We start from the raw sequence: 72,089 nt of genomic DNA, 5'->3' as shown, positions 1-72,089 counted from the left end.
AATGGTGAGGAGAACCTCACCACTTAGCTACAAAAATGAGGAGGTGTAACTGATGACTTCTCCCCTTCCCCACTGCTGCAAAAAAGAAAAAGACAAAGAGCAAGAAAAATTTGAAAGAATTTTGGGGGTCAAAGGCATATGTTTCTGTGTACATACTGGTCTAAATGAGCTACATTGCATTGCTTGAGTATGTCAAGGCATGAGTCTATTAAACTACTCAAGGGAAAGACAGTAGGCTAGACTCTGGTGGGAGCGAAGTATCAGGTGGACCTCTCAGCACAGCAGGATGTGGTCCAAAAGTCCAAGGTTGGTACAGTCAAGCAGGGGAGGATGCTGGTTTTGCGGAGACAAAGGAATCACAAAGCGCAGGCAGCCAACTCAGGAGATCCATAGTTTCTAAGCTCCAGGGAAAGCAAGTCAGGAGAAAAAGTAGAGAGGATACAAAGAAAAGGACTGGGACTCAACAGCTGCAGCCCAGGTAAGTTTTGCCCCGAGGGATGGGTGTGGCTCATTCTGGCCTGGTTGCCTGAGCCTCTGCCCTGACTTCCCCTAGGTAGGGAGGCAGCAGGCAGGGAAAGCAAGGCTGGGGTGGAAAAAGGGTGGACTGCTGAGAAAAATCCCTTCCTTTGTGAAATTTACAATCTGGTTGTAAAGGCAAATTTTAGATAATACGAGATTGAGAAGTCATGAAGAAATACAGGATTACCAACTAAGTGATGGAGACAGGAAATGAGTGCTAGAATCAAGTCACTTCCGTCCAGAATCACAGGCTGGACCACCTGCAGGGAGCAGGCAGGTTTCATAAACCAGGGACTCAAGTTGCATTCTTTCATCACATGCAGTAGGGTATGCAGATTAAACAGCCAGGAGGACTCAGTACTTCCTTAAAGAAATATAGGCTGTCTCCCACCTTGCTTTGTCAAAACCCCATCCTCTTAGTCCACTTTTTTTTCCTTGCTTTTGGTAGAGATACCGCCCCTGAGACATAACCACCATAACAAGGAAAAGTACAGGGCATGCAAAAGATAAGGGGGAATGAGTGCCTCGCCCCGGGGAGGTGGGAGGGGTAAGAGACAGCAGGAGTCACCCTGCAGGGATGTACCCATTGGAAGGGGTGGCCCCTGAGGAACATCTGCTGGTTTTGGCAGTATTGTCCTATGTCTCTGTTTTTGAAGAGGTCTCTGAAATCCAGATCCTATGTGAAATCTCTAAATTTGTAAATATGGGCTTTTACTTTTCTTGTCACTGTAAGCTACATAGAATATATTGTTGGTCATCAGTTTGACCTGTTTGAGAGAGTCAATCTAACTTTAGTTAGGAGATAAAATCTATATTCCAATCAGAGTGATGAGGTTCAGGACATGCTACCCCCAAAATGTGGCTCCTTGATACACTGAATATTTTAAGTAGAGGAAATTTGAGATATAGCATATGCAGGAAGGACTCTGAATTTCCCCACCCTTCTTCCATGAAGGAGGTCAGAAAACCCAGGAAGAATGTTCTGATCTTCCCCTGAAGCAGGTCATAAGACCCTCGTATGAAAGGTGCCCTCCCCTCTCTAGGAGGAAAGAGGTTTCTTTATCTCTGAAGATGAAGGGACACAAGAGTATCTGAACAAACAGACCTTGGTAAGTTTCCCCCAGTTTACTACTCTTACCTCGTACTCTATGCTTGTATTGGTCGGTTTTCACACTGCTATAAAGAACTACCTGAGACTGGGTAATTTATGAAGATAAGAGGTTTAATTGACTCACAGTTCCACAGGCTATACAGAAAGCAAGGTTAGAAAAGCTCAGGAAATTTACAATCATGGCAGAAGGTGAAGGGGAAGCAAGCATGTCTTTGCCATGGTGGAGTAGGAGAGAGCAAGAGAGGGGAGAAGTGTTACACTTTTAAACTATCAGATGCCGTGAGAACTCACTCACTATCACAAGAACAGCATGAGGGAAGTCCGCCCCCATAACCCAATCACCTCCCACCAGGTCCCTTGACACGTGGGAACTACAATTCGACATGAGATTTGGGTGGGGACACACAGCCAAACCACATTGATGCTCTACTGGATTTCTCCGTGACTGCTCACGCTTCATCAAACCTATTAGTAAAAACATGCAGGTTTAACTGTTTCTTTGAGTCTTTATTTCCTTATGAAGGCTCTTGTGTCATGTGAAATTCACATTAAATAAATTTGTTTGTTTTTGTTTTATCAATCTGTCTTTTGTTACAGGGCGCCAGCCGGGAACTTGGAAGGGTAAAAGGAATATATATATTTTTCCTTCCCTGCAGCAGTATTGCCTTAAAAAGAAGAAACATATAATGTAACTGAATACAAGCCAGCGGCTATCCTGCTTCTTACAGTCTTGGTGTGGAAACACAAAACCTACTAGGCTACATTCAGTGGCATTCCAACACCCACCATTAGACGTCTGCACATTCTTGGGGAAGGGAACAGGAGGGGATGATTTCTTCTCTATGTGCTCAATAAATGTTAGATACCTGAAGGAACATGTCAAGTGTAATAAGAAACTGTCTCCAAAGCAACAATATCAGCAAGGGAATCAATTCCTTTAAGGATTCATAAATTTCTAGAGTATTTTGACAGGAGGGAAAGGGTCGTATCACACAGCATTCATATTCACACCATCTCTTCAAGTAGTCTTGCTAAATTCTCTCCCACTCCCCGCCCCCAGCCCCATCCTTTGCTCCTCTCTTTCTTGTATAATAGCCTCTATTCCAAAAGCTTTGCCGTCTCAACACAACTGCTGTAAGCAGCCTTGCTACCAATCAACATGCAGGCCCGAAGGGGTCTGGGGTGCCTTTACCAAGGAATTTTCTTGGGTAAAGACAGTTTCCTTCCCAAGAGGAATTCTGAGGCCAGCTGTTTAGATAGTAAACACTTCGCCAACTCTTTACAAAAAAAAAAAAAAAAATTAGCAGCTAACATTGCCACAGCTTTTGTTCTTCCCCATTTTGATCCTCTTCCCAGTAAAGTAGGTTGAGTCAACATGTAAAAAGATAAGCTCCAGAGAGAAAACATAAGTAATCAGACAACTTATATAAGGACAGGCAACTTGTAAACGGGGCAGCTAAGCCGATAGTTGGCACACTTTCAAGGGGGACACTTAGGGTTCACAAGCAATGGGTGGAGGTCTGTCACCATGTGCCAACCTGGACCCACACGTCAACAACAGGGAGACTACGAGAAAAGCTGGCCCTGGACCATTAGGTAGATGCCTCCCAGGTACCCAGGAGCCTGGCAATGAAGTCCCTTAACTAAGATGATCCTTTGCCTCCCTGGTGTTTGATGTTAATGGTGGATTTTACACCGTTACTTGGGCCCTGTGTCTACTTTTCCCCCCAGATGTCTTAGTTCCCTAGGGCTGCTGTAACAAAATACTATAAACTGTGAGCTTAAAACACCTCATATTTATTCTCTCACAGTTCTGGAGGCCAGAAGTCTGAAAGTAGGGTGTGGACAGGGCCTCCCTCCCTCTGAAGGCTCTGGGGTGGGTCCCTCCTTGCCTTTTCCTAGTTTCTGGTGGTTGCCAGCCATCCTTAGTATTCCTTGGCAATCAGTGTCTCCATTGTGACATGGTCTTCTGTCTCCTCTCTGTCTCGAAATCCTCTCTCCTTAGAAGGACACAAGCCATTGGATTTCAGGCCTACTCTAATACAGTGTGACCTCATGTTAACTAATTACATCTGCAAAGACCCCATTCCCAAACAAGGTCATCTTCTGAGGTTCTGGGTAGACACGCAATTGGGTAACACTGTTTAACCCAGTAAAGCGGTTATTTATATGCTTATGTATATCTGCTAAAAATGCCAATGGCACATTCAGAAGCCTCTGGAATCTGCATTTTAGTGAGGAATTCTTCTTTTGGGATCAGTTTTCCTAAATAACATTCAAGGGCTTGAGTCTACTGACTCTCTGGGCATTAAGCCAGGCTTATATCTTTAAGGCTTAACAATGGTTTGAATTATTAGCTTCAAACACTTACATTTGGGTTAGGAAAAAAATTGTCTTACTCAGCAACACTGAGACAAGGTTATTAACCTCAATATTAGATTCACATTTTTATCGGTGATTCTGAAGTAGTCTGGAAGGCCAGAAGACAGCCTCCCTCTCACTCCTATCAAAAGTCCTCAACAACTTTGTTTACGTTTGATTTTTATTATACAGGCAAAAAGGAGGAAATAATGTGTGCTAACCACATGTCACTGACCACATAGTTAATGACATGATTTTATTCTATGGGCTTTATGTTCCATACACACATATGTTATGGCACGAAGCGATCATGAGAAAAATGCTTATGAATAAGCACTTGCTAAACTTCCTTCCTCAGGATCCATAAAGTAAAATCATTATTTAAATATAAAAGATAGAGAAACACGACTTTAGCGCCTATAATCACCAGGTGGCTCCCACCCACCCCTGCTCCGGGGTCCTCCGTCCGTGACTCTGCTTTTCCTCCTCCCCTCTTTACCTTTACGTTTTTCGTCCTTTCCCATGCCTCCCTCTCTCAGAATCTAAAGAGATGAAGTCAAGAGCTTCTTTTCACTGCACCTGAGTCTTCTATGCCTCTCCTGAGACATTCCTCACTAGATATCAGGGTCCAGATGTTGGATTGAGCTTAGGCTGCAACCTCTCTTCTTCCCCAACACATACTTTTAAAGATCTCAGATGTATTCATAAGCACATAGCCAGCACAAAAACAAGAAAAGGAAATCTCTATAGACAAGAATTGATGCAGTCTCTCTACACCACAGGGGTGGAGAAAACCAGCAATGATAAGGGGACTCCTGGCCCACATTCCTCCAGCGGGCCAGGTCCAGAACCAGGCCAAACAGGCGGGGCAGGGGACAGGGTCCCCATACCGAGGTTGGGTCCGGTGTTAGAACCCAGATGCCCACCCAGGGCTGTGGCCGGGCTGCAGGCTGCAGCTACGTGGCTGGGGCTGGGCGTTGTTTCCCATATATTGTAGGAGCCCAGAATCTTGCTTCTACCAGGTCCCAGGCTGAAACCACAATGACATCATCCCACTAGCAGTCTCACATCCCACATGAGCAAGGGAGAGGCCCTCTGAGAAGGCCCAGCAGCAGGAGGACAGGCTGCAAGCACGAGCACTCAACTCACCCCTGAGAGAACTGTTTTCCTACCCTCATGGAAACAAGGGGGGAAATAGCATCCATTAAACATGAATTCATGGTTGGAGAAAAAAATTAGAAATTTTGGAACTGAAGAATACAGTTAATGAAACAAAAGCTCAATGAATTTGTCCATTATTAATCTGAGTACAGTTCAAGACTGAATTCATGAAATGGAAGCTAAACCTGAAAAAATCTTCCAGAATGGATCACAAAGAAAAAAATATTATAAAAAGTTAAGGGACAGGGAGGATTAATCTAGAAACTTCCATAATTATTCAATGAGTTCTAGATATGGAAAATAGAGAGGGTTCTTGGGGGACAACGTTTGAAAAGTAAGAATTTTGCAAGGAAAAAAAAAAGAGGCCTGAGTCCTTAGACAGAAAAAAATATCTCCCAAAGAGGCAAGCAGAGTGAATTTTTTAAAAATCCACATTTAGACACGTTTGTAAAAGTTTGTAACATATAAGGTAAAGAGAAAAATCCAAAAAGCTGAGAGAGAGAGAGTCAGAGAGAGAGACAGAAAGATAGAGAGAGAGAAAGAGAGAGAGAGAGAGCAAGATCTACTCACATACACATGGATATAGACCTCATAAAGTTTCCTGCAGACATGTACATTTAGAAAGTAAACAATTCCTTTGTGTCAAAGTTGGGTCATTTCAGGAAAACATTTTGCAATTTTAACTACCATCTCTCTCAGTTTCTGAGTCTTGTGGACATCAGGGGTCAAGAACCAATTCCAGCACTTCTTTGTTTCTCTGTGAATTGACTACTTCTATGTCAAAACTGCTTCTTTTCCCCAACAACCTCAGGAGACACGACACTGGCCTTCCTGGGGTCTTAGGACTAAAGGACACCTTTTGAAACTGAGCAAATAAATAAATATTCCTTGAATTCCTTCTTTATTAACAACAGCATTTCCCCCTCAAAAGTTCCAAAGACCTTTCTCTTTTCTATCATAAAGAGATCCTTGGATATGTTTCTGAAGAGAACTTTTTCCCAAACGAAAGTTTTGGAAAGTTTCTTTCACTTTTTTTCTTGCTATTTTCTCTATAGCAGAATGTAGCGTGAGCTCTGTAAACAATTTAAGCCCATTTAAATTTAAGTCCATTTAAGTAAAGATTTAAGATGTCATTTTTCTTTTATGGTTCTCTGGTCTTTTGTCCTAATAATTACAGCTAAAATACTATATCAAAGAGGAAGTTTTCAAAGGGTAAATCAGACCTAACGTTCTAACTACAATACTGAGGAACTTGAAAACCTTTCAAGGAAACGTACTTTTCTATGGGTATATATTTTTTTTCATCTTCTAATGATAGAATAAATAACGAATGGAATCCCCAAAAAAAGCCATGCAAAAGAAAGGTTTGCAAGTGCAATATTCAAGTGACTCAGCAAAGCAAGAGCTTCCTAAGTTAAGCTGTCTAGAGTATCCCTTCTTGGCTGTACCTTCCTTCTTGGGATCTACTTGATCAAAGCATGGACGAGTGATATTGACCTTGGGGAAGTCACTCTGGTAAGAACCAGGGGTCCATCACAGACATCTTCCCCAGCCACCTCGCATCGTCCATGACCTCCTGAAGCTTAGGTGGTGTTAGTTTATTCCCTCAGGTTGTAGACATGGCTGGCACACTTGCTGGACAGCTCTGCAGAGTATTTTTGTGACGGGTGAAGGGGTCTATTCATGCCTGGAGGGGACTCCTTCTATGGAAAGAGAGCACTAGGAACACAAACATGACTCAGTTACCAGAGTCGACAGATAATTTCAGGTGTAATCCCATGCATGTCCTACATTAGGCACTCAACAAATACTTGTTATTTAATTAGCTGTTAATTAACAATAATTATCAACTAATAATTTATTAGTCTGCACAGTTATTAATTAAATACTGTTATTGAATTTGTAAATTTTGGGTCAAGAACCAGAAAGCAGGAAGCTCCAAGTCAAGCTGAACAGCGTATCTGTGCAATAATAATAGTGCCTGAGAGTCATGAAGGTAGCAAAGTGATCCTGCAATGGGGTAGAGGTTCTCCCCCATTTCACCAGAGATGACTGCCTCACTGTCACGTTGAGGGTGCCAGAGGATGGATGCTCCCTGTGGAGGAGCTTCAGCTGGGCATACCTGTGACAGCGGGCCTTTGATGGCCTTCAGCTTCCAACAGCAGTGGAAGTGCAGGAGTCTTCATGGGCATGAGAAGTCTTAGCAGTAGGGGTCACTATAAGGGCCTGGGGCAGAAGAAAGTTTGGCAGGTATGACCACCGTCACCTTGAGGTGAGATGGCTGTATAGGCAGACAGGACACACTTATGGGGACTCCCAGACCTGGCAGCACTGGGAGAAGGCACATGTATCCACCAGGGTTCAGGTGCATGAAACTGAAAATATTCTAGGTACTTTCAGCAAAAAGAGGATTCAATAACAGGAATTAGCAATTTGCAGAATCCTTTGGAGAGCTACGAGCAGGATAACTCTCAGAAAAGCAACAAACTGGCCCACTGGAGAACAGTCTACCTCTGCTGAGCAGCTCCCGAGTGGTGGAGCTCAAGAACACATGTCCAGCAGGCACAGAACCACACTTGCTTCTCAGCACCACTGAAGCTAGTGGCTGAACCCTGGATGCTGAGTCAGGGAGCCCAGCATCATCTCCAGGACAGTAGCTCCAGGAGCTGCAGCTGAAGCCACAGGCAGTAGCCCCTGCCACACTTCTGTCTTCCAAATCACACAAGTTCATCATAAACAAACCATCCAGGACCCTAGCTGCAAGAGAGTCTTACAAGGTATTTTAAAAAATCTTTCCAGCCCTGTCACACAGGAAGCCACAAAGAAAGTAAGGTGGAATGGAATAATACAATATAAATGCCAATTACCCATCTCTATCCTGTGACTGAGGTGCTGGGTTTGGAAGTGGTTTTTGAGACAAGTAGCAGCATCAGGAAAATGCCAGAGGTCCTAAAGTAGTGAATGAAAGCATAACTAGGAAAATCTGACTTGTCACTATTACTGTGATTGCTTTTTTAAAATGTCGAGATTGTGTGGGATATGGAAAAATGGAGATGGTGCCTGTTTCACAGGATTATTTTGAAGATTTATTAAGACAAAATAAAAGAAAAAGTCTGTATACATTGTAAATTATTATACAATGATAGTAACTTCAGGTGAAAAAAAAACCAAACATAACTCTTTCCACTAATGAGTCAGAAATAAATCCTTTTGAACAAATTCTAAACAAGATCCCCCACAGAAGGTTTAAGTAACAGTTAGTAGTTGGTGTTTAGTATGATAAACATCCTGATGACTCATGGGAAAAGGTGAGTCCATTCCTCCAACTGCCACTGTCCCAAGGAGATTTCATTAACCTTTAGCAAAATCTCTGACCTACAGCCCCAATCTGCTGGTTCATCCGAGAGTTGGCACCTGGCATCCTCATCTACCATAACCTGGAGATTTACAAGAAGTCCTCTAATGGTACCCAGGGGAGAATGTGCCCTGGGCCTCCCCATGAGGCTTGGCAGCGACTTCTCCAACTCTGTCCCTGACTTAGCAGCTCCTGCTTGTGGGGCTAGCACTGTGCTGTTCTTTCTGCCTCCATCTCAGCCCAAAGCAACGTCTAGGTGTCAGATTAGTCCCACAATTACTGCAAACAGAGGGGCTTAGTTACACAATTCATTAATGTAACGAATCACTGCCTCAGTTTTAGGAAAGCTTTGAGAACAAATCTAAAAGCTGACCTTGGGGCTGGGTGTGGTGGCTCATGCCTGTAATCCTAGCACTTGGGGAGGCCAAGGTGGGAGGATCACTTGAGTCTTGGAGTTCAAGACCAGCCTGGGCAACACAAGAGACCCCATTTCTTTACGTAAATAAATAGGTAAATAAAATAAAAACTGACCTTGGAATTAATCTTTAACAGAACTTTTATATATTAGCCAATGTGATCAAAGAAAGGAAGGCACAAGAGAGGGAAGAGGAAGGAAGGATGGATAGAAGGAAGGAGGGAGAGAGAGAAAGAGCATAAGAGAGAAGGGAAGATAAAAAGGCAGAAAGGTGAAGAGAAAGAAAGAATGAAAGGGAGAAAGAAGTAAAGAAGGAAATTAAAGGAAAGGAGGAGAGGAAAGGAAAGGAAAGGGAGAGAAAAGCAAAATCAGGAAGGAGTTCTATGCAAATTTCATACTTTCATTTAAAGAAAAATCAACCCCAAGTGGCAACACAAGAGCAGCCTGTTTGGACAGATTTAGGCTACATTTACCAGAGGGAGCTCTACCTGACACATCTAGACTGAAAGCCATTGTATTTTCCATCAGTCACAGCTCAGTTTCCCTCCAGTTCTGTCACAGAAAAGCCAGAGCTGAAATGGGAGGAAATTGCCCTGCTCCTACTGCACAGTGTCAATGAAAACAGCAAACAGGGTGAAGACATGCACTCCAGATCAAAGCCCCATTTGTGTTGATGCTGCAGGACCTGAGGACTGAACAGGATCTCCACCATGAACCATTTCTCTTATGGGAGCCCAGTCTGTCTCGGTCGATTTTTAAAAATATCCCTCTGAGTTTATATGAAAAATGTGAACTGGCCAGTGGGGGATAAATTCCTAGAGGCTGGTTTGTGAGCATAGGGAAGAGACTGTAGAGCAAAATAATGTCTGCTTCATCTAGGAGTCCCTGGAAATCCCACTGAGTTTAGCACTGTGCACACAACCAGGGGCTGAGTCCAGGCCTGGGTTTTTGTGAACGTGCTTTCCCGTGTGGTGAACAGAGCTTTGCTTACCTGATTCACTTCTTTAAGGAGAGCATTAAGCATTTCAGTCGTAGTTTATAGCACAGATGCAATGTATTTGTCATTTCAATGCATTACGTTCTCCTTCACTGCGAGTTTTCCATCCATGCCTTCACTGCAGGATAGATGATATTGGCTTTAATCCTATCATGCAACCAAAGCTGGCATGGTGGTATCCAGGGTTACCATCATTTAGGATTTCACAGAACAGCCAGGAGAGTCAGGATTTGGAGTCAAAGGCAAGTGCCAGTTCTCTTTCCCTGAGCCTCAGTGTTCTCAGCTGTAAAGTGGAAAAGTCAGAAAAACAATCTCACCGAGTTGTGAAGAAGTGAGATAGTGTTCAGAAAATATCTTAAACAGTAAAGCGACATAAATAGTTACTATTGTTAAACCGGTGCCAAAAAAAAAAAAAAAAAGAGCTAAAGTCACCCAAATAAACCTTTCATTGATTGTGAGAATCCAACACCCAACTCATAAAATTGTCACTGTAATGATATTATTGGAATTTAAGAATTTCAAAGATAACACCATTGTATTAAGACGAATATGTTACAGAGTCAAAAGATAGCCATTTCTCTCCTTTCACTATTTAACTCTGAGTCAATCCTTTTGGCAAGTTGGTATTACTCTATGGTCATAACTTTTACAACAGGTTTAGAATGCAGTGATACGTGCCTTGTCTTAGCTGTTTTAAAGGAAGGCGAAGACTAAACACTAAGAATGTAGTTTGGGAAGTTCTGCACGCTTTTGTTTCTTGGTTCCTCTTTACTTTGATACCTAAGCCTCTGCAATTTAATTCTTTTGACCCCCAACTCGTTAGCTGCATCTCTCAAGATCAACACAACCCTAGTCATCCTTGTAAGAGCACCCAAGAGCTCTTCCCCAGAGGCCCACAAAATCAATGCCTGGTTTCTCCAATACTGCAGGCATCTTCCTGACCCATGTTTTTTTGAGCATCTTCTCCTAGTTCCTTGCACCTTCTCTCCAAGCAGTGCAAATGAGTGTCGGATAAAAATCAGGGGAGACAGGCCTCTGATGGATGGTAGATGATGAGAGAAGGAGGTGCTCACCTGCCAGCATTACCGCCTACCCACTGCACCCACTGGCCTCGGCTTTCCTGGAGGCAGTGAATGTTACCCACAGCACGGAGGTCACCAAGGGGCTAGGCAAGCAAATGGGAATTTTAATAGGAGCACTTCCTGCCTCTGCTCTGCTGGAGACTTTTCTGCCTTATTTTCTTTTCTTCTGGAGATAAACAAAACAGGAAATGAAACTCAAAAAATGCACAAGGCATTTGTTCAGGCAAATAAAGGATCCAATTTTAAACATCCCTCGTGCTAAATTTTTTCCCTCATTCATACAGGCAGATCAAACCTTAGAGACAAATGCAATTTCTGTGGGAGCGCTTATGCCTCCCTGGCTTCCTAAGCCCTGCTCAGTCTGAAACAGTGGCCTTTCCAAGACCCCGTGGATTTCATCACTAGATACTTGTTAGATATTCCCTATGGCCTCCACTTCACAGATGGAGAAAGCGGGCTCCCAGGAAGTACGATTACTTACCCTAAAGGATTCGCAGCTGGGTTAAGAGCTCTGGAGGCCACTGAATTCTTGCATGAGTTGCGCCCAACGTGGCTTTAAGAATCAGAGGGTCTTTTACAACTTCCAAAATATTTTCAGTCAGTGTGCCTCATCCTCATTGCTTATGAAATGCCTGTATATAGTCTAAGCACCACCAGGGTAGTCAAGAAGACGAAATTGAGTCCTTTAAGTGCTTACCATCTTGTTAAGGAATCAGTGGGATAACTTTCATCAAATCCTTTCAATATCCTCTTGTGTAAATCAGGGTTGCCAGAATGAATCCCTTTCTAGGTAGAAAGCAAAGCAGAAAGAAAACTTATCTATTAAAAAATATGAGGAAACTCAGAATCTCCAGAGATTCAAGCAGGGAGTTCTCACAGCCTGGAAGCCCTGTGGCCTCTGAAATCATGGTATCTCTCTGCCATATTCTACCTCTTTTGCCAGAAAATGACATCTTTTGAACGTCTGCTTTCTCTCTTAAATGAGTGACTGATTAGCCAAGTTTAAGTCTTGTGGCTTCACATTAGGTGCCAAGAAGGCTGAGAAAGAGTTCATGCTGATCAAAGTTCTAGCTTTTACCTAGAGAAAGCTTCATTCCAATGTTTCCCAAACACAGGAAAACTGTTAAAGAGTCTGGCATCCGAAAAATGGCAAATATTTGCCAGTCCACGACAGTCATGCCAGCTGATACCCTCATAATTTCATACTTAGTTTTATATAGTAGCCTGCTACCTCTTTTTCCTCTTTTCTAACTCTTCTCTGTCCATTCCTTACTCTACATAATTTCTAGATTGATTTTTCTAAAATGCAGCTCTCTAGTCCTTCAACGACTCCCTATTAAAATGTCAATATTTCCAGCAGGAGCTAAGCATTAAACAATTAACCTCAGTTTCTTCTATGGAATTAATCTGGGGAGCAGGCATCACTCCCAAGAGAATGGAACATAGTCTAGGTGAATTTTACAAGGCATATTAAAGACCCAGAGGCAGGCAGAGCCCCTGAAGCAGGGGGCCAGGCCAATGGAAGGAATGGGGTGGGCAGAGACAGTGCTAAAAGAACACTTGTTTGTCCTTGAGCGTATCCTTGGTACTGAGATGGGCTCCTGGAACACAGGAGAAGGAGGGAAGGAGACACAGTCTAGCCTGGGAATTGGAGCCTGGAAGGCTCCTAGAACTTAGCTTTATGCCTGGCTCATTTTGACAACAATGGAGCCCAGGAAGAAGACATCTTGTTTTTGCCATCCGGAAGAAGAGGGGCCTGAGTATAAAGGGAAGGAGCTTCATCAGGAGGGTGAATCACACTGATACCTATTTAGCCTGATTTCCATTGATTTAGGTCAAACACCTTTTTGCAGAGATGGAGAAAAAATGGGTAGATAAATGTAGCACTGGCCATCCCTGAGTGAGGAGGTAATGTGCTTCCCTTTAATGACCATGTAGGATCTAGAACACAGTGTGAATAACTCTTCAGTGGATTTTCTTCATCCAACATTTGCCAGGAGAGAAGCTGTGGCTTGTAAGCACTGTCAGTCTTTATGTGTCTTGGTTTCCTGTGTCTAATATGGTGACCAGAGTATATTTTCAAACATTCCATTCACTTTCTTGGCCCTGAGAATTCTGTTCTCTGAGGGCTGGCAACATGAGAGTATTCATGCTGTTATTCCCTTTAGGAAGGACCAGGAGGGGCAAACCTGTGACTCCATAAGCACATGGAGAGGTAGAACTGGACTGGCTGCCCTGTGGTCAGGCCCTGAGCTTTATGGTCCTTCTTGGCCTTGGTGGCCAGAACAGTGGCTTTCCTATGGCTTCAACGGGAAAGGAGAAGATGATTCTTAAGCCTGGGCTGGACATACAGGCCCCACTTGGATGCTTCTTAGCTACAGGCAGGGTGGGATAACAACAATTTTCTGGAAGCTCAGCCTGTCTTCTTCATTTGGGCATTCATTCATTCAACAAGCCTATCTTCACCAAACACCCCTATCTGTCAGGCAGTGCAATAAATAAGGGAGATGCAAAGGAGCTTAAATTCATGGAAGGAGAGAGGACAATGACCCTTGGGCGAGGTGTGTACCGGTGATCAAAGAATGAAGTTACCAGACGGGTGCGGTGGCTCATGCCTGTAATTCTAGCACTTTGGGAGGTTGACGCTGGAGGATTGCTTGAAGCCAGCAGTTTCAGATTACCCTAGGCAACAGGCTAATCTCAAACTGAATTTAGGAAATTTTTTCAATCACTGGAAATCAGACATTAGTGGAATTAATCTGGGGAGCAGGCATCATTCCCAAGAGAATGGAACATAGCCTAGGTGAATTTTACAAGGCATGGAAAAAGGCCTTGTAAATCAAACATTTCTTTACCCATCTTTTTCTCTTCATTTCTGCAAAATGTGCTTGATCTAAATCACTGGAAATCAGCCTAAATAGGTATCAGTGTAGAGCCTCCAGAGCCTTCTGATGAAGCTCCTTCCTTTTATACTCAGGCCCCTTTACCAGATGGTAAAATATGTTTATATATACACGCACATACACGCATGGAGAGGCAGAACTGGACTGGCTGAGCATTCATGAGTATGCTGAACAGCAAAGCTGAGGCAAGAAGTGCTCCTATTAAAAATCCCATTTGCTTGCCTAGCCCCTTGGTGACCTCCGTGCTGTGGGTGACATTCACTGCCTCCAGGAAAGCCAAGGTGGGTAGGCGCAGTGGGTAGGTGGGAATGCTGGCAGGTGAGCCCCTCTTTCCCTCATCACACCATTTTTTCCTCCCTTTCTGCAAAAATGTGTTTGACCTAAATCACCGGAAATCAAGACTAAAGAGGCATCAGTGTAGAGCCTCCAGAGACTCCTGATGAAGCTCCTTCCTTTTATACACAGGCTGCTTTACTGGATGGTAACATATATATAATATATAAATATTACAATATATGATAAAATGTATATTATAATACAATATATATAATTTTATATATATATATATTTTTTTTTTTTTTTTTTTTCCTGGGCTACAATGTTGTCACAATGAAACAGGCATAGCTTTGGGGTAGGAGACAAAGGACAGTGGCACCAGCATATAGCTACGAAAAAATTAAAAATTATTCAGGTATGGTGGCATGTACCTCTAGTTCCAGCTACTCAGGAGGCTGAGGTAGGAGGATCACTTGAACCCAGAAGTGGGAGGTAACAGTGAGGCATGATGGCGCCACTGCACTCCAGCCTTGGTGATAGAGCAAGACCTTGTCTCTAAAAAAAGAAAAGAAAAGTAAAGTAAAGAAAGAACCCAGAATGGAAACCTCCTTCTTTTCCCCCAAATAATTCTGACGGTTCTTCTCCTTCCAAATGCCCACATCTCACCAATGCCCACATCTCACCAGTACGCACACTCTCCCGCACAGTTGCAGATCCTCTTGTCTACCATGGAGCTTAGGATTACATAGGGGTAAAAAGGGGGTGAAGGGAGAGAAGGGAGGCAGCAGAAAAGCCAGGAGAGAAAGATGCTCCTCAGCAAAATGTAGGACTCAGAACTCTTCAGCAGGAGGAGGGGAAACCCTGGCGCCTCACCTGCTGGCTTCGCCTCGCTCATGCTTAGAATTTGCTTCCTTCCAGGGGCAGAACCAGGACCTCCTGCCTTGGCCTCCTACCTGCATGAGTGGCTGTCCACTCTCGACATCCACTGCCCACCCTCTGTGGCCACAGGTCAGCGTGTGCATCTTCCCTGCTGCCCCGAACCTGGGAGTTGCTTCGTGTGCAGGACTAGAACAGGGATCTGCACACAAGAGATTCCTATTTGATGTACTATCCAGGGCTCTTCAGAAACTCCCCCTTGTGAAGCTGTTAGCACAGCCTGGGATTTTATATCAGGAGAAGAAACCAGGAAAGAACAGAGACAGAGAATTCTTTAGTCACCACCAGAAAATGCTCTCTAGTGACTCAAAAATCTTGTCCTCAGCTCAGGGCTCAGGGCTCTCACCTGAGGCTTCTAAACTGGGTCTACCCCAGACCCTTGAATCCACCCTGGTGCTTTTGAGGAAACCTGGGAGAAACCCTGGGTAGGACTCTCAGCTGCCACCTGCCTGATTCTTGTGGGTGAAGTAGCACTCACAACAGTAATCCAAAAATACAACACATGGCCGCAAGGGAGAAGCAAAGGCTATCTGCTCAGTAGAAAATGCCCCCATTTCCCGATTCCAGACCTGGCCCAGCCTTGGCTCCCTTACCTTGTCAATAAATCAGCTTCATTTCCTGTCTTATTCTGGCTGCTGGGAGAAGCCTTTCTGGAGTCATTTACTTATTGGGTTCCTTCTCCGAGAACTCAGTGCCCGCACAGGTGCAGCTGGCATGCGCTCTCAGTCTCAGCCCTGAGCCCTAAGGCACTGGATGTCTTGGGGCAGACAAGAGGTATGGGTTATGGGGTAGATAGGAAGTATGAGTGATTTGGGCAAGCAGACTAGGGGAGGGTGGGAAAAAAGGTGTCATATTTGTGGATTACTGCTCTCATCCATAAAAGAAATCCCTGCCCTATATTCTATGGTGAAATTGCAACAAAAATACCTGTGACTCCAAATGTGCCCCATTCTTTCTCCTTTCTTTCTTTGCCCCTTCCTCAGACACAGTTTACTTGTCTGTGACTTCCACTTTGTGATCTCATAGACTTCAGAGATTTCTACACAAGCCACATTTCTTGCAGTTCAAAATCCTGATCACATAGAGCTTCAACTCATATTTTTTGCTCCTAGACTTGAAGTAAGTGTTCATAGCATCAGTTTCTATCTTATGTAGAAAAAAAACCTGTCCCATAAAAGCAATATCAGGCTAGTGAGGGAATGAGAAATATATAAACATATGTCACTCATTCCCTCACTACAAAATCAATACACATTTTTTTTAAACTCTTCTATATTTGAGATACTTTCAGCTTTCTTTCATTGTCTTAAACATCTGTTAGGTTGCCTTTCTGCAGACAGTCGCTAAATAATATGGTTTATTTTGGGTAACTGATTATAGGAAACCATCCCATATATCCGCAAAATAACATTTTTAATCACATCTTCTTTTCAACTTTAAAGAATCAAATGATTTCCTTATCTTGACATGATTTATCATTTGACCATGAGCCAGGGACCTAGGAGGATGTTATCTATAGCTCCTTCACATGAAGGGTTCTTATCAAGCAAGCAAAGTTTACAATCACAGCCAGAGAATAGAAGAAAAACAAATGGTATGGTCAATAGTTCTCTATGTCAGATTTTTTTCAGACGATCTTATCTAGTGAACCTCTTTCCAAAAAGCTCACAGACAATGTGATTTTCCATTAACTGCAGAGATATGGTAGGTGATGTGGATAATATTTTGAACTTTTCTCTTTTCACTGGCTATCAGCTAAGACTCCTATTTTATTTCTTTTTGGACATTAGTTGGGGTTTTTCCCCCATGAGCTCAAAGCCTTTGTTGCTAAAGATTTTCTCTCATGACAGATTGTTTTGATCCGAAGCTTAAAAACCATAAGGAAAAGGCCACTTCTCTCCATTCTCTCGTGCTCTCTTGGGATTTAGTGACTCGTGTGGCCCAGTTGGAAGTGTATCCCCAGGTTCACTTTGCTACCAAAAAAATCCCCAGCACCTCCTTCCCCAGTCTTTTTTTTTTCCTTTAAAATGGGGGTCTTGCTGTTGCCCAGGCTGGTCTCAAACGCCTGGGCTTAAGTGATCCTCCTGCCTCAAACTCCAAAGTGGCTGGGATTACAGGGACGCGGCAGCCTTACCCAATCTCATTGATGGCTGTTCTTGCTTCCTGCTTACTTCACTTCAGGTGACTAACCATCCTGGTTGCCCAGGGCTGATGGTTTCCTGGGACATAGTACCCCTAGTGCTGGGACAGGCCCAGGTGCCACAAAAGGCTGGTAATGCTGAAACTCCGTCCTTAAATCTGGAGGATGTTATGCCAAGTGGACTGAGCCAGGCACAGAAAGATAATATACTGCATGATCTCATTTATGTGTGGAATCTAAAAAAGCTGACTACACAGGGCATGGTTACCAGGGGTGGGAGGTGGGAGAAATGCACAGATGTTAGTTCAGGGGTACAAAGTTGCAGTTACGTAGGATGAATAATTCTAGAAATCTAATGTATGGTAGAAGACTATAGTTAGTAATACTGTATTGTACACTACAGATTTGCGAAGAGACTAGATTTTAAGTGCTTTCACTATGGCCCGCCCTCACCCCGCCCCATCCCCCATAACTGTGAGGAGATGAATATTAACTAGCTTAATATGAATAATCATTCCTATGTATGTGTATATATATACATCATATTCTTTATTATGTATATATAAACATGTTGTACACTTTAAAGAAATACAATTTTATTTAAAAATATAATAAAATTGCATCCTCTCTTAACCTTTCAAGGACAGCATTCCACCAAAATTCTAATTTTAGGATGTATCCTAAATCATGTCTTCCCCTTTCTAGTGCACCTTTATTTTTAGTGTAGAAACATGCTCTTATTTCTCACATTCAAAATCAGTAATAAACAAAACTCAGTTCCCTGATCAGCCACATCCCATGCCCCGCCCGCCTCTGCAGCCAAACACCTGGAAAGGGAAGCCTCTCCTTGTCTCCAGCTCACTTCAAGCCCCTGTGCCTCAACCCACTGCAATCAGCCGTCACCCCACCATGCTGCCAACACTGGCCCCACGGAGGTCACCAAAAACTACAGACGGATAAATCCAACTTTCTCAGTCTTCCTCCGACTTGGCCATCAGTGGTGACAGGACTGATGGGGTGACCACTCCCTCCTCTTTGCTACACCTTCCTCAATTGGCTTTTAAGACACTACCCTCCTGTTCCTCATCTCTGCTCCTTGGCCGTGTCTTCAGTGCGCTTCCTCATCCCTCCTCATCTCCCTGATGCCTAAAGTTGAGGAACCCTAGAGCTCAACCCTGGCTCCTCACCAACATTGGCCTGGACCATTTTATCTGAATTATCATCATAATGATCCTATCTGGTCTCCCTGCATTTGCCCTTCTCCTTCCCTTCTACCACAGTGGATTCTCAACTCAGTAGCCAGAATTATTGTAATGAAAATGTCAGATCCCATGACTCCACCCTCAGAGGCCTCCCCTACTCACTCACTCAGCGGAAAGTCAAAGGTCTTGCAGGTTATGCTATGCTCCCTTGTTTCTCTGACCTCCACTGCTTCCCCAGCCCCTTCACTCACGAGGCTCCACCACCCTGGCCACCTTGCTGTTCCTTGGAAAGGCCAGGCACCTCCTACATGCCTAGGAAGGTGGCTATGAGGATGGGGTTGCAGAGGGTAGAACAGATGATCCACAGCTGAATTCAACTGCACCAGAGAACATGCATCTTTGCAACAAAGGAACGGGGAGAAGAGCTAAGAAAAAGGAATAAGGACTTGGTATGCCCATTGTGGCTCTGCCTTGCCCTTACAACTATTTCTAGCCCTTCCAGCTGGGCCTGACCAGTGGGAAGCAGTGGGAAGAATTTGGAGGGTGAGGGAAGCTCCGGAGATGCCACGGATTTTGCTCCCTCCCACTCTGCCTTGGGTAGCTTCTCTGCCAGCAGCTGCATCTCCTGTGATTCTGGCTCTTGTTGAACCAGCCCACATGGACCCAGCTCATATTTGGTGACCTTGACTCTTGGGCTTCAGTAATACTGCTTCCTCCTTTTGTTTTTCTAGCCTAGGAGTGGCCGTGGCTTCCTGATGTGGCTAATACCTGAGGAACCTCATCTCTCTCTATTGGCTTTCCAACTCCTCCATCACCTGTGTTACCAATTCCCTGAATTAAATTATTTGTTTTAAATACTTAACATAGATTCTGTCTTCCTGGATGGGCCTTGGCTAACGCCCTTGACTCTTGGGAATATGTTGGCTGCCAGATGGTGGTCAGCTGTGATCCAAATTGCTCAGCCCACACGGTTGGTACTTGGCTCAGATCAGTTCATGTTTCTTAATGGCTCAGTGTCCAGGTGAGACATCTGAGAATAAACGCTCACAGCTCCAGATTGAAATGAGCTTACACTTTAGATGGGAGATGAGGAATATTTCTATGAAAAGAGCAAACAACAATTCAAGGCAATGTGTGATTAAATGCCAAGATGCCTGGTAAAGACAATTTGTACTGAGACTAATTCTCCAGAGCTTAGATTCTGCATCACTTGTGGATTTTCTACCTGTCCACGTATGAGTCACTCTAAAGTGAAAAAAATTCATAGAAAGGTCAAGGCTCAATCACAGAATATTTGTAAGTTATTACTTTCAATATACAAATTCTGACACTGAGGAAAGCTAACTCGCGTGCTCCTTGGAAGAAACATGCCCCTATTTGCAACCTCTCTGATAAAGGTCATTTAAAATCACTTCCAGTGGGTGCGTGTAACTCAGTCAAAGTAGAGGTGGGCTTCAAGTAGGCGACTGTGATGTATTCGTGACTTATCAGGCTGGTAGGAAAAGACAACAGTGAAGACTCCTCTCCTGCAATTTCCTGAGCTTCTTTTCACAGCATATGTGTTTATAATAAGAGGAATATTCACAAACCAGTGTTCACACAGCAGACATTTCCCTAGTTTGAACTATTTCCTTGCCTCCTTTCAGTAAGAGTGGAGCCCAGGCCTACCTTTATAACTACTTCAAGTGACAAAGTTTTCTTTCTCTTTAACTCATTTAATCATTCAACAAATGTTGTTGAGCACCTAATTTGCTCTAGAAATTAGTCTAGGTACTAGACACACAATGGTGGACCAATAAGGCACAATCTTTTCCCCATGGAACTGGCACAGAAGCATTATAGAAATTTTCTCTAAATGGAGGCATGCTCTACCTGGGAGTAAGGCTCGCAGAACATGGTCCATGAAAGTAGCTGGATTTTTCTTTACATTAGAAAATAAGTTTGACATAATTCAATATCATCTGTTTTGTGGTTTCAGTGTCAAGAAATTCAGAAAGAAATTTAAATTTAGTTTTATTTTTTTCTTGATAAGAAAAATTTTTTAAATGAAATAAAAATAAATTTAGCTTTATTTAAGTCTGAAGAACTTTTATTAACTTTTAAATTGAGGTACAACATACATATAGAAAAGTTTACAAGTCACAAACTCAGAGATTGACGAATTATTACAAAGTAAACACACCTCTGTAACCACTTCCCATCAATAGACTGAACATTATTGAACCCCATAGAGCTCCTGCTCTCCTTCCCCAAATTACCCTATATCCCCTACCTCTCCTGACCTCTAAAACAATAGATTGCTTGTCTGTCTTCAAACTTGGTATAAATGAAATCATATGGTATGCATTTTCCAACTTATTTTGTTCAATATGTTTGTAATATTCATCCAAATTGTTGCATGAAATGATTCATTCATTTTAGTTGCTGTTTAGTATTTTGCTCTATGAATGTATCCAAATTCATTTATCAGTTCTACTGTTAATAGATATTGGAGTTGTTTCCAGTTTTTAGTGATTATACGTTGTGCTGTTATGAATATTCTTAAACATTTTTTTGATGTCCATGTGTACACATTTCTCACAAGGGTATATTTAGCAGTGAAACTGCTGGAATAAAGTGTATATATGTAATAAAATGTAGTGTAAAATGTCATTTACTAAAATGGCTGTGCCAATATACACTAATATGTACCAAAATGCACCCAGGTTTACATAAGAGGACCCATTGCTCCATATCCTTGCGAATTCTGAATATTTTCAGACATCTAAATTTTGTTTCTTCTAGTAAGTGTGATGGTTACTCATCATGGTTTAAATATCCCTGAATTCTAATGAGGTTGAGCCCCTTTTCACGTTTAGTAGTCATTAGAATATCATTTTTTGAAGTGCCAGTTCAAATGTCCTGTCCATTTTGCTATTGGGTGTCTGATATTTTTCGTATTGATTCTTATGTGTTTTGCATACTCTGGGACATAACTCTTTTCAGATACATGTGTTCCATGTATCTTTTCCCACTTATGGCTTAATGTTTAAAATTCCCTTAATGGTGTTATTTGATGAATAGTTTTTAATTTTTATGTAGTCAAATTTATCTGACAAATAAGTTATTAAAGTGGAAATAATTATGAGATGATGATTTTATAATAAAAATGTTCAACAAACACATAAACATCAATTCTAAATTTATTGCAGCTAACAGCACAGTTTCAAAGTATATAAACCAAAAATGTACAGAACTGAAGTAAGATATTTAAAAATCTATCATCTTTTATTAGTAGTAATAGACTGGATGAAGACATAAAACCTTACTCTACACTGCTTATAAGAGGCACAAATGAAATATTAACACACTGAAAGTTTAAAAAATGGAAGGATGAAAAAGGTATATGATATAAACATTAATCCAAAGGAGGTTGGTGTTGGAATGTTGAATCAGCCCAGCAACTCAGAGGCAACATCCAATTTGTCATGATGCATTATCCTTTTACAAACAAGGGTATTCAACTTGCTAAAATTTTGTTAAAATTTTTGTATCTGTGTTAGTGATGGACATTTGTCTACAGTTGATTTTCCTGTCATTATTTTGTCAGGATTTGGTATAAGCATAATTCTAGCCTCACAAAATGAGTTAGTGTTTTTTCCTCTTCAATTTTCTGAAATAAATTGTGCTATTGGTATTACTTCTTTTTAAATGTTTGGTAGAATTTGCCAGTGAAGCAATCTGGGCCTGGCGTTTTGTTTGTGGGGAGGTTTTAACTCATAATTCACTTTCTTTAATAGGCATAGGGATATTCAGGCTGTCTATTTCTTCTTGAATGAGCTTTGGTAGTTTGTGTCTTTTATAAAGTTTGTCTACTTTATCTAAATTGTCAAATTTATTGACATAAGTTTTTTCATATTTCATTATCATTTTAATGTCTGTTATAGGGGCTGTCATGTTATTCTCTTTCCTTCCTGATACTGGTAATTTGTGTCTTCTCTGTCTTTCTCTTTCTGTTATTTTTCCCTATCAGTTAGGCTAGAAATGTTTCTATTTTATTTATCTTTTTTAAAGAACCAGGTTTTGAATTCATTGATTCTTTTCTCTGTTATTTTCTGTTAATTCTTTTCTTTTTTCTTTTTTTTTTTTTTTGGTGAGAGAGAGTTTCGCTCCTGTTGCCCAGGCTGGAGTGCAGTGGCACAACATCTGCTTACTGCAGCCTCTGCCTCCCGGGTTCAAGCGATTCTCCTGCCTTAGCCTTCTGAGTAGCTCGTATTACAGAGGCATGCCACCACGCCTGGCTAATTTTTGTATTTTTAGTAGAGACGGGGTTTCATCATGTTGGCCAGGCTGGTCACGAACTCCTGACCTCATGATATATGCCCACCTCGGCCTCCCAGAGTGCTGGGATTACAGGCGTGAGTCACTACGCCCGGCCTTTCTGTTAATTCTTATTGACTTCTGCCTTTGTACAATTTATTACTAGAAGTCAAGAATTACGCTATTTTTCTGTTTGTTCAGAAACTTTGCTCTTAGGACTTCTTATAGATCATGGGAAACATAAAACTTGGTGCAAAGTCTCAATACCGTAAGTTGAAAAATGAACGTTTCAATTAAGTAAGGAAATGAATAACCCTTCATAACATTTAATACCTTATTTCACTTGATCTGTTCTTGTGACTCTATCAACTCAGCGATCTTAGGTCTAGTCAATTTAAAACATACATATCATTTTGTAAACTCTCAGAAACCTTAAAAATTAATATAATTTCCCTATTTTACAGGTAAGAAAGCTAAAAATCAGAATGAGAGGTTTCTAATTATGCATTACAAAGTAGAAGATTGACTTGGAAGTCAATGCTCTTAAATCCTGTATTTTATCACCTCCAAAGTAAAGTCATTTGGGGTCTCAGATAGTCCAAACAATAAATTTAAAAACTCTTCCTTTCAAGTTGCGGCCCACTACAGATGCAGCTTATTTGCTTTATCTTTGACAAGCAAACATCTCTAATTCCAATTTACTTTATTGCTATTTTGCCCTTGCAACCCATTTGAATTCCTTCTTACATGACATTTTAGCATTTTTTAAATGTTGAGTCTTTTAGGTGGGTTTTGCTTTTTATTAGACCTGTATAGTTTTGTTAATTGACTAATGATTTTGTTTATTATTTAACTTACAATTAATCTTTTTTTTCCTTTGGTGATAGTTGTTCCTTTGCCCTGTTTTTAAAACTACTTTCAATTTTTAGATGTTTTGTTGGATCTATTTAGAGCTTCATCACCATGGCAATATGTTTTTTTTAAAACACTGCAAACAAATATACTAGGAGTGCACCCTTTTAATCTTCACCAGTTACTGTGAGATTGCTGTGTAAGCTAATTTACACATTTGTAAATACATTATTTGCAGGAAGAAAACTTCTGAGATACAGCTCAGGAAAAGCCTGCTGAATTTATGTTGTAAGCATTACTTCACACAGTTGTATCAGTCCGTTTTCACACTGCTTTTAAAGACATACCCGAGACTGGGCAATTTACAAAAGAAAGAGGTTTACTGGACTTACAGTTCCACATGGCTGGGGAGGCCTCACAATCATGGAGGAAGGCAAGGAGGAGCAAGTCACATCTTAACAGGATGGCAGCAGGCAAAAAGAGAGCTTGCGCAAGGAGACTCCCTTTTTTTTTTTTTTTTTTTTTTTTTGAGACAGAGTCTCGCTCTGTCCCCCTGGCTGGAGTACAGTGGCGCGATCTCGGCTCACTGCAAGCTCCGTCTCCCGGGATCATGCCATTCTCCTGCCTCAGCCTGCTGAGTAGCTGGGACTACAGGCGCCCGCCACCGAGCCCGGCTAATTTTTTGTATTTTTAGTAGAGACGGGGTTTCATCGTATTAGCCAGGATGGTCTCGATCTCCTGACCTTGTGATCCGCCCGCCTTGGCCTCCCAAAGTGCTGGGATTACAGGCGTGAACCACCGCGCCCGGCCGAGACTCCCATTTTTAAAACCATCAGATCTCGTCAGACCCATTCACTATGGCGAGAACAGCACAGGAAAGACCCGCCCCATGATTCAATCGCCTCCCACCAGGCCCCTCTCATAACATGTGGGAATTATGGGAGCTACAAGATGAAATTTAGATGGGGACACAGAGTCAAACCATATCAACAGTGTAAAGATGAAAAGACAACAAAAATATCTTCATACTTCCTTATCCCCTCTTTGCAATAAAACCCTTAACTAGAAGAAACAGTCCACTCTTTTTCCTCTTCCTCCTACACTTCCCACTTATTGTCACCTTGTAATATTCAGAGAGCACTTGAATTAAGGATCTGGATAAGGAGATGCTTTCAGGTAATCATTAGTCCACATACCCGTAACTTATGCTAAAAGGTGGGATGGCGTTTGTAAAGTGCTTTCATAATGCAATATTATTGTTAAAGACAAGGGTGCACTCTCTTTTTTATTTTGACATGGCATGTCTTGAAATAAATATCAATTCAATATGAAAAAAGACATTTAGAAAATTAAAACCTAAAATCTTTTTATTTTGATTTATTTATTTTCAGTTGCTGTCTGCCCTTTGTAGAAATGTAAAGGCATCTAGGTGAGAACTTACCAAATACGGTAATTCCTTAGCTTTAATGAATCTGGGCTCGGAATCCACCACTGTGCATGATCAATCATTTTCCCTTTGGACAAATTATCTAATTGCTTTGAGCCCACTCCCCTCATCTGTAAGAGGGACACAGGGAAGCCCGTCGGAGTTCCTTTGAGGGTGAAATAGAAGAGTCTCCGTGAATTCATGTGGAGATGTTCTGTAAACATTTGTCTTTTCTTTCAAGAACAGTCGTTCTTCTCTTTTCTATAAACATGTCAACCTTTTCCCTTCTCTGAGATATGTCATTACATTTTCTTTTTACTCTTCACCCGGTAGTCACTTGAAGCTATTTCTAGAAAATATGTAGGCACATCTTTTTGTATGTATCAAACTGAGTAGAAATGATTCTCAATTCCATTTTAACAAATCTTTAAAAATTATTTGGGCCAGTTAAAGTATTATTTATTGATAATTCTCTCTTTTGGTTTACTTTTGAACTTTGAAGTGAACTACACTATGATATAGCTATATCTACTAATAGAATATTCTATTTTTCTATTATCCAACTTTCTCTATGGGCTGTGAAAAAAATATATAATCAGTTTTAGAATACAATGTGTCAGTAACTTACACAACGGCTGCAGTCTTTTATTTGTTTTTCCATCTCCATGTAGCAGCAGCTGTAGGGCAGGAGATGCAGGATATTTTAGTTCTTTATTGTATTTTCTCTGCTGTTCATTATCTTATATTTTCTTTATACTTGACAAATATGTGGCTTGAAAATATTTACCTTAAATCAAAGATGATAATCTGATGTGTTTGCATTGGGGGATTTAGATTTCCTGAGCGCTCATAAACACATGAACATGTGAACTATTTCTGTTGATTATTTTTCTTTGTGGATAATATGTAAGTTTGATGGCATCTCTACATCCAGGTCTGCCTGAAGAAATGGGACTTGGAAGGAAGAGGACAAAGGCATCTGAGAAATGTAGAAGCACCATGAAATCCAGGGATTTAACCTCTTAAGCTACCAAATACATTCCCAGTTCCTAAGAGAGAAATCCATAAGCCTTTTAGCTGCTCAGAAGCCCACGGGGCACAGCCCGATGTTGCCTTGTCCCAGCCTTGTCCTCGGCTCCACTCTGTGCTAATCCCTGTCATCTCCTCTCCCTTGCAGGCGATTCCACTAATCTGAGCCATCTGTGCATCTTGACCACAAGGAGGATACCACCCTAAGCCTCCAGGACCAGTTGGCCAAACAGAGATTTGGCTACTCCTCCAGGAAGAGGTTTCTCATTATGTCAGATGCATCTCTCTCAGAAGCCCTTGCAAGCAGTCAAACCATTTTGTAATATCAGTTCTGATACGCAGCTCAAGAGGCACCATGGGTGCAATCACATCTGACATAATATAGCTGCTAGAACACTTGGTCTGGCAGTTTTAGAAAGGGACTTTCATGATTAAAACACTCTCTCTCAGGGCAGCATCTGCAATGCCACCTACATCTTTTGCCTGAGGGATTCCCAGAGGGTCAATATCACCACTTTTCCCTTCTTTTGCTAACTCAGTGAAGAAAGAGCAAAGACAAGTGAGTCAGAGCTTGGGATAAATTATTACACATATGTCTGTGCATGTTTGCATCTGAGAATAAATGAAAGAAAAATTAACCTATTGTTTCGCTGTGCAAGTTATATTATTAATTGGTTCCCTACAATGTGTTTTAGCTAAAAAGTAATAACTCATCATTAGGGTGCTGCCCAAGAGTATTACGCTACCATGGAAACAGCCTGTAAGAAAAGACAATCTTTCATTTTCCCTCAGAGGTACCATTTCATAGATGTTTTAATAGAACATTCAACATATACACACACACACACACACACACACACACACACACACACACACAGCATAACTGGTGGACTGTCCCTAATAAAGCATCTTCCCTCAGATGCAGTTCTCCTAGCAAACTCTTCTGGTTCTTATCTCCCAATAGCAAAGAAGCCATCACATCATGGGTTCCCGCTGCTGGATGTCAGCAGATCAGAGGCTGGGAGGGGCACACATCTGAATTCCCTTCCATTTTAAGTCAGAAGGAACCTACATCTATAGGCTTCCTGGGTGTGGAGCCAGTGTTAATCATTTCAGTGGAGTGCTTGGCACAGCTGTATGTAGGCACCGTTCCAGGTTCTGAAGATTCACCAGGTATTGAATAAGAGACAGGTATTGAATAAGAACATGATGGTCAAAGAAGTAATTTCTGAGAGCCTTGTGTGGGATGAAGGAGATCAACAGGGTGACATGATAGAGCCTCAGCAGTGAGAGGGGACAGGGAGGGAGATAAAGTGGTCAGAGAAAATCTCTCTGGAGAGAGAGTATTTGAACAGAGATTAAAGGAAGAGAAAGAGCCAGAAATCCTAAAAATTATCTGAGGAAGATTATTTCAGCAGAGGAAACTGAAAGGGTGAAGGTTACCTCTGAAAAAAACTGAATAGTCTCTTTTTCCCAGAAAACATTCAGTCAATGTGGCTAGAGAGAGGTGAGTGGGAAAAAAGGAGGGAAGCATGTTGTCTGGGCTTGTGGGGCCCCGTGGCCTGTGGTCAGCAGCTTGGATTTGTTCTAAATGCAGTAGGAAGCTATTGGAGGGTATTAAACAGAAGAAAAACTTATCTGATTTGTTAAAAGACTACATCAAACTGTGGAAGCCCCTGTGTTTGGGGCTCAATTTGAAAAATCCTCCCTTGACATCCTTAAGTGTTCTGCTCCTTACAGCCTGGTCATACCAAGCGGTCATCATTTCCTAGGTAGAGAAACCAAGGTCAACTTTAGCATCAAAAAGCACCCCTCATATCCATGGCTTATTATGTTTTCAAAGTAACGAAGCAGTAATACATGAAGTTGATATGTTACAAAAGAGTTCAACCTCAGCCTTTTCCTTTTTTTTTAGATTTTGCACTTAAAACTTAATGCTACAATTACCCATGCTTTTTTGATCATTGTGCACTTTTTAATTAAGAAAGTATATCAAACATAAAAAGACGTTGGGTCAAAACAGCCAAGCAATCTGTGCTTACTTGGGATGGAAACAATTTTAATTGATGCAATTTGCAGCCATTCAAATATTTCATATTTGGTTATTAACACTGCAGGGAAAGTGGGCACTTCATGCTGACAGACCAATGGAAAGAGAATTGCTGGTTTTGTAATTTTCACTTGCTCAGGTCTCATTTGGCTTGGGGTTTGCTGCGAGTTGTGTGGGTCAGGTGAATGCTGGGTCCTCAAAAGACAGAGGACAGAGGACTGGAAAGTGATAGTTCACATTTGAACCTCGTCATTAGCACTAGAAAGGTGATGGAGCTGTGATTTTGGAAAAGCTGTTTCTTCCTTAATACTGTGTGAAAAAATCTTCCAAATAAGTACTGTAGCTTAGTGCTTAGATTTCATGATGCCCGCTGCAGGAGATGTGGGTGAATGCACTCAATCAGCTGTTTAATTAGACGGCCCCAGCTAGCAAAGAGATTGCCTGTTGAGTTAAGCATTTCCTGATTTTACTCCTTGTCTCCAGCTCACAGTGGAGTCTGTGGTGCTTTCTGATTTACGTCGGTCTGAATTCCCCCTTTAGGGACTGGAAGAAAAAGGTAGAGGAGGATTAAAACAGGGAGTACAGAAATGAATAGCTCCTTCACCTGTTGACATCCACTATGGACAACATTTTTTTAAAAAAATTAACTTACACAAGAATAGGAAAGACTGTAGTTCATAGTAGGAGGAGCATAATGAGATCTAAGGTATTCCTTCTATCACAGACAGTTCTAGAGGGACTGTGGAGCCCTTTGGGGGCAGTCTTGACCAAGTGTCTCTTTCTTTCTATCTGCACACAGAAGTTAAAGAACAGGGAACTGGATAAGACCTTACAGACCTCTTTTAAGGACATTTTCCAAAAAAACCATTGTGTGGAAAAAATTCTGTCAAGCCTGCAAAAGTTGTTAGATCTCCAAGCCCATCTATCTCTCTTTTCCAACACCGACTTACTCACCAGGAAGAGAAACAAAAGCAGCTGCCAGGAGCTGAAGCAAACAGAAGCTTCCCTATAAACATGGGTTCTCATAAAAGCACAAATGAAACGGAGGCCAGAGGCAGGGAGTTGCATTTTTCATTAGACTTTCATCATGCGAGTGCATTTTTCTCCACAAGTGTCCTCGTCATTGGACTCTCAAAGACCTAACATCTAGTTAGTTCTAACCACATCTGGTCAGAGCAAAGAGAAGGTCCCAGCACAATCAGGCCACTGCTGATGACTTCTGACTACAATCCCAATGGACTTGGGTTTGAATGTTGCTTGAGTGCAGTATGTTGTGTGGAAATGATATTTTCAATGTCTTTCTTCCAAATCCAAAGGTTGAAGGTTTTAGGGGGAAAATCAGGAGAAATGCTTTGGGTTCTTACCACTATCTAGTAGAAGACAATAGTTACATCTTGAATGCATATGAAAAGGGTGTTCTTTCAAAGACCAGCTATGGCATTTGTATAAGATACCTGTAGTGCTATACATAATATGAGACCAGCTCAGAGGACATGAGGTTTGTCAGAATATATGGCTAGGAGGAATTCTGTACAAATCTATTGCTACATATGGATTTCCTTTGATGAATATTTAAAGCCTATAGTTTACTTAAGATTTTTTGCTTGATGCCTTGTTTAATTAAAGCCTCAAGAAATTTACTTTGGCTTTTTAATAGGAGACTCTTAACTACTTTTTCTCACACGTGTAATTTCCTGCATGTTATTTTTCCGTTTCTATTTAGGAAACATATGTAAGTCTAGTCTTTTTCTAAAAGTGAAATCTGCAGAACTGAGGTCATTTTTTGGAACTACCTGGAGTGAATCCAAAAATTGTGAGATGCTCTGGGGAAACTGTCTAGATGTATCAAGTGTGACTGTTAGGGAACATCTGGCCTCATGAAGCCAACACACCCACACCCACAATTTATTCAGGAACTAATTATAACCCTACTTAATCTTAAACATGCTTATGTGGGATGAAAGTCTGGACTTAAGTCTTGTAATTTTATAAGATCATCTATGGAAGAACCAGAACATTTAATGATGGCCTAATATCTAATCCCAAAGGGTGGCTATTGGACGAAGAACGCTTACTAAGGCTAGAGTCACTCAAAGAACACTTATGCAGACCAATATATCACTTCAAAGTCATGGTGAGGCTGCAAGTAAATTGTTAAATGTTTCTGGAATATCCATATCACCTGGCCACTGCAGAACCAAAGTGTGGCTACATCAGTTAGTATCTGGGTTTGTTGAGACTGGCCATTGCTAAAGCTGGTTTCCAGATCATCCTCATCTTCCAATTTAATGAAGTATAACTTAATTCAGCAGAATTATAGTAGGTGCATGTAACTATGCTAGTAGAGACTATGGGATGCAATGCAGGGATGGTCCCTGCATTGGGTGACTTTAAGAGAGATGGAACATAGTATACATGAAGGGAAATGGAAGGACTCTAAACTAATAGAAGGCAGGCTAAGTATGCATTTTCTCATTTTATCCATATGAGTTGCCTCATGAGTTGTGACACTGTGTCACCCCCTTTCTAGAAATAAAAAAAAAAAAGAGGTACAGAGGATTTAACTCTCCCAAAGATCTATAGCTACGAAGTATCAGAGATGATTCAAATCTGGGTCTATCTAATTCAAAGTTCATGCTCACCATGACTACTACTTGCGAGTCACTGAGCTATCCACCCTAACAGGATCTGAATGGGAAAGGTAGCCTCTGAGCAAGTCTGGGTCAGGCCAGGGCTATGGGTTGATAGTTTAGAAAGCTGGTATTCCTCAGGAAAGGTGATGGTATTCCTTGGTAACAGATTAACCTCCAAATCTCAAAAAATTGAACAACCAGGGCCTATTTCTTGCTCACACAAAGTAAGGCACATGCCAGGTGACTCTCCAGGGTATGCTTTCATGTTGCAGCTCTACCATCTCAACAGGTAGCCTCCACCACTAATGTGGTAGGGAAGAAAGGGGTATAGAAAACTCAGATCCATTTTTAATTTCCTCTAAAGGGAGATGACTCCCTTCACTTCTACTCGGGGTTCGCTGGCTTGATGCTGTGGTTTGGATATCCTCTCCAAAATACATGTCAAAACATAATCCCCAGTGTGGCAGTACTGAAGGATGGAGCCTTTAAGAAGTAATGGGGTCATAAGGGATCTGCATTCATGAATGGATTAACCTATCCATAGGTTAATGGATTGATGGGTTAATGAATTAATGGGTTATCATGGGAGTGAGACTGGTGGCTTTATAAGAAGAGGAAGAGAGACCCGAGCTAGCACATTAGCACAGTCCTCTCACCATGCAATGCCCTGTGCTGCTTCAGGACTCTTTGGAGAGTCCCCACTGGCAAGAAGTCTCTCACCTGATCCAATCCCTCGACCTTAAACTTCTGAGCCTCCAGAACTGTAAGAAATAAATTAGTTTCCTTTATAAATTACCCAGTTTCAGGTACTCCATTATAAGCAACAAAAAACGGAATAAGACATCTGACTAACCACATGATCCCAACACGACTGCAAAGAGTGTCTGGAAGTCTTCTAGTGTGCCTCGATGGAAAGAACCAGAGGTAGTTACCAGGAGTAAGTGTGCTCCTTCCTGCTTAGCCCAGAACTACCTGCGGGCTAGGAGACACCAGTGGTTGCTTCTCTTTTCTGGGTTATCGATATACCTTAACTATGGCCCAAAAAATAAACTTACTCTCGGTGTCTTGCAGAAAATGGAAATCAGCTAAGTAAAACTGAAAATTGATCCAATAATCTAAATAATAAAGACCAAGAATTTTATCCTTTCACTGAAACAGAGAATTGAAGCAAAGTAATAAATCCTTCAATTCCCTAGATTACTACTTAAATTATACACTTATCTTCACTAGTGTAAATCTGGCCTCTCCATCTGCCACAGGATAGTTTACCTCTTCAACTAACCCTCCTGGAAGACCTGCTACTGTGCTAAATGCTGGAAACAAAGCTAAATCAGTCTGTACTTCTGGTTCTTTTTGTCAAGAAGAGAAGTTAAAACGAATATACAAATAGCTATAAAAAAGGAAGAATATGAGAAGCTCTAGGAGGTCAAATAAAAGAATGGGTGTACAAAACATGCTATTCCAGGCCGCATGCCCACAGCTGATTGGAGCAGGAACAGAGGCCTAATCCAGGAATTAACTTATGGCCAGGCTAGAAAGGATGGGAAGGACCAATGTGAATTCACTCTTGGCAGTTGAAATTAGAAAACCCAGAGACTGAGTTGATGAAAGGACATGTCCAGTTGAAGCTGCAGTCATCACTATAGTCCAGCAAGCTGAAGTTAGAAGCCTGGGAGCAAAGGACAGCACAGAAGCTGATAGAGAAGCAGATGCTACAAGAGAGAGAACATGCTTCTCTGTGTCATTCAGCAAACCCCTCCTGGCATTGGTTCCCAGGGCACCAGCTGCCCTGAAGTTTGTGTTCATGGAAGAACATGCCATACAAGTTACAAGCATAGTTCTGGAGACCCTAGTTCATATTTCAGTTTGGCACAACATAGCTGTGCAATGGTGTAAGATATTTAACCTGTCTAAGCCTCTGTCTTCTCAATTGGAAAATGTAGGACACAATTCATACGTTTGTTGCAAAGATTAAAAGAAATAATACTTGGAACACAGAAAGCACTAAAGTGCTATTATCAATGTTACTATTATTTCCATGAGCTCTCACCTTCACAATCCATGTGTGCCTTTGTAATAACCTACTCTCTCTATTTTTCCTCCTGAAGGAACTGAATGAGTCTTTATTTCTCTTGACACAAAGATCCCAAATAAGCCTTTCGGTTTTATGTAAAATAGTTTCTGAGGGGGCAAGATTTGAGGCAGATCTGGGATTTTCCTTAAGTCGGAACAATACATTGGTAGATTATCTGAAAGATTTCTTCTAGTTCTAACATTTTATGATGCTCAACAAAAATCAGTTAGTGCTTGTTATTTCTGTAGAGTATTTAAGAATACTTTTTAACAGGGACATATTGAAGACCCAGAAATGTAAAAGTGGTTGTTTATGGATCATCTTCTCATATACTCATTACTGCACCCAATTGCACAGCACTCCATAAGGTAGGCATGGAAGATAGTACTTTCACCCCATTCTTCAGATGAGAAAATAGAGCTCACACAGTACATGTGACTTATCACAGGTTAAAAAGTGGTAAACCATTGGCTCAAAAATCCTGGTTTTCTGACACCTGCCTCCATGCTCTTTCTGCCGTTTCCTGCTCTCCTGCTTCCTCCGCCCCAAACCCAGAGTGTTGTATGAGGTTCTCCAGGGCATAGGAATGCAGAAAGAGAGACGGGCTGTAAGTGGAAGAGGGGGGCAGGAGGATGCATACAGGCCTTGGGATGACAACAGTGGACACTAATAATGGGAATTTAATCCACATTTATGATGCAGGGCAGGTGAGCCTCAAAAGTGGGGCTTAATCTGGGAGGGTTCTTGGCTTCACTCAGGAAAGAATTCAACAGCAAGCTGACAGTGGAGGAAAGTAGGTTTACTGAAGCAGCAGTGTACGGCAGAGTGGCTGCTTTCTGCAGAGCAAGGCTAACCCATAGGCTGTTGGGTAGCTGTATTTATACCGACTTTTTAATTACATGCAAATTAAGGAGCAAGTTATCCAGAAATCTTTAGAAAATAGGTGTTAACTTCTGCTGTTGCCATGGCATTTGTAAACTGTCATGGCACTGGTGGGAGTGTCTTTTTTATTTTTTATTTTTTTGGGTACATATTGTATATATTTATGGAGTAAATGAGATACTTTGATACAGACATGTGATGTGTAATAATTTTTTTTTTTTTTTTTTGAGACGGAGTCTCACTCTGTCGCCCAGGCTGGAGTGCAGTGGCCGGATCTCAGCTCACTGCAAGCTCCGCCTCCCGGGTTCACACCATTCTCCGGCCTCAGCCTCCCAAGTAGCTGGGACTACAGGCGCCCGCCACCTCGCCCGGCTAGTTTTTTGTATTTCTTAATAGAGACGGGGTTTCACCGTGTTAGCCAGGATGGTCTCGATCTCCTGACCTCGTGATCCGCCCGTCTCGCCCTCCCAAAGTGCTGGGATTACAGGCTTGAGCCACCGCGCCCGGCCGATGTGTAATAATTACATCATGGTAAATGAGGTATCTATCCCCTCAAACTTGTATCCTTTGTGTTACAAACAATCCAATTATACTCTTTAAGTTATTTTAAAATGTACAATTAAGTTATTATTGACTATAAGGCTGGGGGTAGTGGCTCATCCCTATAATTCTAGAACTTTGGGAGGCTAAGGCAGGTGGATCTCTTGAGGTCAGGAGTTTTGAGACCAGCTCGGGTAATGGCAAAGCCCTGTCTCTACAAAAAATAAAAATAAAAAATAGCCAAGTGTGATGGTGTACACCTGTACTCCCAGCTACTTGGGAGGATCACATGAGCCCAGGGAGGTCGAGGCTGCAGTGAGCCATGATTGCACCACTGTATTCCAGCCTGGGTGACAGAGTGAGACCCCATCTAAAAAAAATAAAAATAAAAATTATTATTGACTATAGTCAGTCTGTTGTGCTATCAAGTACTTGGCCTTATTCGTTCTTTCTGATTATTTTTTATACCCATTTACCATCCCTGCTTGTCCCCCAACTCCTCCATTACCCTTCCAAGCCTTTGGTAAACATCCTTCTACTCTCTACCTCCATGAGTTCAATTGTTTTAATTTTTGACTCCCCCAAATAAGTGAGAACATGTGAAGTTCGCATTTCTATGCCTGGCTTATTTTACTTAATGACCTCCAGTTCCATCCATGCTGTTGCAAATAACAGGATCTTATTCTTTTTATGGCCAAATAGTATTGTGTTGTGTATACGGACAACGTTTTCTTATCTATTCATCCACTAATGGATACTTAGGTTGCTTCCATATCTTGGCTGTTGTGAACAGGGCTGCAACACTCATAGGAGTGCAGATATCTCTTCTACATACTGGTTTCCTTTCTTTTGGTTATATACCTAGCTGTGGGATTGCTGGATCATATAGTAGCTCTATTTTTAGTTTTTTGAGGAACCTCCAAACTGTTCTCCATAGCGGTTGTACTAATTTACATTCCCACCAACAGTGTACAAGGGTCCCCTTTTCTCCACAGCCTCACCAGTATTTGTTATTGCCTGTCTTTTGGACATAAGACATTTTAACTGAGGTGGGATGATATCTCATTATAGTTTTGATGTGCATTTCTCTGATGATCAATGATGTTGACCACCTTTTCATATGCCTGTTTGCCATTTGTGTGTCTTCTTTTAAGAAATGTCTATTCAGGTCATTTGCCCATTTTAAAACATATTTTAGGGGTTTTTTTTCCTATAAAGTTGTTTGAACTCCTTCTATATTCTGGTCAGATGGGTAATTTGAAAATATTTTCTCCCATTCTGTGGGTTGTCTCTTCACTTTGTTAATCATTTACTTTGTCATGCAGAAGCTTTTTAACTTGATGTAATCCCATTTGTCCACTTTTGCTTTGGCTGCCTGTGCTTGTGGGATATTACTCAAATTTTTGCCAAGACCAATGTCCTAAAGAGTTTCGCCAATGTTTTCTTGTAGTAGTTTCACAGTTTGAGGTCTTAAATAAAGTCTTTAATCTACTTTGATTTGATTTATGTATTTGGCAAGAGATAGGAGTCTAGTTTCATTCTGTGTATGGATATCCAGTTTTCCCAGCACCATTTATTGAAGAGACTCCCCAGTGTATGCTCTTGGCCCCTTTGTTGAAAATGAGTTTACTGTTGGTGTGTGGACTTGTTTCTGAGTTCTCTATTCTGTTCCATTGGTTTATGTGTCTATTTTCATTCCAGCACCATGCTGTTTTGTTACTACAGCTCTGTGGTATGATTTGAAGCTAGGTAATGTAAGTGTAAGTGCTGATGAGCAGTGAGGGCAACCAGAGGTTACCTTCAATGCCATATGCTGGTTCTAACCAGTTTCCTTATTTCATCCTGCTGGGACCAGGAAATAAGTCCTGCTAGTCTGCTACCTCACTAGGAAGGGCTGCAGGGAAGATGGCCACCATCTTTTCATCTCTCCTTCTTTTGGTTTTCCTTTAACCACAGCAGGAAGGCCTGTTCAACTATTCCAGGAAACAGTAGCCAGAGAATGGCAGAGAAAGTGAGGAAGGGGTACAAGTGGTCATTGTGATCAACAACTAGGATGTTAGGGAAAAAACAACAGCAAAAAGGGGATTCGGCTATGGTGTGCTGGTAAACTCCCTCACATTACCTGACTTCAAATCATACTACAGAACTATAGTAACAAAACAGCATGGTACTGGCATAAGACAAGACATATAGACCAGTGGCATATGTTTAACTGGCTATCCCACACCAAACACACACACCAAGAGATTTAGTATTTGCCAGTTTCTGTGGTGTAAATACTTCCAGCGAGGGACAAGCTACCAATCTGATTTTCCTGACTGTGAAGTTGTACAACCAGGAAGGTTTGTACAGTTATCCAGTTGTCCAGTTGTACAGTTGCATATCATTTCAGCATTTCCATCTTATAGGCAAGAGATGTAGATAAAGGCCGAGCATAGATAATAGTAAAATGTAGCACAATGATTAGGAAATGAAGAATTTTGAGCATTTATTAATTTTGTTAAGTATATTTTATTTAATTGTAAATTTGCATGATTCAATATTTCATAAAGGCAGTATTGAACAACAGGCTCACAAAATTTCTGAAAATTTAGCAATAAGCTCCTGAGAGCTGGTAAAAGCTGTCTCAGCATACCAGTGGAGTTAGCCGTTTGCCTTCAGCCCAACAATGAGAGGTACATAGAATATATTCCACTCCTCCTTCCTCTCCAGCCTGTGGGGGGTTAATGAAGTGGCAATTACTATTATCTGACCCCCTCATCCCCCATCATGTCCGGCCTACCCTCCTCTGCCCTCCTGAGTCATTATTGAAAGAGGAGGGCAGTTTTTTTTATTGATCTCTTCCTTCACCTTCAGAGTAAGCTCTGTGATCCAGTATTGAGTGCAGCTTCTATAAACACTTGTACCGTGTGTTTATTGTGACACCTGGAATATCATGAAGGCAGCCTCTATTAGACACTGAATGCTAAGATAAACAGCCAGTCTTGTCTAGTTGGAACCATGCAGACCTCGTGAATATAGTCTTATAAATTTTACAACACCCGTGAAATATCGCTCTGGAAGCGGGAACATTACAGAGATGGTTAAACCAGACCCCTAATTCCCCCGAGGACTATTTTTATAGCTATTAATCTCATATCAGGCACAATTTACAGCCATAATAGCTATTTCTTTGCTGGCATATATGTACATAAACCAAACCAGTATGAAAGAGAAGGTATTTAGATACAATTAAAGCAACGGATTTCCATGCGCACTTCGGATAGAGAACATAGATGACTCACTTCTCTCAAAAATGATTCTTTTGTATAATTTTGACTTCATTAAATTCTGCAAAGAGAATTTTGAAAACAGCAATCACAAATTCCCCAAAGCCCAAAGTAACTGATTCCACAATAAAGAGTGGAAGCGTCACACTGGAATGGCTAAGATAAATGTCTGAGAATCCCTTTAAATGCCGGAAGTCATAGCCCACCAGTATTCGCCTGTGGGGCCCGGGGGAATTTATGTACTGCAGCTAAATAAAACATAAAACATTATGATGTATATTTTCTAGCATCTAGACTGTTTGCTCCATATAAAAGTTTATTAATACCTTCAGGGATTCAGATAAATGCTGCAAATTCTCAAGTTCTACTGCTTGTGCTACAGATAGACTTTATTTGAAAGTTACCAGTTTTTTGCAGTATTTGTTTATTGGGTCATAGACTCTCCTATTTCTATTTGGGGACATATGAATATTTTCACAAGCTTCTATATGAACCAGGTTACATTAAGACCATCATTTTAAACAAATAAGATGTTGTAGTGTCTAGCACCAAGCTTGCAAATACTGACTCTGTAATGCGAGTTTCTAGGAGAGAGAGAGGAGGGGCCAAGGGACAGAATTGGACCTACAGTAGTTCTAGAGAAGACTGGTTATACGGCGTTCTTAGTTTTTCTCCATATTTAATCACCCAGAGTCAGGGCTTTTTCTGCTTTGATTACAAATATAACATCTAAGGCTGTAGCCCACAGAAGCCATGTCTGTGCATGGATTCATTCTGGAACCATTGGTTCCTCCCAGGAGAAATCATCACTTCCATGTTGAGCCATGCTAGAGCTGGTGTATATTTTGAAAAGGAATCAATGAGCAGGAGAAACCTTCCTGTTTCCAATCCCCCTGTCTGCACTATGGCAGTCCAGACTGAAGGGGAGGGAGAGGCACTTAGATACTGAGGTGCTTCAGCCTTGCGCACACACCTCCTTCTTTCCTCCTGCTTCTCAACACAGTGCAGGTGTCACCTCCGTCTTTCTTCTCCAAGATTTCTCCCTCCTCAAAATCTCATAACACGGTCCCACTAGGATACCCAGTTTATAGACTGATTTCATAAAGTTGTATATTTTTCTCCTGGTGTCTGTTTGCAGAATACCATCAAGTTCAGCCACTCACTACCTGCGTGACTTTGAGCAAGTTTCTTAACCTCTCTGAGCCTTTGTTTTCATAATGAAATGGGGCTGAGAAAACACTTTGGAGAAGTTTTGTGAGGATTAGATAGACAACTGGTGTCAAGGGCATAGTGCCTGGCATGTGGCCGTCTTTTCATATAGGCTAGTTGTTAAAATAACTGTTGCAATTTTTAAAAAATTTAAATAGAGCTTCATAAAAGTGAATTTGCTTGTGAAATCAGTCCCCGGACTAACAGATTATTAGCACTCCAGAAGCCCTTTCCTACCCTTCCCAGCCACTAACTACCTCTCTCCCAAGGAAAACCACTTATGTGATTTCAACATCATGTATTAGTTTTTGAACTGTATGAAAATAAAATCAAATTGCATGCTCTCTTTCCTCCACTCAGCATTATGTTTGTGAGAGGCATCCATGCTGTTGTATGCAGTTGTAGTTAGTTCATTCTCATTGCCATATAGTATTTTATGTTATAATATACAATTTATCCTTTCTACTCTACAGGTGTTTGGATTGCATTCAGCTCCTGGATATCACACCATTCTGCCATGAATACCCTTGTGTATGCATTCTAGGAAACCCGTGTGGTGCATTCTGAGAGGACGGATGGCTGGGTCACTGGGCACATTCTGCCCGAGTAGATGTGCTGTCAACATTTGCCGTCAGGAAACGTGCCCCACTTCTCATGCCTGAAGCACACCCAGAAGTTATACTGAGCAATTATTTATAAATTGATCCTGATACTGAACAAAAGGCACATTTGAAAAGCAAAGAGAGAAGCATTTGTAAATTATTTTACTAGAAAATAAAATTTTTTCTTAATAATGAAATACATTATTTACTCTGGAGCCATTTTAGATGATGATGTAGATTACAGGTCGGCAAACTATGGCCCTTGGACCAAAGGTAGCATGCTGACTGTTTTGTAAATAAAGTTTTATTAGAACACAGACACAAGCATTCATTACATAGTATCTGTGGCTGCTTTTACAGTACAGTGACAGAGTTGTGTAGTTGCAAGACCATGAGACCCACAAAGTCTAAATTATTTACTATCCAGCTATTTAAAGAAAAAGTTTGCTGAACCTCGATATAAAGAATATTTAAAAAGGTGTGAGAAAGATCATTCTGAGCTCTTCTATGCTCCAGGCAATGTCCTCAATTCCATGCGTGCTCCTTTATTCTTCACTACAAGGCAGGTACTCACTTTGCTCTCATTTCTCAGTGATTATCTCTAGGTGGTAAGAAATTGTTACTTGGTCCAAAGATTTTATAAATGATCATATATCTTTGACATCAGAAAAAAATAAACAGGACCAAAAAAATGTTACAGAAAAAACCTATAAAATATGGCACTTAGACAAAAGGGAGCTGGCCAGTCAAGAAAGTCCAGAAAAATGACAACGAGAGAGGCTCCTGCTGGCAAGGGGCCTCCATCCTTGCTCAGGGGAGAGAGACCTGGCCCAAGCCGCTCTGCAGCTGGCGTGCCCCACAGGAAGAGCAGAAAGTCAGGTGGTCATAGATGAGTGACTTCTGCATGGAGAGTCATCCAAATCCCTTCTGCTCCTCAGACAATAAAAAATTCTAGTTTCAATTTAGTTTCCCCTGTAAATTTGCCTGCAGGGGTAGAATAAACTGAACAGCAAACATCAGAATCCAATCTGCTTGATGGTTTTATTTCTCATTATGCATGAATAAATTGACACTTTGTTTTCTACCAAATCATTGTATATTCTAAATGAGTGCTTTTGTTCTTGTTTAATATTCAGTGGGACTGAGGGCAACACAGGACATACAGAATGCATATTTCCTTTCCTTTGGCCTAAGCCCTTTGCATGTGTGTGTGTGTGTGTGTGTGTGTGTGTGTGTGTATGCTTAAGAAATGAGATGTGGTTATCATAACTTTATATGTAAAACCCACTGTGTACTCTTTTGCTTCCTTGTCTACTGAATCTAAATCTTAAACAATCAGCTTATGCAAAATTTACCTTCTGTATTAGGCAAGGTTCTTCAGAGAAACATGATCAATAGGAGATTACCTATGATTGATGATCAATCAATCAATCTATCTATCTGGTTATAGAATACAGGGAGATATCAAATGACATTCATTATAAGTTATTGGCTCATGAGTTTATGTGGCTGAGAAGTTCCAAGGTCTATAGCCGCAAGCCAAAGCTCCAAGAAAGCTGATAGGATATTCCCAGTCTGAGTCCTAAGGCCTGAGAGCCAGGAAAGTGGATAGTGTAAGTTCCAGTCTGAAAGCCAGCAGGCTCAAGACCCAAGAAGTGCCAGTATTTTAGACTAAGTTCAAAGGCTGAAAAAGACCAATATCCCAGCTCAATCAATTAGACAGGAGCAATTCTGTCTTACTTAGCTGTTTTGTTCTATTCTGGTCTTCAACTGATTGGATGGGGCCCACCCACATTAGGAAGGGCAATCTGCTTTACTCATTCTACTGAATCAAATGCAAATCTCATCCAGAAACACCCTCATGGACACACCAGAATAATGGTCAGCCCAATGTCTGCGCACCCTGTGGTCCAGTCAAGTTGATGCATAAAATTAGCCATCATGCCTTTCTAAATTGTGCTGTAGCCAGAAAATATACTTACTCCAATGAGCACTCCCATTTTGACTGATTAACTAGGCAGGAGTGACAGCCTCTATTTTGTAGTTGGGTTTGTATTCCAAATCTAGGCTGTGGTGATATCACATAACCCTTTTACCTCTGGAATGTCTTAGATAAATTTTTGCATGGAAAAGAACAAACAAAAGTTTACTGTTTCTCAAAGCTTATTAGTGAAAATATCTTCTATACTTTTCTGAGGAGGAACATGTGAGCCCAGACATTGACAGGCAACTTCTTGGTCGTGCAAATAACTCAGGTCTTTGAGATGGTGTGTTAGGCAGGTTTTCCTAGAAGCAGGACCTGAGACAAGGATTCAGGTGCATGTGACTTATTGAGCTTGTGGTATCTGGGGAAGGGATGGGGAAGTAAGATAGAACAGAGGAAGAGGGCGATGGTCTCAATGTTTGTGTCCTTCTAAAATTCACATGTTAAAAAGTAATCACCAGAGTGATGGTATTGGGAGGTGGGGTCATCGGAAATGAGATTAGTGCCCTCATAAAATAACCCCAAGCAAGCTTGTCCACTTCTTCCACCATGTGAGGACACAGAGAAGGCACCGTCTGTGATAAAGTGGGCCCTTACCAGACACTGAGTCTGCCAGTACCTTAATCTTGGCTGTCCTATCCTCCAGACCATGAGGAATGAATTTCCGTTGTTTATAAACTCCTCAGCCTATGACATTTTATTATAGCATCCTGAATAGACTATGGCAAGGAGTTAAGGAAGGATATAAACTCGCCTGGAGACAACCACCAGCCTGATCCCATGGGGAGCTCTGGAGCAAGAATTGTACCATAAAATTGGTTCTACTTTGACCAGGGAGATTGGTCTTTTGGAACCTGCTCCTCCATCACCCTGTCATCCCCTAAGGATGAATGAGTATGGATTGCAGGAAGGTGTAGTCTCCTGGGCTAGGGGTTCCCATTTTTCCATGGCCATTCTTTAGAGAAGGGGCAGCTTTGAGCCATTAGCAGGCAACACTCACAGCAGTTGAGGGATGGGTGATGGCCAGGAAAGGGATCTGGATGAGGCAGAAATATTTTCCCCTGAGCAGGGAGGAATTGTAACCTATCTGAGTGAATGTGGGTCAGAGTGTCTCTGATAACATTTTGTAGGTCATATCTTTACATATTGTGTTAGTCCATCTCACACTGCTATGAAGATACCACCTGAGACTGGGTAATTTATAAACAAAGGAAATTTGATTGACTCACAGTTCCACATGGCTGGGGAGGCCTCAGGAAACTTACAATTATAGCAGAAGGGGAAGCAGGCACCTTCTTCCCAAGGCAGAAGGAGAGAGAGTGTGTGCGAAGGAGGAACTGTCAAACACTTATAAAACCATCAGATCTCGTGAGAACTCACTCACTATCATGAGAACAGCAATGCTGTTGCCCCCATGACCCAATCACCCCCACTAGGTCCCTCCCTTGACACATGGGGAATACGGGGATTACAGTTTGATATGAGATTTGGGTGGAGACGCAGAGCCAAACCACATCACACACTATCATACATTACAAAATAAAGAACAACAACAAAAAAAGTGCTTGGTTTTGAGAATAACTGGAATCTGGATTGTATGTTTATAATACAAAAAAAAGGCTTTCAGGAAAAGTGTGTGTGTGTGTGTGTGTGTGTGTGTGTGTGTAGTGAAAAAAAAGCAAAATCCTTTCCTCTGCCATATTTAAATTTACTATTATAAAATAAACTGTGTCCCTTGTCGATGTGAGAATTGCAGACGTGAGAATTAAAATTGTGTCCTAAACCCATCTGGACACTGATGACATGTAGGAATTCATTACGAGAACGAACTCTCAATCCACAGTATAAATACCCATGGGTGAGTCTGCAATTACATGAGACTCATCTATTTTCCAGGAATTTCATTAATGGCATTAACGAAAAATATCAGCTTTGGCACTAAACTTGCATTAAAATTTCCTCTTTCAGAAATTATCTTTGAGCATTTTAATTATAAATATGTAGATCTGGTGCTGCCTGATCCATTAGGCATACAGCATGTGGTTATTTAAATAGAAATTAAATAATTAATTATTAATTAATTATTCAAAATGAAATAAAATTAAGAATTGAGATTCTTGGTCACATAAAACACAATTTCATTGCTCAGTATTTCTCTGTATCTTGTGACTACCTGATTGGATAGCACAGAGATAAAATATTTACATTCACTGCAGAAAATTCTATTGGTTAATGCGGATACAGACATTCAGAAACCTGAAATGAAGAGAGTCTTTTAAAAGTATAAAATATTTGTAAATAATTGTGTTTCAAATTTCTTGTCCTACACATTCTTAGAGTTATTGCTGCTGTCATTATCGTTGTTAGATTTTTTTTTTAATGACAGTTATGTAAATAGAAAGGACTTTGGAGCTGAGTAGCCCCGGGTTCAAATTTACTTACTATCTATTGATAGGGTAAGTCAGTTAATATTGCTGAGTCTCAGTGTCCCCTTCTGTAAAATGGGGAGAATAACATTTACTTTGAAAAGGCTTCATGGAAATTAGATACATTAGTGCCTCCAAAAAATTCAGCCTGATGTCTGGCACTTAGTAGTGACCTTATGATAATTATTATGGTTTTCTTTCTTTAAAAAAAAAAAAAAAAAGAGTTTGCTCTCTGCAGGCATGTTTTCATGAAATTTCTAGCTTACAGCATTAGAATTTCCCCCTATTCGTTTTGATATATTTGTTAATTATCCCATCTGCACGTGCCTGAAATCATTTTTAAGTTATATAATTCTCTGGTTTCTCTTCAGACCACATACATCTTTCGCCTTATAACTGTTTTGACAGTGGCAAATGAGTTGATTTCCTTCTTCATTCTCCTCTTTTTGGTTAAGCTTCTAAGATAAGTTACTGAAAAGGAATTAGAAGAAATTAAACTAAACCTAGATTTTATTATTCAATATGAAAGATAGGATGGTTATAAATCTGGACCAAAGCCTACTCCTATTATAGTGAAGAGACTAATCTCTCTCTGCGAGGGTCCTTGAGAATCATTTATAGAAGAGGCTTTTGAGATGCTTTAAAACATCAGAAGGAAACTCATCCAAAAATGAGTTGGCTCAGGAGTGCCAATTAGTCCTGCATTTGATCTGTAGCAGATGACAGGCATTTTAGCCTGAAGAACTACATGCAGACCGCTGGGGGTAAGCCCTCTTCCCATCCGGAAGCTGCCTAAGCCCCACCGAAAGGGCTGATGTTGAGTTCCAGGTTCTGCCTCCCTTGACTGAAACTCACTGAAGGACAATTCCTTAACTCCTAAAGATCCTGTGAGGGTATGCACAGTTATGAAGAAGACAAAAGGCAGGTTCAACAATACAGCCTTTAGGCAGCTGGCCAGGAATTTAAAAGCCGTGATTTAAAGAACTAAACAAAGTTCTCCTGGGAGACCAGGAAGCTTAGAAAATACCCCGGTCTCGCTCTCCATTGACAAAACAGCAAATGTAGAACGTGCCACTCCAAGTAAGGAAATTCCAGTCACTTCTGGGTTTTATTTCTTTTTAATGTATTAATCTGGTTTGCCCAGACAGCTGCTTTAGCCCCCAGTTTTGAATTTTAAAATCTACCCATGGATCCTCCAATCCACAATGACCCAATCCTGAGTACCTCAAGGAGGAAAGATATCTACAGTCACCGAAATTTTCATCCTGTATCTTAAAGAACTTCTACTGGAGGAGGAGTGAGATGACAAATTTGAATAATATATTACTAATAAATATTATTGATTATTAATATACTATTCGCTATATATTATTCAATTGTACATCTTATATATACTTCTATATATATATACACATATGCATATGTGTGTGGATTTTTTTCTGGACAGTGGGTGTTTTTAGCTTTCATGGACAGTGATTTCCTTTCAGAAGCAGAAAATGCATATTTGGGATTTTCAGGTGGGGAATGCAATGTTCTGGCTCCAAAGCTGGTCCCTAGAGACAGGGAAACCGCCCCCCCCCCCCCACAGGCCCTCCCTAACAGGGAAATGGCCTGCCGCTGAATACAGTTTGCAGAGAAGCAGCTAAGCCTGAGCAGCAGGTACGGAGTGGTTCCCAGGCTGCTGCTGCAGTTGCTGCTTAAAAAAAAAAAAGAAAAAAAAAACCAAACCATGCCTCTGCACAGATGTGTGACAGCTTTTGAAAGGAGTGCAGCTCCTGCCCACCTGCTGTGCTCTATTTCAGAATGGGGTTTTCATTTAAAAGACAAAGCCTGGTTAGCTTTTTACCTTTGAACCTTATTGCATCAATTGCCACCCAGATTGCAAGTGTTTTGATTGGGGGAGGAATTGGGGGGAGAGAGGAGCCTGGGAAAGCCTCTCCCTTCCCTTCAATGAGGAGAGGTCACCTCTTCAGGATGGCAGTGCAGTCACAGCCCAAGGGCACTTTCTTAAACTGCTCAGCACCCCGGGCTCATAAGCAAAAGCTTCTCTGCTAAGCACACAGAGAGGAAGCGGAGCCATCATCTCTGCATTTGGCCCTGAGACAAATGACTCAATAAGGGACTCAAGCTATTAGAAAATCACTTGGGCTTAAATGAAAATTCAAATGGGAGAAATGGAGACCGAGATAAAAATGGGTTTTAATACGAAAAAACCAACCGGGACCAAGAAAATGAAATAACAGACACAAAGGCCAAAGAGAAGCTACATCAAACTGAGGAGTGTAGAAATTTGGAGTCGCTGTCCTGGGCATGGTGATATTCATGTTACAGAACCAAACTGGCATCCGCTCGCCTGGTGCAATGAAACCAGATGCTCACACTGAGGTTTCTGCCGTGATAGAAAGGAAGGCACTTATTGTAGAGCATCAAGCAAGGCGAATCAGGGCAGTTCATGCTGATAGACCCAAACTCCCTAATGGCTTGCAGGTAAGGGTTTCTAAAGGAGGGGTAAATTTCAGGAGAGATGACGCTACTGGCAAAATCATCAATCAATATATGAAAGTTACACGTTGGTTTTGGACAAAAAGGGGGGATATCTTGAAGCACCTGCTTGCAGGGCAGAGGCAGATTTAAAGATCTTCTGATTTACAATTGGTTAAGGAAGAGAAGCTTTGTTTAAAAATTGTGGGTCAGTAGAAAAATGTTAGGGGAGTGACTGTCTCCAAGCCCCTTAGGAAGAACATTAGAACAAAGGGCGATAGTCAAAGTTTAGTCTTGGCTTCCCCCTCATCTGGGGTCTAAGTGCCAGCGGATCAGTACTGTGGGGGTCCCAGCCTCTGAAAGACAACTCGGGGACATATGTTAAGATGTTACCTTTAATTTCCATAGGGAGAGCAAACATCTCTGGGACTCTAACTTCTTTAGCTATTGTTTTAGGCTGCTTTTACCTTCTTGTTTAACAAATTACTTATTTACTTCTCAGGGCTAGCTAGGTGCCCGGAATTTCCTGTGAAGGAACTCAGGATTTTCCTTTATTTCCATGCTTGGGGTCTGTAGGCCCCTAAAAGAGGGGATCCCTCCTTCGTCTCACCCAGAGGTTTACAGGGATTGATTGGGTGATATAATTAGCTGGAGAGGGTCAGAGAAAAGCAAGATTATACTCAAAACAGTCATATCACCACCTTAGTTATTATTCTGTTTCATATAAATTATGAACATAGACTGCATTTCCCTGCCTCTAATCTCTCTCCTCTCTTTTCTTCCTTCTCTTCTACCTTCCTGCCTTCCATCTATTCACCCATAAATCATTCAGAAAATATTATTGAGCATCTACTACGTATCAGGCATTGTTCTAGACCCCAAGGAAAGAGTATTGATTGAAACTCATGGAGCTTACATTTTAGCAGGGGAGACAGACACCAACGAGGTAAAGAAATAAACTATGTAACATGTAAGGTGATGATAAGTAAAAGGGAGGGGGATGAGTGCAGAATGAGGCAGATTCTAGACAAATAAAACAGTGCCCTCTTTCTGCAGGATATAGTTTGGCCTTCATGCTCAGTCAAAGCACCCTTCCTCTGGGCAAAACGAACCACACTGGGACATTCCTTGGCAAGTGGAGCAAGGGCTCCATTCACTACCTGCTTGTTCCTTGTATCAGGTGCCACGATGCACTGCAGTCCAGCTATGAAGTGGGGAGAGTGTGTATGTGTCTGTGTGTGTGTGTGTGTGTGTGTGTGTGTGTGTGTGTGTGTGTGTGATGCAAAGCTCTCTTGACTCCAATACTGATGGCACAGTGTTCAACAGACCAAAAAAGAGACCTGGAGCCAGCAAACAAGACATAAGGTTTTTTGAGGACTTACACACAGGGTCATCCAGAGACGGTGGGCTGGACAGGAAAACTGTTACTGTGTATAAAAAGCATGCAGTTTATATGGCGTTTTCACTTATCAACCTCTACCTAGCAACCTTCATTTCAACCAAAACAAAGGGCCTCAATCCCCTGTACAGCGTGCGTTCCAAGGGATGGGCCAGGGGCTAGGATGTTCTTCATAGATAAAGAGTGAATCTCTAGGTTGGCCACTCTTGGATTTCTTAGCTTGGAACTCCAAACACACATTTGTCTCAGATCATAGGGTCATTTTCAGGATATGCTTAAGTTACTGCTGTCCAGTGCTTCTGCCATACAGTGTGATTTTACAGAAGCGGGCCAGGGCAGTCCTCCCTGGGGAGGTGACACTTGAGTGAGGACCTGAAGGAGGGAGGTAGCCGCTCTGTGATAGGTGAGGGAAGAGCAGGAAGGGCAAGTGCAACAACATGAGGAGAGAGCCTGACAATGGGACACAGAAAGGGCAGGGGGTCATGTGGATATATGAGCATGACCGCTGTGGAGGAAGCGAGGAGAGGGCAGTTGGGGGACAAGGTTAAGGGAGGTTGCACAGGGATTAAGGCTGTAGAAAGAACATTAGCCTTCATGACCACAAGGGAGGCATCCTCGGAGGCCTTGGCGATCACACCTAACACATTTTGTCAGGGTCTCTCTGGCTGCTGATTTGAGGCTCGGTTAAAGCAAGGCAAAGGTGAATGCAAGAGGCCCGGTTAGAAGGCTACTGCATCATCTAAGCAAGAGATGCCCAGTATGGGTCTTGTCTAATTCACCTGCAGTCAGCATAATCTTTCTGAAGCCCAGTTTGATCTGTTTCTTTCGGTAAAGAATCCTTCAGTGACTCCCCAGTGCCCATACAATTGCCAACTGAAAAATGATGAGGTTCATAAATTTAAAAAAGGGAGCTTTATTTCTTATAAAGGGTTGCAGCCTGCAGGTGGCCATTCTGGCAGAATGGGAAATGTAGCCTCTGGCCAGAAGCCAGAAGCCAGAAATAGGCACTCTGAGGGAGGGGTAAAGGGAAAAAAAATACCTTGAATGGAGTGGTCAAATATACATATTCAATAGGCTATGGGAGGGATCATGAATATTTATGAAAAGAGAAACATGCATATGTGCAGTGGAACTTCATGCCCCTTCATCGGTCCTATGTACAAATAATGGCAGCATTAGCATGACCTGAAGTTGAAGTTGTCAGCCTTCTGATACCAAAAGGTAAAGCAGAGGATGTGAAATTCTCTGTAGACTGGTCATAACTACTGGGTGGTTGATGGGCTCTTTTTTATTCATTTGTTTATTTTTTTCAGACAGGTATCACTATGTTGCCCAGGCTGGAGTGCTGTGATTTTTCACAGGCACGATTCCACTACTAATCAGCACAGGAAATTTTACCCGCTCCATTTCTGACCTGGGCCAGTTCACCCCTCCCTATGCAACCTGGTGGCCCCATACTCCCAGGAGGTCACGATATCGATGACAAACTTAGTGCAAGCACCCAATTGGTATAGCACACCACAGCCCAGAACTTCTCGGCTCAAGGGATCTTCCAGCCTCAACCTCCTCAGCAGCTGAGTCTCTTGTTAGGCATAAAAGGAGGGGAAGTGTTAGACAGTTGGTTGGTATCAGCAGTGGATTTGAAAGGTATGGTTTCTGCTCAGCCTTTAGGGAAGAAAGTCTATTTGTGACTAACAAAGGAGCAGGTATAACTAGGTCGGTCTGATCTCCCATCCCATCAAGGCTGAGAAGTCAGTTTTCAAGGTTGCTCTGTGGTCCCCTTGAGCAAGATATGGTCCTTTCAGTAGGTTGGGGGGCTTAGCATTTAATTTTATTTCTTAAAATGAATTTCCTTGTATTGGATAATGGACTAATCCTAACCAGGCCTTCCTCTTTCCCAGCCTCACAGCCAGGCAACTCCTCTCTCTAGCTCCTGTTTGACACCCCACTCTCCTGAACTCTAGCTACAGGATTTCAAGCTGGTGCTCCAAATACCTCCTCTGGTCTGCACTTGGAGTCTCAGGTGACAGATCAGTTCTATAGAGGCAGGGCCTGGGGCCTGGCTTTGGAAGATCTTCAGGAAACACCTGTGGAGCTTCCAAATTGGTGAACACATTGAGGTATTGGGAGGTGTCATTCACCCAGGGAGGCATGGGTGCCTGTTCCCTACACCTTGCCCTGTGCATCTCTTCCACCACCTGGCTGTTTCTGAATTGTATCACTTGTAATAAACTAAATCAAATGATGATTCAGAATGCATATGAAAGCCTCATAAAACACTTGGAAGAAAACAGGATTTTAGCATAGCACCTCACTTTGCACATTAAAAATGGAAAGATATGGTAGAAGAGGCATGCCAGGCTCTATCTCTGCCTCAGTACCTATGGCCAGAAGGATCGGACATCTGGCATGTGCTCTGTGTTCCTTCATGTTCGTTGCCCTTGAGAATGCATCATTGCTTCTTAGGAAGTAAAGAGAACACAGCGTCTGGGCAGGAAGCTGTGATTCACCAGGTGTGAATGGTGTAACTTCATTGGGTGGCTCAAGGGCTCTCCACTCTTGAAACACTCTTGGCTTCTGATGACCACTTTCTTTACTGGGAATTTTGCCCTTATTCTTTATTATTTATTAACTGGGAATTTTGCCCACTAATTTATAGGTATGAAATAACAAAAAAAAAAAAAAAAGAGAGAGAGAAAAATTAGAATCTATGTAGATAAAAAATTATGTTATCTAATCTAATGTTTTTCTTAAAATACAATGTAAAGAAAATTTTATCTGGTGTTTTACTTATTCTGCCTAATTCTTCTAATCAACAGAGAAAGTGAGGAAGAAGAAATGAAACAAAAGAAGCAAACTGGGAGCAGGGGACCCAATATTTCAGGGGACCCATGTTTCAAGCTCTTTATGGACCTGATGTCAGGCAATCTTGTGACAAATTTGCGGTGTGGATATTCTTACCCTCTTTTGCCCATTCAGGACATCAAGAAAAAGACCTACTTAAAACCTACCTAAAATCACATGGTAAATGGCAACCTGGAATTTTACTAGGATGGCTGACTTCAAAACTTGTGATAGTTCCACTCTATAGAACTGTCTTGGAAAAAGAGAGAGAAACACCTATGATGGTGAAGGAAGAAATGTGCAGGCTGGAGAAGGGGAGAGGCAGAGCAGGGGTGAAGGGAAAGGCAAGCTGGGGAAGGGGAAGGAAGCCCGATGCTCAGAGCAGCTGGAAGATGACTGGCTGTGTTTGGGGCACCATAGCATCTGTTGCAATTGGCCCGAACAGTCTTTTTTTCTTTGAATTGGTCACCAACAATGAAAAATCAAGGAATTTTTTTGTGTGTGTGAAATCTGAATTGCTGATATCTTTTGAAAGCTCCGAGAGGAGGCCAAGCTGAGCCTGTCTTCCACAGGGTGACAGTTAGCTGGAGCTGAGGGTTGGTTGTCTCCTCTTCCCAGGCCTTGGCTGGGAGGTTTCCTGAAGCATCTCTGACAGAGTTAGGCTGACCCAGAACACCCATCATGGCACAGCTATGTTTGCCTTCATGTCCTATGTCTTTGCAAACTCTGCCCCAGCATTCTTGACTATTCTTTAAGACCCTAAGACTCTATTCAAAGGCTACCTACTCTGTAGAGCCTTCTAGTACAGTCCAGACAACTTACTCATTACTTTGGAAGCCGTTCTAGTACAGTGCACCTTGAAGGTAGGGCTGTGTCTGGGTCCTCTTTTCTTTTCTTTTTTTTCTTTTCTTTCCTTTTCTTTCTTTTTCCTTTCTTTTTTTTGATAGAGATGGTGTCTCACTTAGGCTGGTCTTAAACTCCTGACCTCAAGTGATTCCCTCACCTCGGCCTCCCAGAGTGCTGGGATTACAGGCATGAGCCACCACACCCAGCCTGGTTCCTATTTCTATACGAGCTTCTAGCACAATATCTGGCTCACAGCGGGGAAATCATAACCATTTAGATGAAATGAACTTATGTCAGATGAATAAAAACTTTGCAGAGTTACAAAATCTAGAGTATCTCATTGAAGAGAGACTCAGACCGCTAGACCTTTTCAAGACTGAGCACTACCAGCAGGGCCCTTGGAGCTCGTTCTGCATCTGTCTGCCTGGCATTCCCACAGAGAGGTTAGGGTGGCGTGTCCCCATCACACAGCCGGTGTGGAAGCCAATGAGTTCAAACAAAACGTGGCATGCCCAGGTGGATTGAAAACATTTCCTCAGCAAGCCGCCCAGTTTTGATCCACGTTTAAATTTATTTTTTGCTACAACTCAGTACACACACTGTTACTCTAACATCTATCAGGGAGTGCTTATGTGAATGGGCCTCAAGAAGAAGGGAATGGAGTGGACGGAGATAAGCTTGTTGGGAGGGTGAAGAGGGAAGGCCTTGCAAAGTGGCCAGAGCCATCACCAGAGGACATTACTCCAGCAACAAGCATGAGTGAGAGAAGGGGAACAGTGAGTTCCAGAGAGGGGCCCAGGGAAAAGGTTTACTAGACCGATGGCAAGCCCAGGCCGCTTTGACAAAGACCATGAGCCCCTGGTAATTGCAGTACTGATGGATCTGTAACTGCTGCGAACCAAGTCTATGTTGTTTTAACTTGTAATCCCTTTAGGTGGGCCCACACTTTTAGTATTCAAAAGTAGACTGCAAACAGAAAACAATTGATGAGTGTTTGGAGTGTCATAGCAACCCTGTAGATACTCATTTGTAGTTTGCTGTTAGCAAACCATCTCTATACATGTAACTTAGTTTGTTCCCATGGCACCTGCCCAATCAGAGCAGGTACGGTCATGTGATTTGGTTAAGGTCACATGCTAGTATGTAGTTGGGTTTGAACCAACATCTTATGACCCCAGGATCAGAGCTCGTTGCACAGTGTGAGGAGGAGAGGGTCTTGTCTCACCAGGGTGGACCCCAGGCTGTCAGCCCCGACACCCTGGGAGGAGCTGGGGTGAGCCACCCCACTTCCTGCCTTCTACTATGCTGCTTGGGCTCTGCTAACAGTTGGCACTTGGCTGGTGCCGGCTGGCTGGCCATTCGTCCAGCTCCACCATCTGGCATTACGCCCTCCTTGTGCACCATCCTCTCTTCTGCCTGGGTGGCTGTGCCTGCTGCTCCTGTCTGGCAGGACCTGAGTGGCAGAGGGTTGACTGTGGGGTCCTGGGCATTAGCTGCCGGCGATGGCCTCATCCCCTGGAAGTCTGTCTGCCTCAGCCTTTGGCCCCAGGCTCCACACCCCCACCATTGATGAAATGTGCTCCTGCTGCCCAGAAAGAAAACGTCTAGGGCTCCAGTCCTGCCTGGTTGGCAGTATTCCCTCCTGAAAACCTTCCTTGCCTGTACTTTGTGCTATTCTGGAGTTCATTTTGAACAGCAGGACTGTATTAGCAGAGAAGGAAGGAACAGAAGAACCGGTCACATAAAGAAGCCCCTGTCCACACAGTTTGACCTTTGCATGTCCAAATCTCAAAGTGGGCTACAGGGTCTGTTTGTTCCCTGCTCCATGGAAATTCTGTAACTCAGGCCTTTCCTAGGTTCACTGACAACTCCATATTTATACGACTGGGATAGTTAGGAAAGAAGACTTAGGGCCACTGTGAGCAAAAGAAGAAGAGGTGTCTGCCATGACGGAGCATCCAGTTTCCTGGAATAATGGATGCACTCAAATAAACACACAGGAATATGTAAATCTGCATACTCACTGGGTGACCTTCAGCAACATTCTGGACTTTTCTGTGCCTCAGTTTCTTCATCTGTAAAGTGGGGGCACTTTGCTGGATGGTTGTGAGGGTTTATATGCATTATGCAAAGCACTTAGGATTGTGCCAGCACATAGTAATTCATCAATAAATATTAGCTATTATTAAACCAGGCAAGTGCCCTCAAAGAGAAGTGAGTGAGTGAGGCCATCCTGGCTTATAAAGGAAGGATTCGACTTAGTCATTTGGGAGACAAAAGAAGGCTTCCATGAGGAAGTGGCTTGGACTGAAATGTGAGGAAGTAGATTTTAACTTTGATGAACAAATCTGAGGAGCACGTTCTTGGCAGTGGAAATGGTGTGTGCAGAGTGGTAACAGTATTGGTGGAAGGATAGTCTAGGAAAAGTATGCGGCAGAGAGGAGATGGCGGCAGATGTGCAGACATTATAGTCAGTGGTCAGATCATATTGAGCCTTTAGAACCATGTTAAAGAATTTTGGGAAACCACTGGATGATACTTATTTTTTGTGATGTAACAAATTGCCCCAAAACTTAGCAGCTTCAAACAACAAACACTGATTATCTCATGCCATTTCTGAGGGTGAGGAATTCAGGTGTGGCTTAGCTGGGTGGTTCTAGCTCAGGGTCCCACAAGAGGTTGCAATCACTGCACTGGGGGCTCCCATTGTGTGAAGCTTGACTGGGGCTGAGGATCTGCTTCCAGAATCACTCAGGAGGTCTCTCTTCCTCTTTGTGGGCCTCTCTATACAGCCACTCAGCATAGAGCAGCTGTGTGCCCCAGAGAAGCTGTATCCCCCAGAGCAAGTGAGAGGGAGTGTGAGCCAGCCCAACAGGAAAGAGTTTTTATAACCTCATCTTGGCAGTGACATTCCATTATTTCTACCAACATCTATGGGAAACACAGACCTACTCTGATACAATGTGGGAGGGGACTACCAAGGAGGTGGATACCAAGAGACAGGAGCATTGGGGGTCATCTGAGAGGCTGGTGGGGGGGAAATAATCAGATTTGCCTTTGACTACCTCCTTCCTGCTATAGTGAGGATGGGGTGGACAGGGACTTGATACACACAGGGAGAACAGCTGGGAGACGACTGTAGCTCAGAGTATCCGGTGGTGGTGGGATGAGTTGGGACCTTTATATCCTTACACTGACCACTTGTTGAAGGTGGGCTTCTTTGAGAAGAGAACATGGCCTTGAGAAAGGTGGTTCTGAACTTCAGCAGAGGGCAATTTCTAAAGATAGCTGATATCTGAAGAATTTCATCTGGTAACACTCCCAGCAGCTAAGAGGTAAGTCCTTCATTGCTGAATGGAGAGCTCAGTGGTACAGCAGCAAGCATACCCGGCTACCAATGTGAGGTGTTTGCAAGAGGTTTCACAGACAGAAGATACATCACTATTCTCCTGTATTAGTTGCTAAGCAAAAATGTAGGCACTGGCAACTGATAGATGTGGGGATTGCCAGCAGCTCCCAAGGGTTCCTTGAAAATTATTCATTTGTGCTGCAGTTAGCTAAGATAATCAAGGATGACCTCTTGTGACCACCCCACTTTAGGATTCACTGAAAGCCTTCTCGATCTTCAATCTTCCCAACATATCCAATGGTTATAGGAACCTCTAAGTCCTCATATTAAGTTCTTCCTAGTGAAAATACCTAAAATGGTTTCTATGTTTCCAAACTAACAGTTGCTGGTTGTATCATCAAGAGTTATACTCCAAAATAAGAACCTGGGAGCACTTCTCAATAATCTCTCCAGTAATCAATTAATACAGGTCTCCCAAATGCCTCCCATTTTTTTAATGCAGTGATAGGTATTGAATGCTAGGATCGGCTAGCTAAAAATGCATTTAGAAATTTTAAAGAGATAATTATATAGAAGTATTGACCACAGGTGAACAATGCTTAGTTGGTGAGGGGAAGGTTACTAGTATCAGATAATTCAAAACTTATGAGTTTGCGTGGCTATACCAGGCTTTCAGCAATCACTGAGGTTTGAAATTGGCCCTGAAAGGAAAACAGCTGAGACAGACAAAAAAAAGTTTAAACATCTTCAAATGTAGCACATGGACCACTCATTATCTGACAACTGCCTGCCTCCTCAGACTTTTTTCCTTGTGCTCCTTTGTCTCAACTTCATGTTCCAGCAATTCCAAGCTGCTTGCAGTGCTTCTGCACATGTCAAACTTTCTCCTGTCTTTTTTTTTTTTTTTCTGCCCAAGCTGTCACCTCTGCCACAACAAACCTCTCCTCTATTCACTCTTTAAAACTTAGTTTGGATACCAACTAAAAAATGACAGAATAAGATCTTCTGAAAATCTCATCCTTTATAAAAGCAGTGAGAACACTGGCAAAAATGGTAAGAATTCCCACTTCTAGAACCGTGGAACTTAACAAAACACTTGCAGCAACCCAGGGAGCATTTCTCAAGAAAAAGAACTGAATCTCAGTAAGAAGAGTGAGCTTTGTGTTGCTCTAATTTGCCCTATTCCGATTATCCTCCCTCCCCAGCCGCACAATCATTTTGAAAACAAAAGCTCTCAATCAGGTGAAAAACAGCAGCCTGGCAGCCACTGGAGGGGACAAAATAGGGTCAGTCTAAACATTAAGTAGCTTGTCAGCCAAAGATACTGGGGATTTAGGCAGGGATCAGACCCTAAAAGACTTTACATGTCCCACTATAGACTTTTCATCTTATCCTGAAAGTAACGGGGAGTCCTGCAAAGATTTTTGGCCTCAAAACTCCATTCCCAGATAATTGCTATTATTTGACCTGTTTTGGTGGCTCCTTAGGAAGCTGTTTTTGACTCAGTTCAGAGTTTTTTCCAGTTTCTTTTCTTTCCTTTCCAAGGAAAGGAAGTTTCTGGGGAGAGTACTTAATTTGGATGAATATAGGGGACTATGTTCACAGGAATGAAAACTGTGGTGAGGTAGGAATTTATTCTTTTTTTTTTTTTTAAGATGGAGTCTCACTTTGTCGCCCAGGCTGGAGTGCAGTGGTGCGATCTCGGCTCACTGCAACCTCCACCTCCTGGGTTCAAGCGGTTCTCTTGCCTCAGCCTCCCAAGTAGCTGGGATTACAGGCACCTGCTACCAAACCCGGCTAATTTTTTTTTTTCTAAATAGAGATGGGGTTTCACCATGTTGGCCAGGCTGGTCCCAAACTCCTGACCGCAAGTGATCTGCCCAGTTCAGCCTCCCAAAGTGCAGGGATTACAGACATGAGCCAGCACAGCCCCGCTGGGATTTACTCCTAATGCATTCACAACAAAGGCCTCAGCTAATCCTCAGGGACCTGGAGGACCCTTCAGAGTTGTCCTGCCTTACGGCCCAATGCCAGTTCTTCATACCAAGTGCCAGTTCTTTATATCTTCCTCATCAAGCAGTCACTGGATGCTCTCTGTCCCTTGGGAGAAGACCCAACCTTTTCCAACTAACAGCAGCTCAGGGAACAAATGAGTGCCTCAACCCTAGAGGCAGAGCTGGGCAGCGCACCCCTGTATTCAGCATCCAGATGGGTTCCCATGTGGCTTGGCCCATGCTGCTCTTTCAGTGCGTGACCCCCTGAGAGGAGGCAGGAAGAGAGGCAACCGATGAGAGCAGACAATTGTGATTTCTACCTTGAGTCTTCTCCCTGCTAAATGTATGGCTTGGATCAGAATTTATCTTCTTTAGGCCTGTTTCTCCACCCACGGCAAATGATATTTCTACTTAAACACCAAACACGTTGTTGGTATTCTGAGATAACCTGGAAATGGGGTCAAAGTTGGATGGACTACTTCTAGGAAGGAAATCCAGTACCTACGATTGCTGGGAAGGCCAACCACACTGTGCTTCTCCTCCTAACCTCCCCAGGATCTCCCACGGTTCTTGTTTTTATCTATCTATCTATCTATCTATCTATCTATCTATCTATCTATCTATTTATTTATTTATTGAGACAGGGTCTTGCTCTACCCTGGCTGGAGTGCACTGGCATGATCTCAGCTAACTGTAACCTCTGCCTCCTGGGTTCAAGTGAGTCTCCTGCCTCAGCCTCCCGAGTAGCTGGGATTACAGGTGCCCACCACCATGCCTGGCTAATTTTTTGTATTTTTGGTAGAGACAGGGTTTCGCCATGTTGGCCAGGCTGGTCTCAAACTGGATCTCCCACGTTTCTGCTGCAAAAGTAAAAATGAGGTCTAGTAGCCTCTTCAGAGTACTGAGAATTTGGTCTAATTTGTTTTGAGTTCCCTGGACCCTGATTAGGATTTTGCATCAGGCAGACATTCATTTTGTTCTGTTTTTCTTTCTGACATTGGCCAATGAGAAATCATAATGAAAGAAAATTATGTCATTCTTTATCCTGGTATCAAATTGTACATGCATTAGTGACTTGGTAAAAAGAAAAAAAAAATGAGTCAATAATCTACAGTAAATCACTATAAGCGTTAGGGAGAAACCTAAGAATCAAAGACATACAGGATCTTGAGTGATGTGATTCAAATCCCTACATTCAAACAAATGGATTCTCAAAGGCTGGAGGGGGAAAACTTATCAGAATCTCAGGGGGAAGGTAAGGCTCATGTAGTTTGAAAAAGTCTATCTACTTTCTACCCATAGGAAAATTTTGTACAAAATTATTGTCTCTTGGGGATATGCAGAAAATAGTGAGATATGCAGAAATAGTTTTAGGGGACAAAGGTTAAAAAGACATTTTAGAAGTAGCTTTGGGAACAAATGGCAGTATGATAATGTTACTCCTGAGAAGTTTTATCTCCATCAGCTGCATTTGGCCATAAAATTATACAATGGATCATTACAATGCCTTTAAGTGAAGGAATGCAGCCACCCCCTGCTACAAAAGAAAATTCCAAAACAGTGAGCATAATACCAAGGAGTTTTCTCAAAACTAAGGATGACAAAATGAAAATGGGCTCTGGAGTACGTTTGAGTTTTCCTCTTAAATTAAAATCCCCTAGATTTTTTGACAATTCCCATTGACCCTCGACATACCACCGAAGGAAGTGAATCACTGGCATCTCTGTGACTCTAATGATGCCCAAACTTTGCAGCTGATGAGCAAGGAATAGAATAAATAGCTCCATTCAGAAGGACAGATTCCCCTCAGGTGGGTAAAAAGATAGCATCATTCATAAGACCATTATCTGAAATTCTCTGACTCAATTACAGTCTCACTCTGAATCAGTTGTGGTGACTGACAGCACCCGACAATGCCAGTACTCACATTCCAAGCTGCACGGTAAAGAGAAACTGCAGATGAAAGCACATTTACTCACACTTCCAACAGCAGGATTTCTCAAGGTTTGTCGGCTTCGAATATAAATGCAGAATATTTCCTTGGTGTCAGCAGCAGCTCCAGACTGGATTTCAGGAGCAATTAATAGTCCACAGATTAACCCTTTTCTTGCAGACAGGAACATGAAAATAATTCCCATTATTGTGTATTTACTCAGTGTGTGTTGTGGGGGGGAAGAGATACAGGCATACACACACACACACACATATATAATATATACATATATGTACAGTCATATGGACATCAATACTATCTCTTAATGAAATGTATCATTTTGTACCTATGAAAATATTTCTTGCTAATTTTTTGACAAACTACCTAAATAGATTTTATGTTGTCAAATGCACATTAAGATCATGGGAACCAAGTTTAATTCCTTAGTTTTTCTTTCCAGAAGCTAGGCTGATATTTAACAGGCTGTCTCATGACCTAGAACAGGAGTCCACATCCTCAGCTTGCAGGCCAAGTCCAGCCCACCACTTGGTCTTGTATGGCCTGTGTACACTTTTAAGGGATTGAAGAAAAATCAAAGAACAGTAATAGTTAGTTCGTGACTCTTGAAAACTGTATGACATTCAAATTTTAGGTTCCAAAAATAAAGTTTTATTGGCACACAGCTACACCTTTTTTTTTTTTTTTGAGACGGGGTCTCACTCTGTCACCCAGGCTGGAGTGCAGTGGCATGAACTTGGCTCGCTGCAGCCTCGATCTCCCAGGCTCAAAGCAATCCTCCTGCCTCAGCCTCCCAAGTAGCTGGTACTATAGGTGTGCACCACCATGCCTGGCTAATTTTTGTATTTTTTTGTAGAGATGGGGTTTTGCCATGTTGCCCAGGCTGGCCTTGAACTCCTGGGCTCAAGCGATCCATCCACCTCAGCCTCCTGAAGTTCTGGGATTACAGGTGTGAGCCATTGTGCCTAGCCCCAGTATTGATTTATGGATTGTCTATGGCTGCTTTCTTCCCAAAAGGACAGAGAGTTGAGCAGTTGCAACAGAAATCATACAGCCCAGGAAGCCTAAAATATTTACTGTCTGGTTCTTTACAGAAAAAGTTTGCCAACTTCAGGCCTAGAGCTGGTTGTTCTATGGCCTTTTTGGGTTGGTTTCTGCCCTGCTTAAGATAAGAGTACACAGATGGTTCCTGACTTATAATTCGACTTATGATTTTTAAATGTTATGGTGGTGCAAAAATGAAACGCACTCAGTAGAAACTGTACTTTGAATTTTAAATTTTGAGCATTTCACTAGTATAATACTATAATTCCTAGTATAATGCAGTATAATACTCTCTTGCAGTGTTGGGCAGCAACAGTGAGCCACAGGTCCCCGTCAACCATGCAATCACAAGGGCAAACAACTGATACTCTACAGCATACTGTGTTCCCCGTGTTGTTTGGAATATTGTGTTTTTAATTTTCACATCCCATCATGTCTACAAAACACCCATCTATATCTGGGGAGAAGGAAAAGCAGAGGGAATTACTCTTGAGCCAAAACTCAAAATAATTGCCCAGTACGGAGACAGCAAGCCAGCAATGGCCATCACACGTGAGTTAGGACTGTAGAAAGCCACGTCCATCTTAAGGAATAACAAGCAAATTTGTGATGCAGTGGAACCATCAACATCAGTCAAATCTACTGTTATCACAAAGAAAAGAGCTGGGCTGATTGATGATTTGGAAAAATTACTTATCATGTGAGTGGAAGACCAGACACAGAAGCACATACTGCTTAGCCTACTGATGATCCAGGCTAAGGCGAGAAGTCTTTTCAATACACTAAAAGAGCATGCCTGTGATCTTTCTCAAATGCAAATGTTTATAGCAAGTCATGGGCGGGTTCCAACACTACAAAAGGCATCGTAACTTTCATAACGTGAAGGTCAGCAGTGAGGCAGCAACTGCCGATACTGAAGGTCTTGAAGCATTTAAGAAAAAGCTCCATAGGATAATTGTGGATGAGAAATATTTGCCAGAATAAATATTTAATGTCAATAAAATGAGTTTGTTCTGGAAGCATATGCTGGTGCATACATATATTAACAGGCCAAGACAATGCCAGGATTCAAGGCATTCAAATATCCTGGAATGTTGTTTTGGGGTGGAAATGTTGCAGGGTTCAAATTAAAGTCTTCCTAATCTACCACTTAGGGAACTCTAGAGCATTTGAGAATGTGAACAAGTATTCGTTTCCTGTTTATTATTGCCATCACAAGAAAGCCTGGATGACATCAGCACTGTTTAAAGACGGGTTTGAAGTGTTTTATTCTGCAGGCAAGAGAGTATTGTAGGCAAAGCAACATCTCATTCAAGATTGCTCTGATCTTAGACAATGCTCCAGGTCCTCCATAGCTTATCCGGTGACATCCATCTTGATGTAAAGATTGTATATTCGCCACTTCTGAACACAACCGCACTCATTCAACTCATGGAACAAGGCACAAGAGCTGTGTTCTAAGCATACTACTTATCCACTCAATATTTGCAAAGGCTGTTAAAGAGACTGAATCTGACCTAACGCTCTGAGAGTTTTGGAAAGGTTTTAATATTCTAAATGCTGCCTGGAACATTGCTCCAGCATGAGAAGACACACAACAATGCATGAATGGCATTTGGAGGAAAGTTTTGAAGATGTATGTAAATGCATTTAAAGGCTTTAACAAAGATTCTGCTCTTGATGAAATAGTAACTAACAATATTAGTGCTTGGGGAACAGCCAGAATTGGAGGTTGATGAAGAGGATATTCATGAGTTTATTGGCATTGGGACTGAAGAGCTTCCTAAGGAGAAACTGATCAGACTGAAGAAGAAAGAAAGAAATTGAAGCAGAGGAAAAATAAGTTACACCTGAGGCACCAAGAAAGTTTGCAGCAAAGAAACTGGTGGAGACATTGGTTACCCTCAGCAGTGGCTTATGAACGGTGGAAGAAATGGACGTCCATTGCTAGAGATTCTCAAGAGCCGACAGGCAGATGCAGGCTGCTCTTGCTTGCTGTAGAGAAATATATAAAGAAAAGAAGAAACGAACTGCACGGTTAAAACTTAACTTCCTGAAGAACTCTATGCTTGCCAAACCATCAACAAGTGTCAATGCCCCACTGTCTTCCAACAGCTATTCTCAAGCCTCCACACGAGAGAGAGAAATTGATGGCCCTGTCACCATAGCATCCCCATTATCCAGCAATTAATTTTAGTTCAATGCATAAAACCCTCTTCACACCCAGTGTGCTTTAAGCTGTGTACATTAATGGTGAGTACCCAAACAACGATTCTCTTTTTCATTTTTAGTACAGTCTTCAATAAATTACATGAGATATTCAATACTTATATTTATAAAACAGGCTTCGTGATAGATGATTTTACCCAACTATAGGCTATGTGTTCTGATCACATTTAAGGTACACTAAGCTAATCTATGACTTTTGGTAGGTTAGGTGTATTAAATGCATTTTTTACTTATGGTATTTTTTACTTATGAGGGGTTCTTTGGATATAACCCCATCATAAGTTGAGGAATGTCTACATTGCTTTGCAAAGTTCTTGTAGAGGAGTACCTGGGACTATACCTCTATTAACACAATCCAGATCTACTTTTCATCACATAATCCCCATTAATGAATAAACAGCACTTTGTTATAATCACATTTGACCACACTGTTTATTTTATAATGAAAAGTATTAAATTCTATTGGAAGGGAAATTCTCATCATCTAAAATCTTTTTTTGGGGACAGTCAGATTTGTATGTAATAGGTTTCTTTAAATAAGATTATAACTATTATCAACAGAAAAGGTTTTTAGAAATGTTATGTTATCTTCTAATTGCAAGCTACTTGTAGAAAACAAAACAAGAAACAATGCTATTGATTCTCTTTAAATGTAAAATGTTGTTGGATTCAAGAGACACTGAATAGCTTTAGATATTGGGTGGAGTAGTAATGAATTCACCACTTCTTTTTTTTTTTGAGATGGAGTCTCGCTCTGTCACCCAGGCTGGAATGCAGTGGCTCCATCTCAGCTCAATGCATGCTCAGCCTCCCGGTTTACGCCATTCTCCTGCCTCAGCCTCCAGAGTAGCTGGGACTACAGGCACCCGCCACCTCGCCCGGCTAGTTTTTTGTATTTTTTAGTAGAGACGGGGTTTCATCGTGTTAGCCAGGATGGTCTCGATCTCCTGACCTCGTGATCCACCCGCCTTGGCCTCCCAAAGTGCTGGGATTACAGACGTGAGCCACGGCGCCCATCCTTGAATTCACCACTTCTGCTCAGGAAGGGCACAAAACCCAAAATGGGCCAGGTGTGGTGGCTCACGCCTGCAATCCCAGCAGTTTGAGAGGCCAAGGTAGGAGGATCACTTGAGCCCAGGAGTTTGAGACCAGCCTGGTAAAAGAGTGAGGCCCCCATCACAAAATAATTTAAAAAAAAAAAAATTAGCTGGATGTGGTGGCGTGTGCCTGTAGTCTCAGCTTATTCAGAAGACTGAGGTGGGAAGGTCATTTGAGCCTGGGAAGTCTCGAGGCTGTAGTGAGCCATAATTGTGCCACTGCAGTCCAGCCTGGGTGACAGAGCAAGACCCTGTCTCAATGAAACAAAAACAAAACAAAACAAATCTCTAAATGACAAAATTATATTGCATATTGTTCTTCAGTCTAACTCTGAAAGTTTGATGGAAGGGAGATCATTACGGAAGAAGGAGGGGCAGAGACCCTCAACTAGAGCAATGAATGATCAAAGAGTAAATATATGAGCTCTTTATTTTAATGCTTTGAAACAAAATTCTCACTTAAATATGATCAATTAGTATTTTTAATTAAACTTTTGTTTTGATATAATTGTAGAAAGACGTATAGTCATAAGAAATAATACAGGGAGACCACATGTCTCCTTCACTCAATTTCCCAATGGGAACATTTTTCAAAAATATAGTATAATATTTCAATGAGGATACTGACATTAATACAATTAGCTGACCTTTTTTAGGTTTTCCCAGTTTTATTTATACCTGTCGGGGGTGGTGTTTTGTTGGGGTGTGTGTGTGTGTGTGTGTGTGTGTGTGTATGTGTGTGTGTATTTGCTTCTATGCAATGTTTACTTCTAGGTTCATGTACATACCAAGACCTGTAAGATACACAACAGTTTCACAAGGATCCTTCCCATTTCCCTTTCAGAATCACACCAACGTTTCTCCCACCCCATCATCCATATCCCTATCCCATGACAACCACTAACTAATCTGTTCTCCATTTCTAACATTTTTTCATTTCAAAAGTACTGTATAAATAACATCATGCAGTATGAAACTTTGTGGGATTGGCCTTTATCACTAAGCAATTCCCTGAAGATTCGTCCAGGATGCTGTGTGTCAATAGCTCTTTCTTATTTCATTGCTGAATAGTATTCTGTAATATGGATTTTTGAATGTTGGATAAGCCTTGCATATATAGAATAAATCTTACTTGGTCCTTGTTCATGATTGGGTTCAATCTGCTAATATATTTTGTTGTGGATTTTTGCATCAGATTCATGAAAGACATTGTTGTCTCATGAGAGTTTTTATTCTTTGTACTTCATTTGTCTGGTTTTAGTATCAGGTTAATACTAGCCCCTTAAAAGGAGTTGAGAAATTTTCTGGTTTTCTTTTTTGTGTGTGTGTGTGTGTGTAGGGTGGGGGGGTAGCTGGGGCTACAGGCATGTGCCACCACACCTGGCTGATTTTCATATTTTTTGTAGAGACAGGGTTTCACCATGCTGCCCAGGCTGATCTCGAGCTTCTAGGCTCAAGGAATCCACCCACCTCAGCCTCCAAAAATGCTGAGATTACAGGTGTGAGCCTCTGCACCCAGCCTTATTCTCCCCTTTTCTATTTTGTGGAAGAGATTGCGTCACATTGGCATTAATTCTTCTTTATTTCTTCTACAGAATATCTGGTTAAGATTCTCTAATGAAGCCATCTGGGCTGGAGATTTCTTTTTCAGGAAATTTTAAATTAAAATTTCAGTTTATTTAATGACTATGTAACTACTTAGATTATCTATTTTATCTTGGTTGAGGTTTGGTAGTAGGGTTTCGTTTGAGGAATGGGTTAATTTATTCTAAGTTGCTGTATACATGAGTGTAAACTTGTTTTTTTCACTCATGATGTTCTCTTATTACACTCACAATAGCTGCAAGATCTATAGTGATATTCCCTGTTTTATTCCTGGTATCAATGATACATGCCTTCTCTTTTTTAAATTTTTGTCAGAGGTTTACTCTTTTACTTATTTTTTTTATTTTTGTCAGGAGATTTGCTGATTTTATTGATTCTTTTTTAAAAAACCAATTTCTTGTTTCATTGCATTCCTCTCTTGTTTTCCTGTTTTGAATTACAGTAATTTATTATTATTATTATTATTTTGCCATTTTTACTGTTTCCTTCCTTCTGTTTTCTTGAGTTTATTTTGGTCTATTTTCTTCAAGTTTCTTGAGGTAAGAATTTAAATTATCAATTGGAGACCTCTCCTCATTTCTAACATTAATTTGCACTTTAATGCTACAAATTCTCCTCTCTGCACTGCTTTAGATGCATCATGCAAGTTTGACTTTTTAAATATTCTTATTTAATTTTATATATTTGTTATTTCCTTTGAGATTTCTTGTTTGGCCTGTGAATCATTAGAAGCATATTGTTTAATTAATACCTGTTTAAATATTTTCTGTTGTCTTTCTCCTACTGATTTCTGGTTTGATTATACCATGATCAGAAAACAAACTCATGATTTAAATGATTTTAAATTTGTTGAATTTTTTGTAATGGTCCAGGATATGAACTAGTTTGGTGAATGTTCTACAGAAAATTGAAAAAAAAAAAGTATATTCTGTTACTGCTGGTTGGAGTGTTCTATCCATGTGCTTTAGGTCCAGTTGATTGATTGTGGTGTTCAGATCTCCTACATCCTTATTGATTTTTTGACTAGTCATTTCGTTACTTTCCAACGGGGCAGGGTTAAAATCCCCAAGCATAACTGTGCATTATTTTATTTCTCCTTTCAGCTCTGTCAATTTTTGCCTCATACAGTTTGAAAATCTGTTGTTTGGGGCATATAGCTTTAGAATTATTGTGTCTTCCTAGTGGATTGATTCTTTTATGATATAGTAATGTCCTTCCTTTTCTCAAGTAACTTTTCTTTAAAATCCAATTTATCTGATATTAATATAGGATCTCCTGCTTTTTAAGAAAATTTGATGTTTGCATGCTATATCTTTTTCCATCTTTTACTTTTTATCTATCTAGATCATTGAAGTTGAAATAAGTTTCTTGTAAACAGCATATAGTTGAGTCATGTTTTTAAAATTTTCTCTCTTAATCTCTGTCTTTTGGTTGATATATTTAGAGCATTTACTTTCAAGGTAATTATTGATAGAATTGCCATTTTATTATTTATTTTTTGTATATTTTCTCTAGGCCTCATTTTTCTGTTTGTCTTTTATTGCCTTCATGTGGATTACTTGCATATTTTTTAGGATTACATTTTAATTCATTTATAGTGGTTTTTTTTTTTTTGGCCTATTTCTGTGTGGTTTTCCTAGTCCTTGCTCCGGTTATCGTAATAGACATGTGAAACTTATCATAGTCTACTGGTATCATCATTTTACCATTTTTAGTGAAGTTTGAACTTCACTGCTATTTAAATACTTTTACTTTTCCCATTGTTAAGTATCATTGTCTTTAGCATCCAATGGTGTTATAATTTTTGCTTCAGTCATCACATATGATCTTAAAAAGTCATCAGGAAAGGAATTGTCTGTTGTATGTACCTGTACTTGTGCTCCTTTCATTGTTCTTTCTTCCGTCCTCATGCTCTAAGCTTCCTTCTTTTATTGTTTCCATCTGATTGAAGGACTTTGTTCAGCCATTGCTTAAGGGTAGGTCAATGAGCAGCAAATTCCTTAAGTTTTTTTCATCTGAGAATTTATTTCCCCTTCATTCCTGAAGGATAATTTTATCAGATATAGAATTTGTAATTAAAGTTCTTTTCTTTTAGCACTTGAAAAAAAATGTTGCATTCTTTCTTCTGGTCTCCATGGTTTTAGATGAAAAATCCACTGTCATTTGAATTGGTGTTCTTCTGTAGGTAATATGTCATTTTTCTCTGTCTGCTTTCATAATGGTGGAAGGAACATAGGGTTGGATCAGGCTGAATTTATTGATTTGGGCCCACTTAGTAGGAACTCTGCTTTTAATGTTGCAGCTTGAGGACTTAAAAAAGGTTCTAATAGTTTATTTGCTTGGTTAGCTGAAGCACAGATTAAAAGATGGCCCACTGTGAGTGAGCTGGAAATGCCGGATCTCCCTTGGTTTAATGTAGAGGAAGGGATCAAAAGACTTAGGGAGATTGGGATGGTGAAGTGGATTAGCCACTTTAGACCTACCTATCCCTGCTGGGAGGGTCCAGAAGATGTACCCTTGATGAATGCCTTGTGAAATAAATTTATGAGGGCAGCACCTGCATCTTTGAAGAGCCCTGTAATTGCTTTTTTCTGTATGTCAGATCCAACCATGGGAACCACAGTCACTCAACTACAAAATTTAAATACAATGGCAATAATTGGATTCCAAGGTGGCAGGGGCCAAGCGGCGGTACTCAGTGTCAAAGGCAAGGTGAGTGTAGCTACTGAGTGGACAGCTGAGGCAAAGTGGCTATCAGAATAGTCTGACTCATGCAGAGCTCTGTCATTGACTAATAAATCATGGTGTTCCTAGAAGTGACATTGATAGGAAGCCCACTGCATTCTTACTTAATTTATGCAAGCAGAAAATTTCTAGCTTGAATGGACAAAAGATGAATTTAAATCATAAAAACAGAGAATCATGGCCCCACAATCAATTTCCAGACTTGAGCCAGTTTACTGACCCAGAACCCCTTGAATAAAGGGGAGACTGGGTCCCCTTGAGGAACAAGGAGACCTCCAGCCTTTTACCAGGATAACTATTCATTGGGGAAAGGGAAATGATCTGACATTTGGGAGCCTACTGGACACTGGCTCTGAGCTGACATTGATTCCATGGGACCCAACACATCACTGTGGTCCTCTAGTTAAAGTAGGGGCTTATAGAGGTCAGGTAATTAATGGAGTTTTAGCTCAGGTCCAACTTACAGTGGGTCCAGTGAGTCCCCAGACTCATCCTGTGGTTGTGTTCCCAGTGCAGAATGCATAATTGGCATAGACATACTTAGCCGCTGGCAGAACCCCCACATTGGGTCCCTGACAGGTAGGCTGAGGGCTATTGTGGTGGGAAAGGCCAAAGGAAGCCATTAGAGTTGCCTCGACCTAGAAAAATAGTAAATCAAAAACAATATCACATCCTTGGAGGGACTGCGGAGATTAGTGCCACCATCAAGGACTTGAAGGATGCAGGGGTGGTGATTCCCACCACAACCCCATTCAATGCCCCCATTTGGCCTGTGCAGAAGACTGATGGATCTTGGAGAATGACAGTGGATTATCGTAAGCTTAACCAAGTGGTGACTCCAATTGCAGCTGCTGTACCAGACGTAGTTTCATTGCTTGAGCAAATTAATACATCTCCTGGTACCTGGTATGCAGCCATTGATTTGGCAAACACCTTTTTCTCCATTCCTGTCCATGAGGCCCACCAGAAGCAATTTGCCTTCAACTGGCAAGGCCAGCAATATACCTTTATTGTCCTACCTCAGGGGTATATCAACTCTCCAGGTTTGTGTCATCATCTTATTAGAAGAGACCTTGGTCACTTTTTGTTTGCACAAGATATCACACTGGTGCGTTATATTGATGACATTATGCTCATTGGGTCCAGTGAGCAAGAAGTAGCAAACACACTAGACTTCTTGGTGAGAGATTTGTATGCCAGGGGATGGGAAATAAACCTGACTAAAATTCAGGGACCTTCTACTTCAGTAAAATTTCTAGAGGTCCAGTGGTGTGGGGTCTTTCGAGATATTCCTTCTAAGGTGAAGGATAAGTTGCTACATTTCACCCCTCCTACAACCAAGAAAGAGGCACAATGCTTAGTAGCCCTATTTGGATTTTGGAGGCAACACATTCCTCATTTGGGTGTGTTACTCCGGCCCATATGTCAAGTGACCTGAAAGGCTGCAGTTTTAAGTGAGGTCCAGAATGGCAGAAGGCTCTGCAAAAGGTTCAGGCTGGTGTGCAACCTGCTCTGTCACTTGGGCCATATGACACAGCAGATTCAATGGTGCTTGAGGTGTCAATGGCAGTTAGGGGTGCTGTTTGGAGCCTTTGGCAGGCTCCCATAAGTGAATCAAAGTTGAGGCCTTTAGGATTTTGGAACAAGGCCCTGCTATCTTCTGCAGATAACTACTCTCCTTTTCAGAGACAGCTGTTGGCCTGTTACTGGGTTTTGGTGGAAACTGAACGTTTGACTATGGGTCAGCAAGTCACCATGCAACCTGAACTGCCTATCATTAACTGGGAGCTTTCTGGCTCATCTAGCCATAAAGCGGATCATGCAGAGCAGTATTCCATCATCAAATGGAAGTGGTATATACATGATCAGGCTCGAGCAGGTCCTGAAGGCACAAGTCAAATGCCCATGGTCTCCACTCCTGTCACCTTGCCTTCTCTTCCCTGGCCTCATGGGGAGTTCCCTATGATCAGTTGACAGAGAAAGAGAACTAGGGCCTGGTTCACAGATGGTTCTGTACAATATGCAGGGACCACCCAAAAGTGGACAGCTGCAGCACTACAGCCTCTTTCTAGGACATTCCTGAAGGGCAGCAGTGAAGGAAAATCTTCCCAGTAGGCAGAATTTTGAGCAGTGCACCTGGTTGTGCACTTTGCATGGCAGGAGAAATGGCTAGATGTGCAATTATATGCTGATTCATGGGCTGTAGTCAATAGTTTGGCTGGATGGTCAGGGACTTGGAAGACGCATGATTGGAAAATTGGTGACAAAGAAATTTGGGGAAGAAGTATGTGGATGGACTTCTTTGAGTGGTCAAAAACTGTGAAGATATTTGTATCCCATGTGAGTGCTCACCGATGAGTGACCTCAGGAGAGGAGGATTTTAATAATCAAGTGGATAGGATGACCCATTCTGTGGACACCACTCAGCCTCTTTCCCCAGTCACCCTTGTCATTGCCCAATGGCCTATGAAAAAAGTGGCCATGGTGGCAGGGATGGAGGTTTCATATGGGCTCAGTAACATGGACTTCCACTGACCAAGGCTGACCTGGCTATGGCCACTGCTGAGCGTCCAATTTGCCAGCAGCAGAAATCGAGGGCCAGCAGCCCTTGATATGGCATTATTCCTCGAGGTGATCAGTCAGCTACCTGGTGGCAGGTTGATTATATTGGACCTCTTCCATCATGGAAAGGGCAGACGTTTGTCCTCACTGGAATAGACACTTACTCCAGACATGGGCTTGCCTATCCTGCATGCAATGCTTCTGTCAGCACTACCATCTATGGACTCACAGAATGCCTTATCCATTGTCATGGTATTCCACACAGCACTGCCTCTGATCAAGGCACTCACTTTACAGCTGAAGAAGTGCGGCAGTGGGCTCCTGCTCATGGAATTCACTGGTCTTACCATGTTCTCCATCATCCTGAAGCAGCTGGATGACATTGACAGAATGGTGGAATGGCCTTTTGAAGCCACAATTACAACACCAACTAGGTGATAATACTTTGCAGAGCTTGGGCAAAGTTCTCAGAAGGCCATGTATGCTCTGAATAAACATCAAATATATGGTCCTGTTTCTCCCATAGCCAGGAATAATGAGTCCAGGAATCAAGGGATGGAAGTAGAAGTGGCACCCTCACCATCACCCCTAGTGATTCACTAGCAAAGTTTTTGCTTCCTGTTCCCATGACATTTACATCCTGCTGGTCTAGAGGTCTTAGTTCCAGAGGGAGGAACTCTGCCCCTAGGAGACACAACAATGATTCCATTACACTGGAAGTTAAGATTGCCACCTGAACACTTTGGGCTCCTCCTACCTTTAAGTCAACAGGCTAAGAAGGGAGTTACAGTGTTGGCTGGAGTGACTGACCCAGACTATCAAGATGAAATCATTCTGCTACTCCACAACCTGGAGGTAAGAAAGAGTATACATGGAATTCAGGAGATCCATTAGGGCGTCTCTTAGTATTACCATGCCCTGTGATTATGGGAAACTACAACAGCCAAATCCAGGCAGAACTGCAAATGTCCCAGACCCCTCAGGAATAAAGGTTTGAGTCACTTCACCAGGAAAAAAACACAATCTGCTGAGGTGCTTGCTGAAGACAAAGGGAATACAGAATGGGTAGTAGAAGAAGGTAGTCATCAATACCAGCTACGACCATGTGACCAGCTGCAGAAATGGGGATTGTAATTGTCATGAGTATTTCCTTCTTCTTTTGCTAAAAACATGTTTGTGCATGTATACACTTGGTACTAAGAAAATATCTTTATTTCTTTTTCCTTTATCATGTGGAAACCTCAATAAACATCAATAAAACATAAGGTTTATTGACTTCATATCAGGATATTAAGTATTGTTAACCCTGTGTAACAGTATTTGGGCTGGGGATCAGTCCATTTCTGGTTGTACAAAGGAAGATTGTATTATGTTAGGTGTAATTATGACCTTATTATTGTCTTTATTTGAAGGTTATGTATGATCTTAGGAGATGTGTATGGGTTCAAGTTGACAAGGGGTGGACTTGTGATGGTGAATACTGAGTGTTAACTTGATTGGATTGAAGGATACAAAGTATTGATCCTGGGTGTGTCTGTGAGGGTATTGCCAGAAGAGATTTGAGTCAGTGGGCTGGAGAAGGCAGATCCACCCTTAATTTGGTGGGCACAGTCTAATCAGTTGCCAGTGAATATAAAGCAGGCAAAAAAACATGAAAAGGGGAGACTAGCCTAGCCTCCCAGCCTACATCTTTTTCCCATGCTGGATGCTTCCTGCCCTTGAACATCAGACCCCAAGTTCTTCAGTTTTGGGACTCGGACTGTCTCTCCTTGCTCCTCAGCTTGCAGACAGCCTATTGTGGGAACCTTGTGATGGTGTAAGTTAATACTTAATACTAAGTACTTAATAAACTCATATATATATATATATATATGTATATATGGAATACAGGAGATACATATGTGTGTGTATGTGTGTGTGTGTGTGTATCTTCTATTAGTTCTGTCCCTCTAGAGAACCCTAATATGTCTCCTGTAGGTAAATTATAAAGTAAATTATAAAAATCAATGCACTCTTATGTCTCTAAGATGTTTTACTTATGAGTCTTTCAGACGTTTAGAAAATATATGAGATTATACTTGCATCATTTCCACTTTGCTCATAGAATCATTCAAATTCTCTCCTTTCCTCTCTTTGTTTGCCCAAGGTCCCTATCTAAATGTTTCTAAATGTTTACATCACCCTCTTCCACAGTGCTTGCTTCCTTTACC

Source organism: Papio anubis, chromosome 1 (genome assembly GCF_008728515.1).
Source record: "Papio anubis isolate 15944 chromosome 1, Panubis1.0, whole genome shotgun sequence".
Taxonomy (NCBI): Eukaryota; Metazoa; Chordata; class Mammalia; order Primates; family Cercopithecidae; genus Papio; species Papio anubis.
The sequence above is the reverse complement of the archived record's forward strand: the minus strand, read 5'-3'. Positions refer to the sequence as shown.